Source organism: Symphalangus syndactylus, chromosome 11 (assembly GCF_028878055.3).
Source record: "Symphalangus syndactylus isolate Jambi chromosome 11, NHGRI_mSymSyn1-v2.1_pri, whole genome shotgun sequence".
NCBI classification, from domain to species: Eukaryota; Metazoa; Chordata; class Mammalia; order Primates; family Hylobatidae; genus Symphalangus; species Symphalangus syndactylus.
This window is the reverse complement of record NC_072433.2, coordinates 108523094-108595182: the sequence shown is the minus strand read 5'-3', so window position 1 is coordinate 108595182 and position 72089 is coordinate 108523094.

Here is a 72089-nt window from a genome sequence, read left to right as displayed (position 1 = left end):
TTACAACTGATCCACAGAAATTCAAAAGACCTCAGAGAATACTATGAACAACTCTGTGCACACAAGTTAGAAAATCTAGAGAAGGCCAGGTGCAGTGGCTCACACGTGTAATTCAAGCTCTTTGGGAGGGCAAGGTGAGCAGATCACCTGAGGTCAGGAGTTCGAGACCAGCCTGGCCAACATGGTGAAACCCTGTCTCCACTAAATATACAAAAATTAGCTGAGCATGGTGGTGGATGCCTGTATTCCCAGCTACTCTGGATGCTGAAGCAGGAGAATCACTTGAATCCAGGAGGCGGAGGTTGCAGTGAGCCAAGATTATGCCACTGCACTGCAGCCTATGCAACAGAGTGAGACTCTGTCTCAAAAAAAAAAGAAAGAAAGAAAAGAAAATCTAAAATGAATAAATTCTTGGAAACACACAATCAAGATAGACTCAGAAAGAGATTGAAACTCTTTAATAGGCCAATTTTAAAGTCTGAAATTGCATTAGTACCAAGAAACCTACCAACCTATAAAAGCCCTGGACCAGATTGATTCACAGTCTAATTCTATCATACATAAAAATAACTAGTCCTGAACCTACTGAGAGTATTTCAGATATTCAAAGAGGTGGGACTCCTTCCTTATAAATTCTAAGAAGCCAGCATTGCCTAATACCAAAATCTGGCAGAGATATGACAAAAAACAAACAAAGAAACAAACTTCAGGCTAATATCCTTGATGAATAAACATGCAAAAATTCTCAACAAAATTCTAGCAAACTGCATCCAGCAGCACACCTAAAAGTTAATTCACCTTGATCAAGCAGGCTTTATTTCTGGGATGCAAGGTTAATTCAACATATGCAAATCAACAAATGTGATTCACTACATAAAATTAAAAACACACAAAACAATGATCATCTCAATAGACTCAGAAAAAGCTTTCAACAAAATTCAACATCTCTTCATGATAAAATTCCTCAACAGACTAGGTATCAAAGGTACATACCTCAAAATAACAAAAGCCATCTATGAAAAACTCACAGTCAACATCATAATGAATGGGCAAAAGCTGGAATCATTCACCTTGAGAACTGGAACAATGCAAGGATGCCCACTCTTAACCACTCCTACTCAACATAATACTGAACATGCTAGCCAGAGCAATCAGGCAAGAAAAAGAAATATATGTATCCACATAGGAAAATAAGTCAAACTCTCTTCAATGAAAATATGATTCTATACTTAGCTCCATCAAAAGTCTACTGGAACTGATGAATGGTTTTATTAATGTTTTGTGTTTGTCTAATTAGATTTCTATCATTTTATGCTACTCTATGATAGAAGAGTAATTCTGCTTTTTTTGGTAATCTGTGTCGAGGACTGATACATTAATTTTTGGTAGTTAATTAGTAGTATTGTCTAAAGTTCTTAGAGATAACTAGTTGACAAAGAAAGAAAAAAGATATAAAAAATAAATTTTTAACAATAACCAGTAAAATATTTGCTAAGATATAAATTAAATAGTAGATTCTGTGACATATTATCGTTACTCTTAGTGAATTAAGAAATAAAAATATTCCTTTTTTGTCTGGTAATTTTTATTTATTTTTTTGCTCTGAAGTTTACTTTGTCTTATATTAATATAGACACTCCTGCTTACTGCTGAATAGTGTTACTATGGTATATATTATGCTTTTTGCCTACCTATGTTACTATGGTTGTAATAAGTTTCTTGTTGGTAGTATAGAGTTGTATCAGGTGTTGCTTTTTAATCCATTTTGACAAGTTCTGTCTTTTAATTGGTGTTTTCAGATTACTTACACCTGAAATAATTATGGTGTGGCTATAGATTATAATTTTATTGTTCATTTTTTGTTCATTCTTTTTTCTTCTTCTTTAATTTATATATTGTGATTTTGAATATATTTCTTTGTATAGTTTTTAATTGTTACTCTAGAGTTTTTAAAATATACAAAAACTGTCCATAGCCTATTTAAAAATCAATCTTTTTATACTTAAGTTGGAATATAAAAATGCTACCATCATAGGCATGTATTTACCTTATCCCCTAATGCTATACATGTCTTAAATATTGCATGCACATATTTTAAAAGCACCATCAGACAATGTTTCAACTTTTGTTTCAAATGTCAAACATGTATTGAAGATTTCAAGAGGAGACCAATAGTCTGTTTTATTTACATAGTTTATTTACTATTTGCCTCATTTCCATTCATTCTTAATTTTCACATTTCCTTCCGGTATCATTTCCTTCTATATTAAGGATATTCTTTATAAATTCTTTTAGATCAGGTCTGTTGGCTATAATTTTTCTTTTTCTTTCATCTGAGAAATTTACTTTTACTCCTTAAGAAAATTTTCAATGAATGCAAAATCCTGAGTTGATAGACATTTTCATTTACCACTTTCAAAACATTCCAGCTCTTTCTGCCTTCCAATTTTTTGTGTGTCTAAGAAGGTCATTCATTATTGTCAGTGTAGCAAAAATGAATGACCATATTATCAATTCAGCTTTCTTTATATTTATTTATTTTATACTAATTTATCTTAAATTGCCAAATAAAATGTATTTATCATGTACAACATACTCTTTTGAAATATGTATTCATTGAAGAATGGCTACATCAAGCTAATTAACATATGCATGACATTAAATCCTTTTTTGGTGAAAACACTCCAAGTCTGCCTTTAGCAATTTTCAGGAATATAATATATTGTTATTGACAGTAGTCGCTATGTTGTGAATTATATCTCTGGACCTTATTCCTCCTATATGACTGAATTTTTGAATACTTTGACCAATATCTTCCCAACTCCATGCCACTCCTATCTTCAGGTACCCATTATTCTACTCTACTTCTTCAGTTAAACTTTTTTAGGTGTAACATATAAGTGCAATCATGTAATTTTTTTTTTTTTTTTTTGAGGCTGAGTTTCCCTCTTTTTGCCCAGGCTGGAGTGCAATGGCATGATCCCGGCTCACTGCAACATCCGCCTCCCGGGTTCGAGCAATTCTCCTGCCTCAGCCCCCTGTGTGATATTTGTTTTTTTGGGCCTGGTTTATTTCACCTAATATAATGTCTTCCAGGTTTATTCATTTTGTTGCAAATGACAATATTTCCTTCCTTTTTAGAGCTGAATTGGAATATATGCCATTTTGAATATATGCCATATTTCCTTTATCCATTCATCCACTGATGTACACTTAAGTAGATTCCATATCTTGGCTATTGTGAGTAGTGCTGCAACGAATAGGGGAGTAAAGATATCTCTTCAACTATTTTATTTCATTTTATTTTATTTTATTTGAGTCAGGGTCTTGCTGTGTCTCCCAGGCTGGAGTGCAGTGGCACAATCACTGCTCACTGAAGCCTTGACCTCTTAGGCTCAGTCAGTCCTCCTGCCTCAGCCTCCTGAGTGGCTGGGAGTATAGGCAAGCACTACCATGCCCAGGTAATTTTTGTATTTTATTTTATTTTTTGTAGAAATGATGTTTTTTCTTGTTGCCCACAGTAGTCTTGAACTCCTAAACTCAAGTGATCTGCCTGCCTTGGCCTCCCAAAGTGCTGGGATTACACTCATTTTATTTTCTTTGGATATATGCCCAGTAGTAGAATTGCTGAATCATATGGCAATTTAATTTTTTTTCTGAGGAAATTTGATACCATTTTCCAGGACAGTTGTACTAGTTTACAATGACACCACCAGTGAGTGTGCCCTGTTCTGTTTCCCCACATCCTCACCAACATTTATCTTTCATCTTTTTTATAATATCCATTTTAATTGGTATGAGATGCTATCTCATAGTGGTTTTAGTTTGTATTTCTCTGATGATTAATGTTGCTCAGCGTTGTTTTTATTTAATTGACCATTTGTATATCTTCTTTTGAGAAATATCTATCTAAATTTTATGTCGATTTTTAAATCAGTTACTTATTTTCTTACTATTGAGTTGAGTTCTTTATATATTTTGGATATTAACTCCTTATCAAATTTATGGTTATGAAATATTTTTTCCCGTGCTGTGGGCTATCTTTTCACTCTGTTGATTCTTTCCTTGACTGAGCAGAAATTTTATAGTTTGATGTAATTCCATTTGTCCATTTTTGCTTTTAGTTTCTGTGCTTTTAAGTTTATATCCAAAAAAATTAATTGCCCAAACCAGTGTCATGAAACATTTCCACCATGGTTTCTTCAAGTAGTTTTATAGTTTCAGGCTTACATTAAAGTCTTCAATATATTTTCAGTTGATTTTTGTATATCATATGAGACATGAGTCTAATTTCATTCTTCTGCATGTGGATGTTAAATAGTCCCAACACAAATTATTGAAGAGACCATCTTTTCCCAAATGTGTGTTTTTTGCTTCTTTGTTGAAGGTAAATTGGTCATAAATGTGTAGATTTATTTCTTGGCTCTCAATTCTGTTTCTTTAGTTTGTGTGTCTGTTTTTATGCCAGTATCATGCTGTTTTATTTACTATACCTTTATAATATATTTTGAGTTTACAATTTGTGGATCCTCCAGTTTTGTTCTTTTTGCTTAAGATGGCTTTTGCTATTTAGGGCCTTTTGTGATTCAACACAGATTTTAGGATTTCTTTATTTCTGTGAAAATATCTTTGGAATTTTGATATAAGGATTATATTAAATCTGTAGATCACTTCGGGTAGTTTGGAGATATTAATAGGATTAATTCTTCCAATCTATGAGAAAAAGTTATCTTTCCATTCATTTGTGCTTACTTCTATTTCCTTCAGTAATGTTTTATAGATTTCAGTGTACAGGTCTTTCACATGTGTGGCTAAAGTTTTTCCCAAGTAATTTTTTGGTAGCTAAGAAATGATATTATTTTATTAATTCTTTTTACAGATAGTGTGTTGTTAGTATATACAGAAACATTGCTGGTTTTGGTATGTTGATTTTTGTATCTTGAAACTTTACTGAATTTGTTTATCAATTCTAACAGGTTTTATTGGAGTTGAGTTTTCCTTATATAATATTATGTTTGTAAGTAGGAACAATCTAATTTCCTTCTTTCTATTTTGGATGTTTTTATTTCTCCCTCTTGCCAGTTGCACTAGCTGGGCTTCCAGTACCATGTTAAATAGAAGCAGTGAAGGTGAGCATCCTTCTCTTCTGGATTTTAGAAGAAAAGTTTTCAACTTCCACCTTAGAGTATGATGTTAGCTGTGGGTTTTTTATATGTGGCCTTTATTATGTTGAGATACGTTCCTTTTTTTTAGAGTTTTTATTATGAAAGGATATAGAATTATGTCAGATGCTTTTTCTGCATCTGCTGAGATGGTCATATAATTTTTGGCCTTCATTCTGTTAATGTGGTGTATTATATTTATAGATTTGCATTATTGCATCATTCTTACATCTCTGGGATAAATCTTACTAGATGAGGGTGGAATGGTCAATGATACTTTTAATATGCTTTTGAATTCAATTTGCTAGGATTTTGTTGAGGATTTTTACATCTATTTTCATCAGCGACGTTGGCTTCTAATTTTGTTTTTTTTTGTAATATCCTTGTCAGTTTTTGGTGTGAGGGTAATTCTGGCCTTGTAAATTAATTTGGAAATGTTCTCTCCTCTTCAGTTTTTTGAAAGAGTTTGAGATGGATTGGTATTAGATCTATAAGTATTTGGTAGAATTCAGCAGTGAAACTATCAGGCCCTGGGCTTTTATTTGATAGGATACTTTTTATTATTAATTAAATCTTCTTACTCAGTATTCTGCTCAGATGTCCTATTTCTTTGTGATTCAGTTTTGGTAGGTTATATATTTCTAGGAATTCATCCATTTCTTCTAGGTTATCTCATTTTATATAATTTCTCACATCAGTCTCTTTCGATCCTTTATACAGCTATACTATCAGTTTTAATGTCCACCATTTCATTTCTAATTTTATTGATTTGAGTCATCTGTCTTTTGTTTAAGTTAGTCTAAGCTAAAGCTTTCTTGATTTTATCATTCCAAGAACTAGCTCTGTTTCACTGATATTTTATTGTTATTTTTTAGTCTCCATGTTACTTAATTCTGCTCTAATTATCATTTTTTCAATCATTTTTCTCCCAATTAGTTTGAATGGTTTCCATTGCTCTATGTCAATTGTCTATTGCCTCTTTCCATGGCCATCTCCATTCTTCTGTTGCAACCATCCAATGAGAAGTTCACTTTAGTTTTTGAATATTTTAGTCCTAAAATTTATATTTGCTTCTTCTCTAACCCATTTCTTTGCTGAGTGATATGGTTTGGCTGTGTTCTCACCCAAATCTTATCTTGAATTTTAGCTCCCATAATCCCCATGTGTTGTGGAAGAGACCCAGTGGGAAGTAATAGAATCCATGGGGGTTTTTCTCATGCTGTTCTCATGATAATTAATGTGGGTTTTTTTCACGCTGTTCTCGTGATAATGAGTAAGTCTCACAAGAGCTGATGGTTTTATAAAGGGCAGTTCTGCTGTACATGTTCGCTTGCCTACTGCCATGTAAGATGTTCCTTTGCTACTCCTTTGCCTTCCACCATGATTGTAAGGCCTCCCCAACCATGTGGAACTGTGAGTCCATTGAACCTCTTTTTCTTTAAAAATTACCCAGTCTCAGGTTTTTCTTCATAGAAGTTTGAAAATGGGCTAATACACTGACCTGTTTAATTGTTTTGCATTTAAAAAAGAATGCTTACAATAATCTGTTAGAGCATTTTAATACTCACTTTAAAGTCTTTATTGGATAACTTATCCATGTGATATTATGGTGTTAGTTCATTTTTGTGTGTGTGTGTTTCTTTGTATGCCAAGTAATTGTATGTTGTAAACTGGTTATTTTCAGCATTACATTTTAATACTCTGGGCCTTGTCTAAGTACTGTGCATAACATTGCATAATGTTAAGCAGGCAATCAATCTGGTTAAGTTATCAGCGAAAGTTTTGAACGCACCTTATGTGGGCTTTGGTTCCACTGTTACCTTATTTTTCAAATTTATGCAGTGCTCTTTGGATCTGTCCCTGAGGTGTACCAGCCAAGTGATCATTCTGGAACTTGAGTAATTTTCTATTTATTGATTTGGTTCTCAAAGTTTTTGTGACATGCTAGTTGAAAACAAATCTATGGATGTAAAATATTAAGAATGATAGTTTGAGAAATGTTGTTCTGTATTGTTTGAAATTTTTATTATGGCATGTATTATTTTAATATTTAATAACTATTTGTGGTATGCTGTTTGCAGAAAATGGCCCTGATTATTCCTCTCCTTGTATTCATATTCCTTTTCCACTTAATTTGTAGATATTCTTATGAAGAGCTATAGTTGATTTCTCTACTCCTTGAATCTATGCTGCTCTAGGGTTTTCTTTGATCTGTAGAATGCAGGAGAAATGATGGTGTGCCAGTGTGAGCCTAGGCCTCAAGAAATCTAGTATGCTGTTGTCTCTTGTCACCTTGCTTCTGACTAAAGATACCTGAGTGAGTCAAGCTGAAAACCAGCCCTAACTGCTGACTTCAATAACTAGATGTAAATAAATTATAGTGTTTTGAGTTAAAAGAAAGTATAATTGTAAAGTAATACCATGGTAAATAAATGTATATAAACACGTGAGTCTAAAATTTAAAACTTTCAAACTTGACATCTTCCCCTACCCACACTAATTAGGTGGCCTATGCTTTAAAGTAAGTTTTTTAGAGACTGTATATGTTAGAATGTATAGATTTCCATCTGTTCACATAAGCAGAAATATGTTATGTCATTTCACGATTTTGATGTCTTTTTATTCTATGCACGATTATCTATTTCAAGAAGTAAAATATATTCCCTTTTCCCCTAGGCAGTAATTGAGAAAAGAAGCTAATAACTAACTAAAATGACCAGATTTACACTGTTTAAAGTGATCAATTTGATTCTATTAGTTTTGTTTCCTACTCAGCTCTCTGGAGTCGCAAAATAAATGGCTTGAACAGATGAGCTTAGGGATGATGAGAGATCATTTTACTGTGTCAAGAAAGGAGGAAAATGAGCATAATTAAAGATATTTGCTAAGAAGTAGCTACAGAGATCCCATACTTCCAATTAAAGTATACACTGAAAATTTATTTACTTGTATATTGCATTAGTTTTCAATTGAATTCAAAGTTTTCTGTCTTGTAATTATATTTCTCTTGAGTATATTTGGCTGTAAAAGAATAGACTTTCTCTTTTGAAACAGATGTTATAATTAATAAAATTTATTTTCATTTTTAATATTTCTAAGCTCATTTGTTATACTGTTTGTATCTGGCATAACACTTGACCTAATTCTAATTTGTAGAACATAATTAGAACTTAGGGATGACACTATTCATAATACTTTGTAAATTATATCAAATGAGAGATAACCTGTGAATAAAGAATTACATGCAAAGAAAACTGAACTGTTTCTTACCCTCTTCTTAAATGTGGACGGAAACAGAACCATTCCTTGCTAATTCTCTGTTGCTGATATTTCACCCATAGCATATACGTGAGGTCTCATAATTTGTCTTGGGAAATTATCTACCTGTACATATTGGCAATTTGGTAAAATAAACCCCTTCAGAATTTGCTTTTCTAAAAAACACTCTTTTCAATTGTATTTGAAGAGCATAAGTAGAGTGCAAAATTTGGGCAAATGCTATCGTTGCTAATGTCCATTACTTTACTAAAATTTGATAAATTCTTTAATATATTTTTCCTAAGTTAGTAATTGAAAGTCCGTTGAAGATTATTTACATTACTAGAATTTATTATTGGATGCATTTACCAAAAATGCATCATTTTACTTCTAGCCTCACAGATGTTTGAAATATCTTACTCAAAATTTTAAAATGTTAACCTTAAAGTAAAAAGGGTGTGTAATAAACAGAACAGGATGCATTGGCTTTGTTATCATAGTTAAGTAATTTAAACTCTTTGGCCAGTAGAATTATTATAAATAAAATGAGGATAATTCTGTTTTTCCTAACTCAGAGCTTTTACAATTGACCAAAACTCTTCTGAGAAAATTAATGATAGTTACAATACTCTATTTCTTATAGCCATCCTTATTTGCAAAAACACTTAAGGTAGCTAATTGCTATATTACAGATTGATCAGAGGATTATTGAAAACAGCAGCTACCATCTATTCAAGATTTTTTAATATGATAAACATTAAAAAAAAACTTTCTGTGGTTTAGAGAGTTGGAAAACATTGTTCTTTATTAGTTAGCTAGTATTTGGGAAAGCTAAAATTCTAATCCATGACTATCTTATGCCAAGTCGATGGTTTATTTTGAGAATTAAAGAGAAAACACATATAATATGCTTAAAATACTACCTACGATATAAGAGCTCAATGTAAATTAGTAATCACTGTATTTTTATTCTGTCTTGATAGGAGCAATATAATACTGTGAAGTTTATTCCTCAATTTATTAGAGCTTTGGCGCTATAGGTAACATGGTATTTTTTAAATTTGGATTTAGTTTGCTTATCCCTACACAAAAAAAGGGTTATTGAATTTGAATGCTTATGTTAATTCTAACTAATTTGTTACCAAATGTTCTCTTTAAGTGTAAAACTTTTTACTAGGGGCTCTTGAGTTATGTAGGTAAACAATCATACCAAGAAAAAAGAGGAAGTTATATCTCTATTAAAGAACCTATGAGATATTTTACTTTTTAAATATTTCATTTTCTACAATCTCCAAGACAATATTGACAGTAATAACAATGGAGATTATGAATTATTTCCTTCTCTTTAAATGGAAATTATTTTAGTCATTTTGTATGTAGGATAATGTATTATTTTTGATAGTTTCTTAAAAATTAAGTTTCAATAGTTTGGTTGTATTATATCCTAAGTATCACTGCAGTATTTATTTGAACTTTTGATTATATTTATTGTGTGTATTTTTAATATCTACAGATCTTAATATATTTGTAAAATAGGTCATGACAAGTAATTTTTAAACACTGAATTTGTATTTCATGGAAAACTAGTTTATTTAGAATTTTTATCATTGTATTTAAAAGTAACATTTTGTTTTAATTTTCTATTATCTTCTGGATATAAATGTTAGGTTGACTTCCTAAAACAAATTTAGGAGTTGTATTTCTCTGGTATGAAATAATTTAGATATAACTGACATTATTACTGAAATAAGCAGTAAGTAAAATTCAGCAGTGAACCCATTTATTCTAGTGCTTTTCTATCCTAGATATTTTATCCCTTTCCCAATATTCCTTCTGGTAATTGAGTTTTTTATTTCTTTGTGGGTTAATTTTATATAATTCATATATTTTTAGAAAATTATAAATTTCCTAACAGTTGCTTCCATAGTTACAGCTATAATAATGTTCTTATAATGGCTTTTTAAAATTTCATAATTATTTATATTTACTCATTGCTAATCTTGTTTATTTTGTAGACTTTCTCATTTTAAAAAATTTGGTTTGTAAAGGACTTATTATTTTACTGTTCTCTTCAAAGAACCACTTAAAATAACATTAAAATAATTTAATACTTTTACTATTTTTGGTACTATTTTGTTAATTTGAGTTTTTGTCATCTTCAATTTTCTAGGCCTGAGCAAGAGGAGTTGTTGCTATTGTTTTTTTTCTAATGTATTTTGCAGATTTGAGTACTTTATTTCTTTCATTTTTGCCTTTATTTCTAATAATGGAGACATGAGCCACGACCTCATATTTATTTTACTAGTTTTGGAATAATATATTCTTTTTATTGATTTATAGGTGTTTAGCAATATTTCTTTAAATAATTTAAATAACTAATATTTATTGAGCTCTGTATTTGTACTTCTCCTATTTCTCACAAACAGTTCCTTACAATAAAGTACTACACATAAGTGCTTTCTTTGCTTTCTGTTTCTGGAAAAATAAACAAACAGAGAGCTCAACAGATATTAACTATTAAAACTATTTTAAGGGATATTATTAAGCTTCCATTTCCTCAGTAATAACTTGGAAGTGACAGTAACTACATTGTCAGTCTTTCTGGGTTGTGAGAGTTATTTGAGTATAAAATGTAAATATGCTTTGAAAAAGGTGAATTGTTATGCAGATATAGGTACCTATGAAATTTGGGCATATTGACTTCAGATTCACTCCAAACCTGCTCCCCTTATCTCAGGTCATTCCTTTCCATGGGAGAGCAACACTGCAGGGAACAAAGTGGAATATCAAAAAGATATTACACTTCGAAATTAAATTTATGTTTTAATCTTAGAAACTTGTTAGCTGCAAAGGCTTAGAAACAAACATTTTGTTAAACCTTTAAATGTTGTTATTATTATTTTCCTGTTGCATATATTGCAAATTATAATTCTTACCAGGCTTCAGTGTGATTACCAAGAAACGACATAGTCATTGTTGCATGAAGCACTGAGCCTGAGAGTTTTCACAGTGAGGAGCCTTCACTAGTTTGCACTTATGTTCTACAAATCCGTGAATAGCTCAAGCGATGTTTCAAGAGCAAAGAATATTGACTTTATTATACCAAGCTATGTTATTCATGAAGAAATGCATAATTTTTCACCCTGTCCCTTTTGATTGGCTTGAAGAAAGGCTCTAAATGTGTTCTAATTTATTACTAACCTTCAGCACACAGAGCAAAAAAGGATGAAACCTTTGCATGCTTTCACACACAGCGTTTCTGTTTCTTACACAAGTGACATTAAATATATAAAAACATGGCTAGGGGATCATACAAAGAAGATAGCATGAAGATGTTTTCCCAAAATGTGTAGATACGTTATCTCACAATAATAGTAGGTAAAATGTATAAAGTCAGTCTTTTTTTTTTATTTAATATTTCTTTTTCTTATAATTATTATACTTTAAGTTTTAGGGTACATGTGCACAATGTGCAGGTTTGTTACATATGTATCCATGTGCCATGTTGGTATGCTGCACCCATTAACTTGTCATTTAGCATTAGGTATATCTCCTAATGCTGTCCCTCCCCCCTCCCCCCACCCCACAACAGTCCCCGGAGTGTGATGTTCCCCTTCCTGTGTCCATATGTTCTCATTGTTCAATTCCCACCTATGATTGAGAACATGCAGTGTTTGGTTTTTTTGTCCTTGCGATAGTTTACTGAGAATGATGGTTTCCAGTTTCATCCATGTCCCTACAAAGGACATGAACTCATCATTTTTTATGGCTGCATAGTATTCCATGGTGTATATATGCCACATTTTCTTAATCCAGTCTATCGTTGTTGGACATTTGGGTTGGTTCCAGGTCTTTGCTATTGTGAATAGTGCTGCAATAAACATACGTGTGCATGTGTCTTTGTAGCAGCATGATTTATAGTCCTTTGGGTATATACCCAGTAATGGGATGGCTGGGTCAAATGGTATTTCTAGTTCTAGATCCCTGAGGAATCGCCACACTGACTTCCACAATGGTTGAACTCGTTTACAGTCCCACCAACAGTGTAAAAGTGTTCCTATTTCTCCACATCCTCTCCAGCACCTGTTTCCTGACTTTTTAATGATCGCCATTGTAACTGGTATGAGATGGTACCTCATTGTGGTTTTGATTTGCATGTCTCTCATGGCCAGTGATGATGAGCAATTTTTCATGTGTCTGTTGGCTGCATAAATGTCTTATTTTGAGAAGTATCTGTTCATGTCCTTTGCCCACTTTTTGATGGGGTTGTTTGTTTTTTTCTTGTAAATTTGAGTTCATTGTAGATTCTGGATATTAGCCCTTTGTCAGATAAGTAGGTTGCGAAGATTTTCTCCCATTTTGTAGGTTGCCTGTTCACTCTGATGGTAGTTTCTTTTGCTGTGCAGAAGCTCTTTAGTTTAATGAGATCCCATTTGTCAATTTTGGCTTTTGTTGCCATTGCTTTTGGTGTTTTAGACATGAAATCCTTGCCCATGCCTATGTCCTGAATGGTATTGCCTAGGTTTTCTTCTAGGGTTTTTATGGTTTTAGGTCTAACATGTAAGTCTTTAATCCATCTTGAATTAATTTTTGTATAAGGTGTAAGGAAGGGATCCAGTTTCAGCTTTCTACATATGGCTAGCCAGTTTTCCCAGCACCATTTATTAAATAGGGAATCCTTTCCCCATTGCTTGTTTTTGTCAGGTTTGTCAAAGATCAGATAGTTGTAGATATGCGGCATTATTTCTGAGGGCTCTGTTCTGTTCCATTGATCTATGTCTCTGTTGTGGTACCAGTACCATGCTGTTTTGGTTACTGTAGCCTTGTAGTAAGTTTGATGCCTCCAGCTTTGTTCTTTTGGCTTGGGATTGACTTGGTGATGCAGGCTCTTTTTTGGTTCCATATGAACTTTCAAGTAGTTTTTTCCAATTCTGTGAAGAAAGTCATTGGTAGCTTGATGGGGATGGCATTGAATTTTCACGATATTGATTCTTCCAACCCATGAGCGTGGAATGTTCCTCCATTTGTTTGTATCCTCTTTTATTTCATTGAGCAGTGGTTTGTAGTTCTCCTTGAAGAAGTCCTTCAGATCCCTTGGAAGTTGGATTCCTAGGTATTTTATTCTCTTTGAAGCAATTGTGAATGGGAGTTCACTCATGATTTGGCTCTCTGTTTGTCTGTGATTGGTGTACAAGAATGTTTGTGATTTTTGTACATTGATTTTGTATCCTGAGACTTTGCTGAAGTTGCTTAACAGCTTAAGGAGATTTTGGGCTGAGACAATGAAGTTTTCTAGATATACAATCATGTCATCTGCAAACAGGGACAATTTGACTTCCTCTTTTCCTAATTGAATACCCTTTATTTTCTTCTCCTGCCTGATTGCCCTGGCCAGAACTTCCAGCACTATGTTGAATAGGAGTGGTCAGAGAGGGCATCCCTGTCTTGTGCCAGTTTTCAAAGGGAATGCTTCCAGTTTTTGCCCATTCAGTATGATATTGGCTGTGGGTTTGTCATAGATAGCTCTCATTATTTTGAGATATGTCCCATCAATACCTAATTTATTGAGAGTTTTTAGCATGAAGGGTTGTTGAATTTTGTCAAAGGCCTTTTCTGCATCTATTGAGATAATCATGTGGTTTTTGTCTTTGGTTCTGTTTATATGCTGGATTACATTTATTGATTTGTGTATGTTGAACCAGCCTTGCATCCCAGGGATGATGAATCCAGGAGCTGGTTTTTTGAAAAGATCAGCAAAATTGATAGACCGCTAGCAAGACTAATAAAGAAGAAAAGAGAGAAGAATCAAATAGACGCAATAAAAAATGATAAAAGGGGTATCACCACCGATCCCACAGAAATACAATCTACCATCAGAGAATACTACAAACGCCTCTATGCAAATAAACTAGAAAATCTAGAAGAAATGGATAAATTCCTCGACAAATACACCCTCCCAAGACTAAACCAGAAAGAAGTTGAATCTCTGAATAGACCAATGAAACAGGCTCTGAAATTGTGGCAATAATCAATAGCTTACCAACCAAAAAGAGTCCAGGACCTGATGGATTCACAGCAGAATTCTACCAGAGGTACAGGGAGGAACTGGTACCATTCCTTCTGAAACTATTCCAATCGATAGAAAAAGAGGGAATCGTCCCTTACACACATTGTATGAGGCCAGCATCATCCTGATACCAAAGCCTGGCAGAGACACAACCAAAAAAGAGAATTTCAGACCAATATCCTTGATGAACATTGATGCAAAAATCCTCAATAAAATACTGGCAAACCGAATCCAGCAGCACATCAAAAAGCTTATCCACAATGATCAAGTGGGCTGAAGTCAGTCTTTTAAGTGATTTGTCGAATATTCCACAGCAATAACAACAACAACAAAATCAGGGAAATTAAGGCAGCTATTGTGCAACAGAAAAGAGAAATTAATCTAACTATCGTGGTGGAAAACAGACTTAAGTTTTGCCTAGTGGTTCAGGTTATTCATTACAGGGGAGGAGAGAGGTACAATGTCTGACTATACCTATAGAGAAGAAACATCTGATTGTGTACAATGTGACCTGTCTTAGAATAGGATTAGATGACATTTTGTCTCCCAGCTAATTGTTTGCTTTATTCCTGTTTTCCTGGACAGGTAGGACAACATTGCTTTGTTTCCGTAAACAGCACCCTCTATTATTTTAAATTTCTGTGAAGATTTCTCTGGGATTAACTCTGCCTAATCTCTAAAATACTGGTGATACTTGCCATTCATAGCATGAGAATGTATACTTTCAGTATATCTAGAAGTTACTAGAGTAGAATATTTTGTTTTTCAAAAAATAATTCACAGTGTAATATGAAGGAAGATCTAAGGAAGCAAGAATAATGTGAATATTGGAAAAAAATAAAATGTCAGCAATATTAACTGGAAAGACACTTGAGAGTCAATTGTGAGTCTTCCTCATTTTTGAATTTCCTGTGCAGAACATGATGTCTGGCACGGGGTAGAGATATTAAAAAGGAGTTGACCAAGATATTTGCATTTTATATTTCTTTTACAGACCTGAACTTATTTTTTTCCACTAAAAATGTTTTCAGTATTTAGTCATTTAGTAATGAATGATTATAATTAATATGTTAAGAGCTGGAAAATCTTCAAGAGACATTAATTTCTTCTACACCCATTGTGGAAAACAAATCTTCAAAAACATTTTGTTATGTTCTTGTTTTTTTTGTGTGTGTTTACCAACTGCAGTTACCACATCAGAGCATTATACGTTACTTCATATTTTGGGAAATAGAATATACTTGTTTTAGTCAAAATGGACACTATCTTTCTTGCTCTTTCTCTCTTTCCAATTCCTAATGCCAACACTCTCAAGGCCTAATTTTCATTCATATTTGGTAATATGTTTCATTAATTTGTTTAGATTTATAGATGCTTTATAATTCTAAAATTTATTATCAAGTGGCCTTTTGCAAGATGTGTTTATATTTTAGTTAAATTCAGCTGTGAAATTAATCAGGACTGATTTCTATTAATACCTAGATTTAGACTGAATTTTCTGTCTGTATTTAACATTTGCATTGGCAAAAATTAAGAGAATTGACAGATAATTGTGAAACATATAGTTTATGCTCACTATTAATCTGGTTACTGTGTTACTCTAAGATATAATTATTACCTAAAGAGAAAGCTTAAACATATATAGAGATGAGGCCAATGTAAATGGCCTAAATGAGTAGTTTACTATGACTCGTTACACATTATACAGTTAATGATTTCATGTCACAGTGGTTCCAGCCAATATTTAACCTAAAAAATTATGGTTGCAAATTTTACGAATTCTGATAGAATTTAAAAATCTGTAACCCTCATACATATATTTCTCTTAATTTTCTTCTATATGGTTTTCAAACTATATGATTATCTGGCCTTCCAGTTTGACATTATGGCACTTGTATAATAGTTCTACTGTGTTCAATTCAACCATTTTTGAGCACCTAATATGTGCTGAACTTTGTTTTAAGTTCAGGGGATGGAGGGTTTACCTGTATCTGATGAGGGAGGAAGTCACCGTAACTCATTCTTGAACTGTTAGGTAAAAGAATGCCAAAGGCAAAGGCAAACGAATGCCAAAGGCACATAGCAGCTGGTCCTGTAGATGGGCTGGGGTAGAAGTAGGGTAGAGAAGACTTCTTATGGATGGATATATTTCAGAAGACTTGATTTGAGCAGGGTAGTTCACACAGCAAAGTTAAAGAGACACGTTAGGATTTATGGCTAGGAAAAAAAAGCAGGGAATTTCTCTGGCTCTGAATCTGGGGAGTAACATTAAAGTAATCTATAATGCAAGAAATGACGAGGTGAGCTTAAGGTTGGGAAAATATTCCTGATGTTCCTAGGACAGTACCTACTTAAGCCTGTGTCACAGAATATTATTAACGACACCTCTTTTCTTCCTCAAACTATCCTGCAAATTAAAATCACAGTGAGGTATCACTTCATACCTTTTAGAATGGCTGTTTTCAACAAAAATAAATGATAACAAGTATTGGCGAAGATATGGAGAAAAGTGAACTCTGGAACACTGTGTGTAGAAATGTAAAATATTACCGCCATTTTTGAAAATAGTATGGAGGTTCCTCAAAAAATTAAAATTGAATTACCATGTGATTCAATAATGTAATTTCTAAAGATGTATCCAAAGTAATTGACATCAATTTGTTAAAGAGATGTCTACACTCCCATGTTCATTTTAATATTATTCATGATAGCTAAGATATGAAATCAACCTAAGTGTCCATCAACAGATGAATGTGTCAAGAAAATGAAGCATATATACACAATAGAATAGTATTCAGCCTTTAAAAGGAAGGAAATTCTATTATTTATAACAACATCAATAAAATCGGACAACATTATGCTAAGTGAAATAAGCCAGGCACAGAAATACAAATACTGTATGATCTCACTTAGATGTGGAATCTAAAAAAGTTGATCTCATAGAAATGGAGAGTAGGAAGGTAATTACTTGAGGCTGAAGAGGAGGAGAAACCACAGGAAAGGGGAAGATGTTGATCAAAGGGTAGAAAGTCTCAGACTGAAGGAATAAGTTTTAGCAACGAATTGTACTTTATGTGACCACAGTTAATAATGTATATTTCCAAATTGTTAAAAGAGTAGATTTTTAACATACTCACCAGACAAAAAGGTAAGTTGGTGAGGTGATGGCTATATTAATGAGCTTGACTGAATCTTTCTACAATGTATACTTAGATGAAAATATCACGTTATACCTTGTAAATATACATGATTATTTTTCAATTAAAAATAGATTTAAACATTTCTAAAACAACTGTCCTAGGTGGACATTGTTGATCTACTTTTAGGGAAGAGAAAACTGTGCTTTATATATTTTACACATTTAAAATCACCTGAGACACTGGCTACAAATGTTCCTAAGAATTTAGTCAGCCCCTCATTGCCCTCTCTGAACTCTGATTTTTTATTTATCCTTAAATGCTGGTTATTGTTCCTTAACACTAATTTATATTATTTTCTTACAGTCTGATTATAGAACATCCCATAAAATTCTGGGAGTTCACCGTGGCCTACCCCATTTCTTGTTTTACCATTTCTATCTTGATATAGCCATTTTGAGAACTAGAGCAGAACAGAAGTTTTATGCCATGATATGAAGACAAAGTCAGAAAAATTGCCCAAATGCAGGTCAACTTATAGGAAGGTATAGACCAAACTAATGAGAAGATACAGTATATTTTTATTTTCTAATCATTTCTCATGATATGTCTCCTAATGCTTGCATTACAGGTTTTATTAGAAGAAGGGCCATTGAATTTGGTGCTAATACTTATTCCTGAGAAATTAATAAACAAAGGATAGTTAAAAATACAAAATGAACAAACTTAATATTGATTTTGATACTCTTTCCAAGATATTCTTATAGATACTATAATAGTTAGAATTATGAAAGAATCTATAATGAGCCAGTTTCCATTCTTTATTTAGTCAATTTCACATAATTTCCAAGTTGGGAAAGCATTATGCATAGGAGAAACAACCAGAAGAATTATGAGATAGTGTATTATGATACATGAGACCACTATATAGTCCATGATCTTTAGGACTATGTCTCACCCAGTAGGCATACATTCCTGAGTTGATCTAAGTGGGAGTATTGATTATTTGGACCCATGTACTTTCTAATAAAGCCTTTCAGAGGAAGAAAAATATATGCTAACTAATACAACTTTTCTTAGTATAGAAGCAAGATAAATATGTTTGCAAATAGTATGACCTAGGCTGCTTCTCTGAATAAATAGGCCCAGCATGAAATAGGCTAATGTTCAATGCTACTAGATACAAAAGAAAATAAAAGCAAAAGATAAGATTTTTTTTTTTTTTTTTGAGACAGTATCTTGCTCTGTTGCCCAGGGTGAAATGCAGTGGCACGATAATGACTCACTGTAGCCTCAATGACCTCCTGGACTCAAGGATCCTCCCATCTCAACGTCCCGAGTAGCTGGGACTACAGGCATGCACCACCATGCCTGGCTAATTTTTGTATTTTTTTTGTGTGTATATATATATATATATATATATATATTTCTTTTTTTTTTTTTTTGGTTGAGACAAGGTTTTGCCACATTGAAAGGCTGATACTGAACTCTCAGGCTTAAATTATCCACCTGTCTTGACCTCCCAACCTATTAAGATTACAGGCATGAGCCACTACACCCAGCCAAGATAAGATTCTTCATTTAACATTAATTTCTGATATATTTCTGAGGTCTGTTTATGGAATGTGCTTTGTTCTCATCAGAGAAATAGAAAGTCACTGAAAAGAATATTTCCTGTTCTATGGATCTTTGGCAGAGTGGAGCTAGGGCAAAATGAAGCAAAGAATAGAGGATCATGTGAGGTGAAATGAAAGTAGTTTAGAATCAGCATTTTTTTTTGGAGTTAAAAATGTGCTTGAAGTGTAGAGAGGCGTGGTTGATAATAAAAACCAGAAAAATTGTGGTAGGAATGTTTCATGTGCAGCTAAAAATATGAGAACCAAAAATCTCATATTTAGTTTTATTCTGCTTAGATTTATATTTTTCATATTTAGAGTTATATTTTTTTAATTCTTGGAAACAAATTTCAGACAAACCTCTTGATAATGGGTATAGGAAACAATGTGTTTTAAAGCACATTCCACTGGGTTGGCAGGATCATAGTCACAATCTTTGCCTCCAGAGCCCAGTAATACATGAAGTGTTTCTCAGAAACGGATTCTTTTTATGTAGAAAAAAAATATAAGATTACAGGCAAAATCATTAAGTTTTCAGTGTTTGCCTTTAACATATCCTATCACTCCTATAATTACTGTGACAAATATAATTTTTTCTTATGCTTAGATCTATCCTATATCCTCAGATACAGTAGATAAGCAGTCTCTTATCTTCTTGGATGGAAATCAGAGCACTCTGAGATTGTTGCTGTTGCATCTTTAATTGTACCTGGTGAAGTACTCGGGAATATGGCAGACCTGCTGAAAGACTCAAGTGTGTGTGTTTGTGTATGTGTGTGTTGGGAAGTTGTGTGTGGTCATATAACAAGGCATGTGTTCTCCCTGTGTTTAAAAGGCACCAAGAACCTTCAGCCTAAGTTCAGAAACCTGTCAGCAATTGTAGCCAGCTTCTACTCCACAAAATTCAGTGAGAAATATGTGAGCCCAGCTCTGCCAACACTCATTTATCCATAGTTGATATAAATGAGAATGTAAAGAACAGTGGGCCATGTGAAAAATGTTACCATGGAAAAAGAAAGCAAATAGTTTTCCTCATAAGAGAGAAGAGGAGGTATTGCCTCTCTAAATCTAACGGAGTTGAGCTCTAAAAGAATAACTTTTAAAGACCTGGGCCCCTTTGAAAGGTGAGAGTATTGGTCTTTCATAAACTAGTTAAGTGCCTGTGCTACTGGAAAACAGGCAAAGAGGAACCAATTTCCCCAAGTTAAAGAGGATATATCCAAGACATATAGACATACATGGTGGCCTCAAGATTGAGACAGCAAGCTTGAGGATCTGGCTATAAAATGTAATGCAAGAATGTGTATCAGCAGAATATTGTGTAATGTCTCTCAATGAAGAATGACCCTAAACGGTGGCTGCACTTGTATATCATCTATTCATTAGAGACGTGTGTCGTGACATCTCCATGAATCCCATAGTTCATGAGCAATTGAAACAGCCCAACCAAACAGAGATTGGTATTAAGGGATGAGAGCAGAATGTGACCACTATTAGTCACATAAGGAGATATCTATATTTTCCCTCTTTATCTTCAAAAAATGCCAATGGAATGTGCTTTAAAATACATTGTTTCCTATACCCATTATCAAGAGGTTTGTCTGAAATTTGTTTCCAAGAATTAATGCCATAGCTCATGAGCAATTGAAACAGCCCAACCAAACAGAGATTGGTATTAAGGGATGAGAGCAGAATGTGACCACTATTAGTCACATAAGGAGATATCTGTATTTTCCTTCTTTATCTTCAAAAAATGCCTTTCTACCATGTCAAAAAAAAAAGAAAACAATCCTCTGTGGTAAGAGGTAGATATAAGGAAAGTTTTATAGACACTTCAGATTGAAATTTTAAAATAAACTGGACTCGGTTGTAGGAAGTGCATTGAAAGTATTTTAGTATTTCAAAACTAATTAAAAAGTCATGAGGAGAGGGAGAGCATTAGGAAAAATAGTTAATGCATGCTGGGCTTAACACCTAGGTGATGGGTTGATGGGTGCAGCAACCCACGATGGCACACGTTTACCTATGTTAACAAGCCTGCACATCCTGCACGTGTACCCTGGAATTCAAAACAAAAATTAAAGGAAAAATCATAAAATAATAAAATAAAAAGTCATGAAACTGTGATGAGAGCTAAATGAATGAATTGTTTGTCAAGAGGGAGTCTATGTGTGGAGTATATGAGACATTTTTATTAGAAATAACAGAAACTTTATTGTCGAATGATTTGAAAGTCATCACTAACCTAATTAATTTGAAGGTATGAGTAAGTGGTGAGGTACAAATTTAGCTAAAAAAATGGCTTTATGGTACTATATGAGCTGAGGATGGAACACTTTATCTTGAATATCAATAGAACTAAAATTGTAAAAGATAAATATCTTTTATAGAATAACATTTAGATATTCATATCATTAATTTATGTGATAAGATGGTGAAACACCCTCAGCAGATTAGTGGAGATAAGTTGTCACTAATGAAATTTTTATAGCCTCTGTTGCCATGGGGTTCAGTCAGGCCTTTATACTTGCTCAATACTGTTTTATAAAATTTTGCCTTTACTCTGCTTTTGAATTTTATAGGTTTCAAAAAATGGATACTCTTGCAGGGAAAGCAGAGCTAGTACTTTCTGCTACACCTTTGTCTCCTCTGCTGAGGTGTGACTCTAGTATCTAGAGTTCATTGCCAGCTGTCCCATTTTTCTCTACCTAGTATATTCTAGCACAGCTGGACTTGTAAGCACTAGCCAACTTTGTGAATCTAGTCCAGAAATGGGTCATACCAACAGGATATATCTCTCTAGTTAGTGTTTTATAATCTTTAAAACTAGTACAACAATAACCAGCACATTAGGAAATAGTAATAGAGAAAACACACATCTTTTCAACCTCCACTGCCACTTATTTTTAATGTTAGTATGTATTGATAAAAAATGTATTATTAAAATATTTGTTTAAACTCATTCCTATGTATATGCTAGGAATATTGTCACATCAAGAATCTTATCTTGGCTGGGTGTAATGGCTCATGCCTGTAATCCTAACACGTTGGGAGGGCAAGACAGGTGAATCATTAGAGCCTGAGAGTTTAGTATTAGCCTTTCAACGTGGCAAAATCTTGTCTCAACCAAAACAAAATAAAACAAAACAAAACAAAAAAACAAAAACAAAACAAAAAAAACGAAAATACAACAATACACCTAGAGGTCTATCAACAGAATGATTTGCTGAATGACTTATCAGTGACAATTCACGTAATTCTTCTTTAATTTATTGAATTAAATAAAATTGACTATTTTCTTGATGTAATTAGTACCATACTGATAGGAAATAAATTAGGATTTATCAAATAATTATTTAGGATACTTAATACTCATCCATTTATGAGCACCTTATTTAGCTCAAAATCCTCAGAAATTATTGGAAAAATTGAAATATTACTAATTTAAAAAGATTCTGAACAGTGCCTTTTGGGTATATGAAACTCCTGTCTTAATGCATGTATTGCATATCTTTTGGTCCAAACCTTGAAGCTGCATATTAAGCTCATTCACTTTTTAATGGGAAACATGCATATGTACCAAAAGACCTAGTTAACAAAAACTATCCTTATTAAAACAATACTGCAAACCAAACTAGAAAATAGTAAAATTGGAGCACATGCTGGGCTAACTATAAAACAAATCTTGATAAATATATATCAGATGAAACCGCATCATGGATGTTCTCTGACAAAAGCAGAATTAAATTAGTAACTAATTATAATAAGATATCTAGGAAAATGTCAAATATTAAAAAGTTAAATGCTTCATATAAGACAGCAAAAAAATTAGAAAAAATTAAATTGATAATAAAAATACACCATACCAACACATGAACTGTAGCTAGAACATTGTTTAGAGGAGACATTTACAGCACTAAATGATTATATTAGTTAGGAATAAAGATTTACAATCAAACATTCTTTCAAGAAGCTAGGAATATTACAGTAAAGGCAACATATATAAAAACTGAAATAATAAGGAGTAGAAACTACAAAAAGCAGAAAATAGACAAAATTAACAAAGCTAAAAGCTAGTTCTTAAAAAAAGATAAAGTTGCTAAACACTTAGCTAAACTGTTCATACACACAAAAAAGAGCATAAAACACACTCAGGGAAAAACAAATAACCTGAACAACTCTGTAGCTATTAAAGAAATTGAACTTCTATTTTAGCAAAGTTCTTGGCTTGTGTGCCTCTCAAATTGCTATGTTGAAGTGCTAACCCCTAGTACCTTAAGATGTATTTGTACATAAGATCTTTAAAAAAATAACTGATTCAAAATGAAGCTATTAGGGTGGGCCCTAATCATCTGACTGATAAAAATAAGAAATTTGGATACACAGATAGATACCAGGGATATGCATACAAACAGAGAGAAAAAAAAAGTGGAGTACAGCCAGAGGGAAGTTCCTGCAAGCCAAGGAAAGAGGCATCCAGAGAAATCAAATCTGCAGATACATTTATATTGGACTTCCAGCCTTCAGAACTGAGACAAACAGAAATTACTGTTGTTGCAGCCACCCAGTCTGTGGTATTTTCTTATGGCAGCCTTAGTAAACTAATACAAAATACTTCCTACAAAGGCAACTAAATGACCTGGTGGCTTAATTAGTAAATTACATAAAATAAAGAAGAAATATTGCCAATTCTGCACAAACTTTTCAGAGAAATTGGTAGAGGAGGAAACATTTCCAGCTAATATTATGAAATGTGCATTACTCTCTGGTAAAATCAGGTAAAAGCATTACGATAAAAATGATATGCATGGATGCAACTGGGAAATTAAATTTAGCAATGTGTAAAAAGGATACACATTATGACTAAGTGTGTTTATCCCTAGAATGCAAAGTTTAACACTTGAAAATCAGTCAATACACATCACAGAATGAAGGAGAAAATCATGTGATCCTTTTAATAGAATTAGAAAAGTCATTTCTAAAAAGTCAATCCTCATTTATTTAAAAAATAAATAAACTAGGAATTGAAGAGAACCATTATAAACTGATAAAGATTATCTAGGTAAAAACCTGACTAGATTGTTCTCAAAAGAAGATATACAAAGGCCAACAGCTATATGAAAGGTGCTCAACATCACTAATCATCAGGGAAATGAAAATGTAAATAATGTGATATCACTACACACCTGTAAGAATGAATTATATATATTATATGTGGTGAGGACTCAGAGAAAAGGGAACCCTGGTACACTGTTGGTAGAAATGTAAAATATTACAGTTATATTGAAAAATGTATGGAGGTTCCTCAAAAAACTTAAAAGTAGAGCTACCGTATAACCCACCAATTCCTCTTTTGAATATGTATTTAAAGGAAATAAAAATAGTATGTCAAAAAGATATCTTCACTCTGATGTTCATTGCAGCATTGTTCACAATAGTCAAGATATGGAATTAACCAAAGGGTTCATCAACAGATGAATGGATAAAGTAATTGTGGTACATATGCACAATGGTATTATTCAGCTTAAAAAAGAAAAAGAAATTTTGTCATTTGCAAAAATACTAATAAATCTGGAGGACATTGTATCTAGTGAAATAACCCAGTCACAGAAAGCCAAATTATTCATGATCTCCTTTATATGTGGAATTTAAAATAGTCTAGCTCATAGAAACAGAAAGTGGAATGGTGGTTAACGGGCTGCGTGGGAGGGCAAAGATGTTGGTTAAACGGTTAAACATTTCAGTCAGACATAGGGAATAGTTCTGGAGATGTAACGTCAGCACAGTGACTATAATTAATAGTAATGGCCTGGGCAGGGTGGCTCACACCTGTAATCCCAGCACTTTGGGAGGCCAAGGTGGGTGGATCACTTGAGGTCACAAGTGCCAGACCAGCCTGGCCAGCATGGTGAAACCCCATCTCTACTAAAAATACAAAAACCAGCCGGGAGTGGTGGTGTGTGCCTGTAGTCCCAGCTACTCGGGAGGCTGAAGCAGGAGAATCGTTTGAACCCCAGTGACAGAGTTACACCACTGCACTCCAGACTGAGTGACAGAGCGAGACCCTGTCTTGAAAACAACAAAATAATAATGTGTAGCGTATTTTAAAATTGCTCAGAAAGTAGACCTTAAATGTTCTCATCACAAAAATATTAAGTATATTATGTGATCAATATGTTAATTAGTTTGTAATCATTCTATAATCTATACATATATCAAAACATCTGTTTTATATTATATAGTTTGTCACTAGTCAATCAAAAAATTATAACCCACAATTTATTTTATTTTGCTGTTGAACTGTTGAATGCATTACTCCTAAGACAGTGAACAAGGACAGAAATCTTCTTTTATCACTTTCATTCAATATTGTATGAAGGTTCTACCTTTTGCAATATGGCAAATAAACAATTATACGGTTTAGGAATGACTAAATAAAACTGACACTACTTGCAGTTGACATGATTGTTGATTGTTTACCTAGAAAATCTAAAGGAATCAACAGCAACAAAAAAAAATTACCAGATAAAAATTAAGTTTAGAGGTTTTTAGGATACAATGCTAATATAAAGATGAATTGTGTTTTTCTAAATTCTAAAATTCAATATTTAAAAAATTTCTTTAATGTGTAAAAATTATAAAATAGGAATATTTTAAACAAAAAATATGCAAACCTCTAAGATAATGACTGTAGCATATTTTTAAATATTGAAAACCTACATAATTGGAGAGTTATTGTGATCACGGATTAGAAAACTTAATATTCCAGATCTTCAAAAATTGATACATATTCATTGCAATTAAAATAAATATACTCAGCTTTTTTCTGAAATTTTCATAAGTTGATTTTAAAACATATATGGGAATAAAAACAAACTACTATAGTTAAAGTAATATTAAAAAGAAGAACCAAATGAGAAGACCTACACTACCTGGTTTCAAGACTTATTTAAAGTGACATTAATCAAGGACATGAGGTTTTGGTAGCAGGATAGATATGTAGATTAAACATAGTGGGATAAAGTCCAGAAACAAATATATATGTGGAATCTATATATCTATATCTATGTCTATATATCTATATCTGTCTATATATAGTAGAATATAGATATCTATATATCAGTAGATCCGTATCTATTGATATATGGATTTATATATCACATTATATATAGATAGAGCTATAGATTGATATCTATCAATATAGTTTAGATATCTAAGGATCTATATATCAATATGTTCTATCTAGTTATCTATACTACATCAATGTAGATATTTTTATATATCCCACTATATCATACTATATATATATGTGTGTGTGTTTGTGTGTCTGTGTGTGTGTGTGTGTGTCCAGTTAATTTTTAACAGAGTTACCAAGGCAATTCAACTGGGAAAGTAATTTTTTTTATTTCAATAGATTTTAGGGAACAGGTGGTATTTGGTTGCATGGATATGTTCTTTAGTGGTGGTTTCTGAGGTTTTGGTGCACCCACCACTCGAACATTGTACACTGTACCTAATGTGTAGTCTTTTATCCCTCACCACCCCTCCCACCTTTTCCCCCAAGGCCCCAAAGTCCACTGTATCACTCTTATGCCTTTGCAAACTCATAGCTTAACTCCTGGTTATAAGTGAGAACATACTATGTTTGGTTTTCCATACCTGAGTTGCTTCATTTAGAATAATGGTCTCCAGCTTCATCTGGGTTGTTGTCAGTGCCATTATTTTGTTACTTTTTATGGCTAAGTAGTATTCCATGTTATATATATACACCACATTTTCTTTCTCCACTTGTTGATTGATGGGCATTTAGGCTGGTTCCATATTTTTGCAATTGCAGATTGTGCTGCTCTAAACATTTGTGTGCGAGTGTCTTTTTCATATAATGTCTTCTTTTCTTCTGGGTAGATACCCAGTAGTGAAATTGCTGGATTAAATAGTAGATCTACTTTTTGTTCTTTAAGGAATCTCCATACGGTTTTCCATAGTGGTTTTTAATAATTTTTGCTCAAACAAGTGAGTAACTGCATGGGAAGAAATCACTCCTTACCTTACTCTGCACATAAAGTTAACTTGAAATTTATCACAGACCAAAAAATAAAAGCCAAAATAATAAAAGTCCTAAATGAAAAACGTAGAAAAGTTATTTTCTCATTGGTGTTAGCAACATTTATTTTTGGTTAGAACATTACAAATCATAAGAAGTAAAATAATAAAACATCTTATCAAAATAAAAGATGTACAAAATGTTTGAATAGAGACTTCACTGTAGAAGACATACAAATAAATGCTTAATGCATATAGAAGATGACATTCACAATCATTGCTCATCTGAGATATTCAAATCAAAATTACAATGAGATACTAGTACACACCATTAGAATGGCTAAAATGAAAAACATTGTTAACACCAAGTATTGGCCAGAATGTGAACCAACTGGAAGTGTCATTCACTTATTATGGGACTACAAATCTATAAACATTTTGGAAAGTCACTTGGCAGTTTCATAAAAAGCTGCATACACAGCACACAACCCCATCTTTCTATGCCTATGTATTTACCCAAGATAATTGATATCATATGTCTGCCCAAAGACGTGTGCATAAATATTTATAGAAATTGTATTTACAAAAGTTCGAAACTAGAAAAACTCTTTCCATCTTCAGTGAATAGATAAACAGTATTAATATTTTGTCTAATGGAGCTCTAATGGCAATGAAAGGAATAAACTACTGATATATGCAGCAATATGGATTAATCTTAAAATCATTATGTTGTGGAAAAAACCCAGAGATATGAGAGTACATTAAGCATAATTTCAAATATGTTAATGCAAAATAAACTACAATGATGAAAGGAAATCAAAGTTTGCTTGCAGTCAGAGTTGAAGAGAAATAGAGTGCAAAAGGGCTCGAATATCTTGTGAGGTGATGAAAATATTCTGTATTTTGATTGTGCATAAGTGGTATTTCTAACTGTCAAAACTCATTAAATTGTACAATTTAAAGATATATATGAATTATTCCTCAATAAAATTGATAATGAACAAAATGGGAGCTTGTTTTATTCAATAAGATATAATTAAATATATATATTTATATATTTATATTTATATAAAAATATATTTATAAATATATATTTATGTTTAATTAAATGATGGAGAGTATGGCAGAAACTGGTTAGTTGCTCATCAATCTGTTCCCTTTCTCTCAGCCAAAAGAAAACTATGATTCCAAAGCAAATGTCATATAGCACAGTGTAATCCGTATACTGAGGTATAGAGATTAATTTATTAATTAATGCAATTCAATGAATTAAATGTAATTAATTCAATTAATTTGAATTCAATGAATTAAATGTGATTAATTCAATTAATTTGAATTCAATGAATTAATTTATAATTAATTTTTCTGTACTTCAGTATACAGATTACATTATATAATGTAATCTGTATACTGAAGTACAAAAACAATTAGGAAACTTATGGTACCATAGAATGTGTTCATTCATGACTAAATTTTCTGACTATTATTTCACTCTTTAGTGTGAAAACATACTATGTACAAAAGCAAAAGAGGCATCAGTCATTTTTTTTATAATTCCTAGAAAAGTAGTTTGAAAAGAGCAGTGCATGCTATTAACAGTAAATTAACCAGAAATTAAATAAGTCAGAGGGCTCCACTTTCTAAAGGAAATTATGCCATGAGTCTTCAACCACACTTTGAGTATTGTGGTTTTGCTATTCACTCAAATAAGGAAAGGTAGTGGGTGTTTCCTCCTTAACCCAAACCAAGTGAAATAAACTCTTAATAAAGTCTCCTGTAAATCCTGATGAGTCTGGCCCTTTAAACTCTGTGGGCAGCTGGCCAAATTTCAGATCTGCACACCGCTCTAGTGTGGTGAGCACAGAGTGACACTTGGTAAAGGAGTTCTCAGGAATGCCTAAAATACAAGTATCTTGGAGTGTAGCAGAATATGTGAACAGAGAGACTAGATCCTACTACCTGCTCAATAAACTTGAACATTTGCCATGACTACAAAAATAAGATAATAGGATTGCATTTTCTGCTACCATGAAGATATTTTATAGAAGAAATAGGGAAATGCAGGAAATAAGCTAGCTTTTCCTCCCTGGGTCCAATCTTCCTAAATATCCTCAGGGGAGTTTCCTCCAGTAAGTCCTTATTGCTTAAATAGTCCCTTGTGAAAAATTCTGAATAAACTGTTGTAGTATGTACATTTCCCAGGGGTAGTCAGATGCTTGTCCATGTGCTAGTAATAAAGTTCAGAATGTGTCTCAGGTTGCTAGATTTCTCTTCAGGTCTTGGGAAAGAATTCAACTATATCAATATTGAAGCCACTTTGACATTCTTTCCAGAACTTCAATTTGTGTGCAAGTAAATCATGTGATATTTAAAGATGTAATGAAAAGTGAATGCTTTCATATTAAGATTGCTATTCCTATCAGGAAAGCTTTCTAAAATATTCCAGATGTGAATTAAACTCTCCAAAGGAAATTGGTGTTGTTTCTTGGTCTGTCATAGAATAAAATGTCAAAGGAAAGATAATAAGGAAACCAATTGCTTAAGATGATATATTTGGCATGATGGAACTTTGAGGTTTTTATCTACAGAAACAGATTAGCTCAAATTGGAGCAAAAAATTCTGATTTAATTTGTCCTGACTTCCCTGTCTAGAGACAGACTGATGTGGAGACTCCAGTATTCAATGGCCTGTAAAAAGGATAGTGTAAAGCTTCCCTTTTCTACTTTGTCTCCAAGGTATGATCAATAATTTTCCTTTAGGTACTTTCTGGCTTTCAAAACAAAAATTCTTCAGTCTGGTTTGGTGCCATGGGTATGCCTATTTTTTTTTTTTTTTTTTACATAAAAAGGAGAAAAAAACTTTGCTCAGATAATATGCTACTACCACTTATTGCCCCGATGCTTAGTATATCTGAAAAAAAGTTTTTTCCTCTGAATATCCTATCATCCCATCTGACAAGCAATGCAAGCATCTTCATTATTTAAGATTTCAGCAGTGTCAATATTATATACAAATTGGACAGAACATTTCAGATTCTTTTACTAAATTTATATTGCCTTTTAAAGGAAAATAATTATTAAAAATGATAATAGAGTTTGACCTCTTATGAATTGAGTTTTGTTTGTCAACTATTTATGGTAAATAATTTTATGCATGCTGTGTGTGCATTAATGCAGAAAAACATGATTTTAACTATCAATAATTGCTTCTGGAAACCTACTTGTGTGTAATGATAGCAGCAAGTATACACAGATCTATTGACACATATGAAAACTTTCAACAGGAAAGGTAATTTTTATGTTTCTATACCCTATAGGACATCTTTATTACACTCAATTTCCCCCAAATTACAATTTCTCAGTGTAACAGAGCAAAGTTAAATTCAGCATAACTTTTTCATGAGTAGGAGTATGTTGAGCAGAAATTATTTTCATTGAAATTCTTAAAAATATTTTGAAAGAAACATTTGTTACTCTAGGTGACATTTGAAAGTTGCTGTTTTTTACAGTTTCAGTATATAGGGGTTTTGGAAATGTTAAGAGTTTATATGGGAAAAACCTTATTGTCTATACTTATATAGAGAATTTGGCATTATTTTCCATACAAAGATAATTGTTTTCACCCCATCTGAATCTTCACCAAGGAAAAAAATGACGTTGCAAACATTTCCTGCGGTATTTTTAATAATAATGCAAGTTGATTGACAATAAAAGCAAGAGAGAAAATGCTTTGCATTTGTAAAACTTTGAAATGAATTTTTGTTGCATGCTACATCTTTCCAGAAACACTAAGTAAAATGTATATTGCAATTTTCTTTTACTGCAATGCAATTTAAAGGTTTTCTACTCCATTATATGGTACTTTGGCCTTGGCTAAATAAAGAGGAGTCTTAACTTTAAAATACACCTTTGTATTTATTCTCAATTAGTATGTAATTTATACATATAAATGTTTTTATTAGAATAAGAAGAAAACAGACATTGCATGTGTCAGCAGATTATTTTCATGAACAAAGTAGGTGAGAATGGTGAAAGTCTGTGAGAAGAAAGTACTGGGAACATTCCTTAGAGCCAGACTGAGTCATTAAACATATTCTGAGTTATGATAACTGTAACATGCCATTTTCTGTACTAAATTATTAGTACTAAGCTACCTTACTGAACCCATTAAGAATTTTAATAGTAAAAACGAAGGAAAAATAAATAACTTGGAAATATAGGAACGATGGAGAAAGTGGACTGAATCATGCAACGTTTAGTGGGATCAGTGCTATGATTCCTGACAGGGAGTGATAAGAGCACAGAAAAAGCCCTTATAATCATCTCTTCTTTCATCCAGATGTGTATTGGTTGCATAGTCTCATGATGGGTATCGATTGGGGTTACTATTGATTTTTTTTATGGCTAAAGAAGATGGGTTGGTTTCAGTAGAAACTAATTCCCGTCTTTGAGTAACTGTTAGTAGCCATAGCTGCCATAACAAAATACTACAGACTGTGTGGCTTACACAACAGAAATTATTTCTCATGGTTTTGGAGGAGAGTCTGAGATCAGGGCGTTAGCTGGTTGGTTCCTTCTGAGATCTCGCTCCTTGGCTTGTAGAAGGCCATCTTCTCCCTGTGTCTTCACGTGATTGTCCCTTTGTATGTGCACAAACCTGTGCCCTAATTTCCTCCTCCTATAAAAACACCACTCATATTTGATTAAGGCCCACCCTAAGACCCTCATTTTAACATACTTGCCTCTTTAAAGACCTTATCTCCAAATACAGTCACATTCTGACGTACTCGGAGTTAAGATTTCAACATATGAGGAGCCCATAACAATGATGCATAGCGTTTTTCAGAGGTGGCTTCCACACTCCAGTTGTGTGTTTCTGACCAGAAACACAAATCTTGTGCTCCATTGACTGTGATTCATACACCATCAGTTGTGACGTATTTTCTCCCTGATTTAGAAGAATCATTCCTCCTGCATTTTTGGCTGACACTGAATAAGGGAGTGTGTGAATTTTCTTTCCCCTGGTGATGATGACACTTTACAAATGCAAATGTGGTTTCCAGAGAAGCTGTTCTTTGCCAGGGAAAGAAAGGCATCTGCAGTGAAAGAAAATAAAAACAATATGCACGCAGACGTGAGTAAGGGTGAGAGGCCTAGAGTCCTGACAGCCTTCCAATCCCTGGATGAACTCCACCCTGCTTTTGTGTGTGTGTTTTGATTCTGAGAACTAATGAATTTTGGGTGTTTTGGCTTATTTGTTTTGAGTAAGTTAATATATAGTGTCCAATATCCATTGATAAGCAATTAAACTATATAATCCTGTGGGTATTAACCTTTTTCTCTTTTTCAAAGTACTGGAAGGATGTATTATGTTTAGTAATAATCTCTCACACTGGCAGTGCAAAATAGGACGGGGCTCAAGATGGCACCTGACACCTTTATGACCTAGGACATGTGGCTTCCAAATGCTCTGGAATCTTTTAATTTTACCTCCAAAGAGAAACTGACCTATCTTGGGTTCACTTGGAAACCAATTTATTCAAAGTTGTGTATTTTGGGGCAGAAAATATTATGTATTCACCATAGTCACAATATACAAAATATTTACTTAATCTAGAAACAAAATGATTGAAGGAATAGAGTAACTTACATAATAAAAAAAACCATTCAGCAAAATATGAAATTTCCCTCTCAAATATTATATTCAATTAATGTATATATAACAGCAACCTAGAGGGTTTTTTAAAAAATATTGTGACCTATTTACCTAGCAGAGCAAGGAACAAGGAGAGTTAATTTGTTAAATCTGTTTTAATACTAGACCTGCAACAAATGTCACATTGTCTCTTTAATTGATATATTAATAGTATTATATATATCAAATATGTATATAGAGCTATAGAAATATGCATTTATGTGTGTATATACATTTACATATAATAGATATCAAAGGTTCTCTAGAGAGGCACTATGAACATTTTGATCTAGATAATTCTTTGTTGTCCTAAGCATTGTTGGACATTAGCAGCATCGCCAAATGTCCAAATGTCCATTTCCAGCCATTGCCAAATATCCCTGGAGACAAATTTCCCAAGTTGAGAAATATATGTGTGTGTGTGTGTGTGTGGGTGTGTTTGCATATATATTATTCATCAGAGCTATGATTCAATAAATATCCATTACTTTTTATCAAATATTTTATACTCATATACTTTCCACTTTCTTTTTTTTAAATTATACTTTAAGTTCTGGGTTACATGTGCAGAACGTGCAGTTTTGTCACATAGGTATACACGTGCCACGGTGGTTTGCTGCACCCATCAATCTGTCACCTACATTAGGTATTTCTACTAATGATATCCCTCCCCTAGTCCCCTGGTATGTGATGTTCCCCTCCCTGTGTCCATGTGTTTTCATTGTTCAACTCCCACTTACGAGTGAGAACATGCGGTGTATGGTTTTTTGATCTTGTGATAGTTTGCTGAGAATGATGATCTGCACAGCAAAAGAAACTATCCATGAGAGTGAACAGGCAACCTCCAGAATGGGAGAAAGGTTCTTGCAATCTGTCCATCTGACAAAGGGCTAATATCCAGAATTTCCACTTTCTATACCCGTTTCTTACAGAGATAGGTTAAAGTCCGACACTTATTTTTTCCTCTATTTTGGTCTGTTTTTACTTTATAATTTTGAGATATTATTAGAAATATATGTTTGTGATTGCTCTGTCTTGATGAATTTTTTGTTTGGGTATATGTTACTCTTTTTATCTTTTATGATATTCCTCTTTTCTTTTACATATATTTACATGTGTTCTTATAGTGAAATATGCATTTTTAAGATTTTATAATTTTTATATCAGTTATTTAGTTACTTTGTGATATACCTAGCCACTTATGACAAATGTGTATTTGTACACATCTAGAGATAGATAGATGCCAGACAGACAGATAGATAGTATGCTGTATATTATTTTATCTATTCATTTATTTTGGCTTCCTCAAAACTACATATGTTCCCTTTACCTCATGCAAAAAAATTAAACCAACCAATGTCCTGTGACCCAGCAGCAAAAACAAAGAAAATTCTTATTTGGGGATAAAAGTTAAGGAAAAGAGAGAACAAGTTGTAAGTACTTTGTACTTTAATTTGTTTTCTCAATGTAACATTTTCCATCAATTAATTTGAAAATCCAACTTTTATATTTCAGTAATGTTGCCTTTGAATACAGTTGGAAAGAGAATGTACTACTAATAATAGAACAAATTTAAAAGCTTGTAAAAATCTCTTCCTCCTAAACAAAAATAGAACCAGATGATTTTACATGGCAGCAGCATTGCAGTATGGGTTACAGATCGGTACTAAGGGACCTTGAATAGCTTAGATAAGTCTCTGTTTTATTTGTTAGGAACATAAAACTTTATATAAGTGAGTTGGTGTTCAGTTACCTATTGTTATATAGCAAGCCACCCCAAGATGTAATGGGTTTAAATAACTATTTTATTTTATCTATGTTTTCGTGAGTCAGGAAGTTGGAAAGGATTTGTATGGGAGCTTCTTTTCTGATCCACATGGTACCTGCTGGATAACTTGGGGATGGAGGATCCACTTTCAAGTTGGCTTCTCCCCTTGTTTTCCAAAATTAGACAAAATTAGGTAGAAAAGTAAAAAGTTTATGTCAACTTTATGAACATTGATGAAAAGTCATAAATAATAAATAGTTATATGTGTAATACACATTTTGAAATCATAAATTGTGAATTAATATATTTATTTCAAGAAAGTAATAATTATCTAATGAATCTTTACATCTCTATTAATGTAATTTTCAATAACAGTAGAGAGGAGAAATTTAATATCATCATGATAGATGCCCAAGAAGGATTAGATACAATTTCTAAATAAAAGTAGACAATATAAGAATAAAGGAGTACTTCTTTACTTACTAAAGGGTATCTACCTGAAAGCCATGTTAAATAATACAGAAGAAAACAATAATAAAGCCAAAGTTTTCATATATAAACTTTAGACTTATTAACAAAGATGCGCAGCAGCACTACTGTGATTCACAGCTACTGGAGCCTTTAACAAGTTTCTCTAACTTCCCCCATCTATTATCTGGATTAGTCATGTAAGCTACCAGGGTTTAACTATTCAACCCTTGCTCTTTCAAACCTTCCTGTGCTTATCTGGGATTATCTTTCCTGTTTTTTTCTTACCGGTGACCTTCAAATCCTCTTTCACCCTCTCAGCACAAGTTTAACACTTCTGTAAAATTTTCCTTGACTCCCCTAGAGTTAGTAAACTCATTTTCTCTGATCCTTTTCTACATTGCTTTTGAAATTGAATTGTATTTTTAATGTTAACTTTTTCCCACCAGAATAAGTGTCATTTGAGTGCAAGAACAAAACATTATTCATTGTATTTTTTGAAGCGAACACAGTGATTTCTGAAATGTAGAACATAAATATAGGCTTTTAAAACAATAAGTAATAAATGTTTACATGCATTTAGAGCCTTGCTTTTGTTCTCCTCACAATCTTGATACTGTTCCTCTCTCAAATTATATGGCATATTCTCTTTCTCTTTCTCTCTCTCTCTCTCTCTCTCTCTCTCTGTGTGTGTAGTGATTCTGATATTTTAGAGCTATTCTGAGGTTAGACATTTTCTACCATGTGGTAATGGCAAAATTGTCCTTCTTCTGGAAGTCAGTCGTCATTTTGGTTAGATCACTTGCTATTCCCTACATTATTTAAAATATATTAACGTAGCAAGGTAGTTTTGAATAAACCCAACTGGAAAGGTAATAAAAGTCATCTCTAAGGGTACCACATGAAGACAATACCATGTATTCAGAGAGATGTTTGGTATAAAATGGTTTGCAAAATTGGTTTGATAGAACATCCTAGATAGTCGATAGTACTATATAATGCATACATAGATTAAACTATTTATATAATAAACTACATATTATATATAGTGAAATACAGGCCAGGCGTAGTGGCTCACGCCTGTAATCCCAGTGCTTTGGGAGGCCGAGGTGGGCGATCACGAGGTCAGGAGATGGAGACCATCCTGGCTAACACGGCAAAACCCCGTCTCTACTAAAAATACAAAAAAATTACCCGGGCTTGCTGGCAGGCTCCTGTAGTCCCAGCTACTCAGGAGGCTGAGGCAGCAGAATGGCGTGAACCCAGGAGGCGGAGCGTGCAGTGAGCCGAGATCGTGCCACTGCACTCCAGCCTGGGTGACAGAGCAAGACTCTGTCTCAAAAAAAAAAAAAAAAAAAGTATACATAGATTAAACTTTTATATAATAAACTACATATTATATATAGTGAAATAGATAATATGTTTATGCTCTATTATATATAATGTGATATATATTTCGTACATATGTTGTAATATACATATATGTGCATATACTTATATATACACTCACTTATGCTACTTGAAACAAAATTAATCTATTTGGAGTCCTGGTATAATATTACATTAGGTTCTTTCCATGTTGTCTCCAATTCTTGCTATGTAGCAATTAACAATATCATTTGGATAGGTAAGATACCTCAAGGTGGATATCCAGAATGTTAAAAGTGAAGAAATAAATAAATAAAATTGAAAATCTGGTCAGGGATTCATAAGTGAGAAGATAAAGTCAGATTGGGTATGTGAAAACAACTAATGAAGATGAGTTTGCCAGATGTTCAGGTTTTGCCCGTGTGAGCTTATTTCATTGAAGCACTGTTTTCTGTGATAGAGACACTGCCTCACATTGTGACAACTTGGCAGTAAAGCAGCTGCCCCCTTTTCATTTTACAGCACTTCTGTACCTGTAGCTTAATACAAGCAAGCTTAAAATGGCACACTAGACATATGAACATGGTGCAAGGTTGTATATTCTTACAAAGCATTATTTCTTTGGACATTAATGCATTATCAGTCTTCAGGCATCACTGCAAAGAACAATATTCTAACACAGCTTTTCATAGCTTTTCACCAAGGTGGGTATTTGCTTAAATGATTTTTTCATTAAATATGTACAACTCTTATATTGTGAACTATATACTTTTTCTTCTTATTTTAGGACAAAAATTATTTGTGTCATTTATGTGACGTGTAGGTAAGGAAAGTTGCTTTTAGAAAAATACTTAGAGTAGAAAAACATATAGGATTATATTAGTCCATTGCAACTTGGAATTTGCCCTGATCAGATTTGAAAATCTGACAGATTCCACCTCTTCTAATCACTGTGAGTGTTATGAAAAGAGCAGAAAAAGAAGATTATTAGAAGGTTCAGAATAAAAAGTCATTTTAATAGTTTGTTTTTATAGAAAGTACGGGCATAAAGTTAGATAACAGTAAAGTGCAGTGTAGTTTTTTTTTTTTTTTTTATACTTTAGGGTTTTAGGGTACATGTGCACAATGTGCAGGTTTGTTACATATGTATCCATGTGCCATGTTGATTTCCTGCACCCATTAACTCATCATTTAGCATTAGGTGTATCTCCTAATGCTGTCCCTCCCCCCTCCCCCCACCCCACAACAGTCCCCGCAGTGTGATGTTCCCCTTCCTGTGTCCATGCGTTCTCATTGTTCAATTCCCACCTATGAGTGAGAACATGTGGTGTTTGGTTTTTTGTCCTTGCGATAGTTTACTGAGAATGATGTTTTCCAGTTTCATCCATGTCCCTACAAAGGACACGAACTCATCATTTTTTATGGCTGCATAGTATTCCATGGTGTATATGTGCCACATTTTCTTAATCCAGTCTATCGTTGTTGGACATTTGGTTTGGTTCCAACTCTTTGCTATTGTGAATAGTGCCGCAATAAACATACGTGTGCATGTGTCTTTATAGCAGCATGATTTATAGTCCTTTGGGTATACACCCAGTAATGGGATGGCTGGGTCAAATGGTATTTCTAGTTCGAGATCCCTGAGGAATCGCCACACTGACTTCCACAATGGTTGAACTAGTTTACAGTCCCACCAACAGTGTAAAAGTGTTCCTATTTCTCCACATCCTCTCCAGCACCTGTTGTTTCCTGATTTTTTAATGATAGCCATTCTAACTGGTGTGAGATGGTATCTCACTGTGGTTTTGATTTGCATTTCTCTGATGGCCAGTGATGATGAGCATTTCTTAATGTGTTTTTTGGCTGCATAAATGTCTTCTTTTGAGAAGTGTCTGTTCATGTCCTCTGCCCACTTGTTGATGGGGTTGTTTGTTTTTTTCTTGTAAATTTGTTTGAGTTCATTGTAGATTCTGGATATTAAAAATAGAATTTCCATTTGATCCAGCAATCCCACTTTTGGATATATAGTAGTCCCCACTTATCAACAGGGGATGCATTCCAAGGACCCTAGTGAATGCCTGAAATTGCAGATGTGCCAAACTATAGCTAAGGAAGGCCAAGGTCCCCTTTTCACTTAAAGGAAGAACTTTATTACTTCTCTTTGCTTCCAAATTGCCAGCATTACTACTCGTGTGCTTTGGGGCCATTAGTAAGTCAGATAAGGATTACTTGAACACAACTGCAATACCAAGATAGTTGACCTGACACCCTAGACAGCTACTTAGTGACTTACGAGTGGGTAGTATAGACAGTATGGATATGGTGGACAAAGGAGGGATTCACATCTTGGGTGGGAGAGAGCAGGATGGTACAAGATTTCATCACACTACTCAGAACGGTGATGTACAATTTAAAACTTACGACTTAGTTCTGAAATTTTCCATTTAATATTTTCAGACTGCAGTTAGCACAGAAAACTAAAACTGCAGAAAATGAAACCATAAATAAGGAGAGCCTACTGTATATCCAAATAAATTGAAATCTGGATCTTGAAAAGATATCTGCACTTCCATGGTAATTGCAGCATTATTCACAATAGCCAAGATATGAAAACAGCCTAAATGTCCATTGACAGATGAACAGATAAAGAAAATGTGGTACATACATACGTGCAATAGAATATTATTCAGCCTTAAAAGAAGGCACTCTTGCCATTTGTGACAACATAGATGGACCTAGAGGACGTTATACTGAGTGAAATTAGCCAGCTATAGAAAGGTAAATACTGTATGATCTTATTTATATGTAGAATCTAAAATCTTTACACACAGAAGCAGAAAGTGAAAGATTAATTTTCCAGGAATTATAAGGGAGGAAGAAACATGGCAGAGTTTCATTTATATACAATAATAAGATTTGAACATCTGCCATACACCTGGACCTATTATTAACGATTGTATACTTACAAATTTGCTAATAGGGTTGGTCTTATATTAAGAGTTCTTACCACAAAAGGAAAACCAAACTGAACTAAAGGCATGGGAGGAAAATTTTGGCAGTAATGGATAAGTTTATGGCATTAATAGTGATGATAGTTTCATGCTTTTATGGATGTATAATGATCTCTAAACACATCAGCTTATATATATCAAATATCTACAGCTTTTTTTTATCAATTATACGTCAATAAAGTGTTTTTATTTTTAAAACAGAAGATAGGAGGCTGAGTTTTGTTATTCTCTGAAGTAATGTTAATATGCCTCAAGATCAAGATCAGCCTCTATTTTAGCATAAAGAGAACTCAGACTGCTTGGAAAACAAAGCTAGAGAACAAAAATGCTTCCTGGAAGGGTGGAGCCAAGATGGCTGAATAGGAACAGCTCCGGTCTACAGCTCCCAGCGTGAGCGACACAGAAGATGGGTGATTTCTGCATTTCCAACTGAGGCACTGGGTTCATCTCACTGAGGACTGTCAGACAGTGGGTGCAGGAAAGTGGGTGCAGCACACCAACCGTGAGACAACGAGACAGAAAGTTAACAAGCATATCCAGGAATTGAACTCAGCTCTGCACAAAGTGGACCTAATAGACATCTACAGAACTCTCCACCCCAAATCAACAGAATATACATTTTTTTCAGCACCACACCACACCTATTCCAAAATTGACCACATAGTTGGAAGTAAAGCTCTCCTCAGCAAATGTAAAAGAATAGAAATTATAACAAACTGTCTCTCAGACCACAGTGCAATCAAACTAGAACTTAGGATTAAGAAACTCACTCAAAACCGCTCAACTACATGGAAACTGAACAACCTGCTCCTGAATGACTACTGGGTACATAACGAAATGAAGGCAGAAATAAAGATGTTCTTTGAAACCAACGGGAACAAAGACACAACATACCTGAATCTCTGGGACACATTCCAAGCAGTGTGTAGAGGGATATTTATAGCACTAAATGCCCACAAGAGAAAGCAGGAAAGATACAAAATTGACACCCTAACATCACAATTAAAAGAACTAGAAAAGCAAGAGCAAACATATTCAAAAGCTAGCAGAAGGCAAGAAATAACTAAAATCAGAGCAGAACTGAAGGAAATAGACACAAAAAACCCTTCAAAAAATTAATGAATCCAGGAGCTGGTTTTTTGAAAAGATCAACAAAGTTGATAGACCACTAGCAAGATTAATAAAGAAGAAAAGGGAGAAGAATCAAATAGATTCAATAAAAAATGATAAAGCGGATATCACCACCGATCCCACAGAAATACAAACTACCATCAGAGAATACTATAAACATCTCTATGCAAATAAAGAGCTTCTGCAGAGCAAAAGAAACTACCATCAGAGTGAACAGGCAACCTACAAAATGGGAGAAAATTTTCACAACCTACTCATCTGACAAAGGGCTAATATCCAGAATCTACAATGAACTCAAATTTACAAGAAAAAAACAAACAACCCCATCAAAAAGTGGGCAAAGGACATGAACAGACACTTCTCACAAGAAGACATTTATGCAGCCAAAAAACACATGAAAAAATGCTCATCATCACTGGCCATCAGAGAAATGCAAATCAAAACCACAATGAAATACCATCTCACACCGGTTAGAATGGCCATCATTAAAAAGTCAGGAAACAGCAGGTGCTGGAGAGGATGTGGAGAAATAGGAACACTTTTACACTGTTGGTGGGACTGTAAACTAGTTCAACCATTGTGGAAGTCAGTGTGGCAATTCCTCAGGGATCTAGAACTAGAAATACCATTTGATCCAGCCATCCCATTACTGGGTATATACCCAAAGGACTATAAATCATGCTGCTACAAAGACACATGTACACGTATGTTTATTGCAGCACTATTCACAATAGCAAAGACTTGGAACCAACCCAAATGTCCGACAACGATAGACTGGATTAAGCAAATGTGGCACATACACACCATGGAATACTATGCAGCCATAAAAAATGATTATTTTCTGTCCTTTGTAGGGACATGGATGAAGCTGGAAACCATCATTCTCAGTAAACTATCGCAAGGACAAAAAACCAAACACTGCATGTTCTCACTCATAGGTGGGAATTGAACAATGAGAACTCATGGACACAGGAAGGGGAACATCACACTCCAGGGACTGTTGTGGGGTGGGGGGAGGGGTGAGGGACAGCATTAGGAGATATACCTAATGCTAAATGACGAGTTAATGGGTGCAGCAAACCAACATGGCACATGGATACATATGTAACAAACCTGCACATTGTGCACATGTACCCTAAAACCTAAAGTATAATAATAATAATAATAAAATGCTTCCTGGAAAAGAAAAAATTAAATAGAATAAAATAGAATACAAATTAAGAGATGGTAGGCCCAAATGAATAATTTCTTGACAATTTATTTTAATGCCTAACCAGAAAATTAGAAAAAAAAACGAGAAAAATTCATGCAGAAGAGCACTCTCATACCCACAAATAAGAAGTAATATTGGTTAAAATGGAAAAGTTGACCTGTCAAGCTGAATATATATTACCTTTTTTCATAAATTTTGCATAAAAATGAAGAAATTCAGACTCACTTAACTTTGAAGGAATGTGGTATTTTCATCTTACAAAAAGCCATCAAGAATTGTCCCATGGAGCATAATTTGCCTGCATAAAAAGTCGGGAAATTCCAGTTTCCACCCAGTTTATAGAGAGCTGGAAAGAGCAATGTTCTCACCTAGGCAATAAGAAAGATGCAGGTAATCTGGAAGGTCATATTTTTCTCAAATCGTTCAGAGAGATTAGGCTCCAGATCACACAACTAATCTGAAACTGGAGAAATGACAGATGTCTTCAGAAAGAACCAGGATGCACACACGGGCTTGCCCATGGCAGAGCAAAGGGGAAATTGTGGCTGTAATGCCAGTGGATAAAAAGCAATTCAGATAAAATTTTTAACTAAATACTAAAGGCCAAATATGGGCTTACTCAAGACAAAGTAGAGCAGATGAAGGGGAATTTGCACTCAATTACAAGGCTATGGACTTTCCTGGGTGTTGAGGAAGGTGCTTCCTGTGATTGAGGGCAGGGCTGGGTGCTGGAGAAAATTTTCCTTTGTGGGCTGACCTACAGGAGGATGTCAGCTGCCAGTGAAGGAAATGCTGAAACCATGCTTAGACCCTTTTCCCTACAAGCAAAATCTTTAAGGTAGCCCTTGTCTTTCTCAGGGCATGGGTGAAAACCTACTAGTGACAGGGGAAAGGAAAAAGAAGTCTATCCTTGAGACAGTTCCTCTAGAGTGTCTTGTGATTTTAGTGGGAGTTGTCTTGCCAGAAATGTTTTCTTAGTGTGTCTGCTCCATCCCTGATGTGTTAGAGTTTCGCTGTCCTCCTTCACCTCAGAATTCTCCCTTCACACTCACTTCTTTCATCAGTGGTCTTTCTTGTTACTTAGTGCTAACTGGCCTGGTGGGAGGAGGGGGCCACGGGGATGGGGAGCACAGACAGTTTCTTAGTCGCCCAGATCTCAGGGTTAGGGCTTTCTCCTCTATCTGCCCTTCCTCTAGCAGAGGTCCCTCTAAACGTTAGCAGATTAAGATGAAGGAAGTGAAGGAGTTATCTCCCTGGAAAAAAAGGTGTTCTAGACAGCAGGAGCAGTCAGTTGGAAGACCTGAGGTAGAGATTTGACTGGCACATCCAAGGTAAAGCCAGGATGTCAAGGAGGCTAGAATGGAGGAAGTGATGTGGCATGAGAGATGAATCGGAGATAACTGTGCAGCTGCAACGTGTAAGACTTCAGTTTTCACACTATGAGATCTTGGACACTGACTTTGAAAGAAAAGGTAAGTGTTGGAGAAATTTTAAAAGAGAAGTGACTTGACCGGACTTCTGTTTTAAAAGGATAATTCTGGCTGCTGGAAAAAGGTAAAATCAGGATGATTGTTTAGGAGGCTAGTAGTGTAACCCAGGTTGGAGGCTACTAAGAACAGGGTAGTGGCAGAGGGTGCAGTGGATATATTTTGAACATAGAGGCAGCAGGATATTCTAATGGATCAGAAGTGCAGTGTGAATATAATCTGTATTTCTAGAATTACTCAGAAAATGCATAAACGCCAACACAAACGAATCAATAAAACTGTACACGTTTATTTTTAAATGCAAGGAAGAATAAAATAGCACAAAATAAGATCCAGGAGTCATGTTTAAAAATTGCATGGAAGCTGGTGAGAACCATGAGGCAAAATGTATCTGTTTTATGTAAACATATTAGTCCCTTTTATTAACATACTCTCCAACTTTATTCAAGAAAATCCAATTATGTTAGTAGTACACACACTAAAAGATGTGAAAAATATGAAAATGAAGAAAAATGTATCAGAAAACTAGCAAGTTTAAACAGATGTAGCCTTAGGTATACTAAACAAAAAATAATCCAGGGCAAAATTAAGAAATATAGTAATATAACATAAAAGTTTAATTATGATACTAATTTAAATAGTAGTAATTAAAATCCAGAGAAGATATTGTAATAATAAAACTTTCAGCCTATAATGATTTCATGCATATGTAAATTTAAAAATAAAGTTGAAAGTTGCAGAAATATTATCAATACTAAAGTTGTCAAATAATTATACAAAAATTGTAGAAAATATGGATAATATAGTATCAAATAATTATAGATTAAATATTTTAATCTACAGAGCACGGACATCTTTTAAATATATATGCAATATTTAAATATATATACAATATCTTAAAAATGGTTAAAGCATGCTACAGAGAAAATCTCAAGTTCTTAAAACACACAGTATAAACCTCATTTACTGATCACAATACAAAAAAACTGGAAATTATAATAATTGATAACAGAAAATCCACCAAATCTGAAAATAGAAAGTGTCTATTGAATAAATTATTGAATTATATAAATCAAAACTATGATAATAGAATATTTTAAAAATATTAAAGTTTCATATATACCAAATGATAAGCTATGGTACAAATGTACATGGCTTTAAGTCTATATTTGTGAAACTAAGTGGTTTCATTTTTTTTGTTATAAAATTAGGGACATATATATTAAACCTAACAGTAAACATAATGGATAATTTGGAAAAATTTGGAATCTTAGTACTAAATTCTTCAAAAATAAGCCCTCAGTAAAATGGTAAAGTCTTTAGTAAATATGTTCTAGGAAAAATTAATAACATTGTTAGAATTAAAAGCAAGATTTTAATGAGCAGGTGTAGTGGTTGAATTATTAACTTAATAAGTTGACAATCTACAAGTGGGTAATTTGAAGGACAATATAAACTATCAAAATGATAGTAATATTAACAAATGTTTGAGCCGATTCATTATACTGGAGTAATACCTTGAATTTTTTAACATACTTTTTTTTTTTTTTGGCAGAGCTCAAATAAAAAATTTGTACCTACAAACTTTAGGACAATTGGAAGTTCTCATTTCATATATACTGTTCCAACATTGATAATAACATTAAAAGTTACAAAATTCATTTTAAAAGTTTGCAAGCTCAAATAACCAAATGAATTGTAACTGTAATCCAGGCTTACAACAAACAAAAAATAAAACATGCGAATCTTTGAAACATTAAAAAAATCTCAGGAGCCTAATTAAGATTAAAGAAGAAATGTTTTGTTTTAAGCAGGAGTCTGGAACAAACATCAGCTAAATCTCTCTCTTCTGCCTTCTCTTTGCTCACACAGGAGCCCCTGAGGCCCCTCCAGTATTCTCAAAGGCTGGCCAGGTCCTAGTTTGAAAAGTACTATTAAAGATAAATAAAAAAGATCAATTTGGTTTATTTTATAAACAACATTACTTTGAAAGGTCTGTTAAGAATTCTATGAAATAATCTCAGCAGATGTTCAAAATGCTATTTAAAGCAATGCTCCATAAAACATATTTTAGTCAACTTGAAATCAAATTATATTCCTTAAAAGTAAAAGATATCTAGTTTAGATAAAATCAAGTATGATACATACTGGCTAAATAATATAACCTCAAATATAATCTCAGTTTCATTTTCATTTGATTTTGATGAAATAATTCTGAACTTTTTCTGAAGGGATAAAACAATGAAGAATAATGTTTTGTTATAAAAGTTTGTGGGGACTTGCCAATTAGATCTTAAAACATTTAATGAAAGAAAATCCAATGAAAAGAGAGTGACCCTAATGCTACAATTAACCTACAAATTATTAAAACTTCTGGACAGAACATATATATGTATATTTAATATGTAAAAGATAAGAAATCAAAATAATAAAAAATTCAATTCAAAAAATTTCAAAGGCAAAACACTTCTACAACATTCCAAAAAAGTCTGGAAGCCTTCGATGAAAAAACTGAAAGCACTAAAACCTAATGTTCATATACATGTTATTAAGTTTTAAAATATATTTGGTGCTTAAAGTCGGCAAGGCGCGGTGGCTCACGCTTGTAATCCCAGCACTTTGGGAGGCCGAGGCGGGTGGATCACGAGGTCAGGAGATGGAGACCATGGTGAAACCCCGTCTCTACTAAAAATACAAAAAATTAGCCGGGCGTGGTGGCGGGCGCCTGTAGTCCCAGCTACTCGGAGAGGCTGAGGCAGGAGAATGGCGTGAACCTGGGAGGCGGAGCTTGCAGTGAGCCGAGATCGCGCCACTGCACTCTAGCCTGGGCGACAGAGCGAGACTCCGTCTCAAAAAAAAAAAATAAATAAATAATAAATAAATAAATAAATAATAAATAAATAAATAAAAATAAAATATATTTGGTGCTTAAAGTTGAGCAGCAATGTTCTGAATACGAAAGCATGAAACCATAAAAAAAGGATGAAATATTTGTTACACACTACACATTAAAGTCAAACAGCTTTTATAAAAAGAAAAAAAAAAGAATTAAAAACAAATGAAACAAAACCCCCCAAAATACAAGATGATCAAAGATTAATATCCTAAATATATAAAGAATCTATAGTAATCAAAAATGATCTAAAAATAAATACAATGTAAAAGAGAAAATATCCAGACAGCATACCAAATATATGTTCAAAATCACTAGCAAAGAAATGCGTCTCAATGTTGTCCTGTCATGCATGTCCATAAAATTGCTAATATATTAATGTAATTATATACGCATACATATATGCACATATATGCATATATGTATTTTTCTAATGCGAGTGTGGTTGTTCTGTGTAAACTTTGGTATACTATTAGAAGGCATATAAGTTTGTGAAATTCTTCTAGATTGCAATTTGAGACCATGAGTCAATATCCATAACATGTTCCTACCATCCGGCCATTGAACACAGTATTTCCACTGCTTGTAATCTCTTACAAACCTAACATGGCATACTAAACAATTTATACCTGCAGATGTTCACTGGGGCATTATTTGCAAAAAAAATTAAAATTAAAACAACGTGTATGTTTAATGACAATAAGGTGGTAAAATACATGACATCTCTATATGTTTAAGTATTTTATAACAATATAAGAACTTGTTTAAAAACAGTGACATAGAGAAGGAAACAATGTATTTAATAACTAGAATAGAAATTTTACAAAGGAAACCATGTATTGAATGACTAGAGTATACATTTTACATGTAGTATATTCATTTACTATTGCTGGTTATAAATTACCAAAACTTAGCAGCTTAAAAAAATTCACATTTCTTTGTTTTTTAATTTCACTTTCATTTTAGGTTCAGGGATACATGCGCAGGTTTAATATATAGGTAAATTTGTGTCATGGAGGTTTGGTATAGAAATTATTTCATTGCGCAGGTACTAAGTCTAGTACCCATTAGTTAATTTTCCTTATCCTCTCTCTCCTCCCACTCTCTACTCTCTGAGGCCCCAGTATGTGTTGTTCCCCTCTATGTGTCCATATGTTCTCATCATTTAGCTCCCACTTATAAGTGAGAAGATGTGGTATTTAGTTTTGTGTTCCAGCATTAGTTTGCTAAGGATAATGGCTTCCAGCTCCATCCATGTTCCTGCAAAGGACATGAACTCATTATTTTTCATGGCTGCATAGTATTCTATGGTGTATATGTGCCACATTTTTATTATACAGTATATCATTGATGGGCATTTAGGTTGATTCCATGTCTTTGCTATTGCGAATAGTGCTGCAATAAATGTACATATGCATATGTATTTATGTTAGAAAGATGTACACTCTTTTGAGTATATATTCCTTTGGGTATATAGCTATATCAATAATGGGATTGCTGGGTTGAACGGTATTTTTTTTTTAGGTCATTTAGGAATTACCACACTGTTTTCCACAATGGTTGAATTAATTTGCATTCCCGCTAACAGTGTATAAGCATTGCTTTTTCTTTGCAACCTTGCCAGCATCTGTTATTTTTTTGACATTTTATTAAGAGCCAAGGAATTTACATTTCTTATCTCAGTTTGGGTCCAGCTAAACTGGGTTCTGTCCTCTGAATCTCACAAGGCTGCAATCACAGTGTTGGCTCAACTATGTTCTTTAGAGCTCAGGGTCGTCTTTCAAGCTCAGATGGTTGTTTCAGAAATTAGTTTCATTTAGTTGTAGGACTGAGGTCCCCATTTCATGCTAATGGTCAGCCAGAGCCCAGTCAGCAACTAGCAGCTCCTGTAGCTTATCATATGGCCCACTCACAGGCCTTGTTACAATATGACAGCTTACTTCAAAGCCAGCCAGAGAATCTCTCATGCAGTCTGCCAAGACGGAGTCTCATATAACAACACAGTCATGGCAGTGACTTTCCTTCACCTTTGCCGTGTAATGTAACTGGTTAAGGGAGTTACTATCCCGTCACCTTGGCCGTATTTTATTGGCGAGAAGCAAGTGATAAGGGAGAGAACTGTACAACAACGTGACTCCTTGGGGGTTATGTTAAAATTATGCCTCCCACCTATAGTGTGATACTGACTTTTGTAAATATGACTGTTTGCCTCTGTATATGTATATAATCATTCATACAGAAATAGTTCTGAGCATGAGTATCAATTGAATTCATCAAATATTTTATGTATTTAAAATGATTTCTTACTCTGATTCATAGCCAACATTTTCATGACCAATATTAATGCACCTGTTCAACTAATCATCATGGTAAATACACTAGTATCATATAGTCTGTTCTTCAAAAAGCGTATGTTATTTTATAATGATAATTATTTTTACCTTCTGTGTAGAGAACTAAATTTCAATGCCATCAAATATACAAAGAGCATATTATCTTACAATGCCAATTATCTTCATGTCCTGTATATGGAACAAAATTTAAATGTTATCAATATAGATCAAATGCAAAATACATATATAATATATAAAATACCATGTTAGGGAGTAAATAGCACAAATAGATATTATTTATTACAGCTGGAAGAATTTCTGGGTCATATGCTCAAATAAGAAGTGTTCTATATTTTATGCCAAAACAACAGAATAATTACCTATGTAGCTAATATAAGTTCAAATATGTCCTGCAAAACATTCATGTATATACACATGTATACACACAGATGCAGAAATAGCTTTGTCTTACTTTTAAATAAAATGAATCTTAAATGTTTCAAAATTGTGAAAATATAAATTAGAGCTTTTGATGTATTTTAGTTGTCATTTTACAATTAATTTTAAATATGTGATTTGGTTAAGTATAATATTATAATGGAAATGAAATTATGCATCAAAATACAATTCAGTGCTTGTAAATTTTGTTGTCCATTGTTATTGCCTACAGAGATTCTTGAAATTTCAGTTCTAGCTCTGTTCCCTTTTATCACCCTCTTAAGCACACAATAGATTGAAAGTGCTTCATTTCAAAAGGACTCTTTTAAACATCTTAACCTGGAGGTACTTATTTACCACTGACTTGCAGATCCCAGGTAAGCAGTTGGATATGTGAGTCTGGAATTAGCATACAGGCAGATATAAATTTATGCTCCTGAATGAGGGCATGTTTCAGGGGAATGGTGAAGACTAGTTAGATTGGATTACAGATTTTATAAGAGGAAGAATTGGAGAAATCTACTGGAAAGAGAGATGTAGGACTGAGTTGGCCATATAAAGTGAGAAATTAATAATATGAAAGTGTAAAGGGATAACTGAAAGGGAAAAAATATTTGAAAAGGTAAGAAACTGGAATTCATGTCCAAGAGGGAAAAATATTTTTGGCAGAGAACTAAATGTAATTTTGGAATAATGGGGGAATTCTTCACTGATAGCTTTATTAGCTCAATAAATCACAAGGTAAGTCATTCGATTTCTATTTTTTAGTAAAAAATTGATAATGCTAATAATCCCTGTTAATGTCTCTGGGAATCTTATGGGGGTTGAAAACTAAGTATTGTATTCATATATTAGCGAAAAATTTGGTAAATTTTAGATACCAGTAGGTAACATTACTGGGAAACATCCTGGAATTAAAGTCAAAACGGTCATGGTTCAATTCTAAATTCTATTATTTATTAGCAAATTATATGAATTCTCTGAATGCCTGTTTTAAACTCTAAAATGACAAATGGGATGTATGGCTTAGATTATAAAACACTTTGAAAAAAAATCCTAGTACATAATAGTAGCACACAATAAATGATAACTCTTAATTTTAATACCTCTATTAGAATATTTTTGGGTAAATATGGTTTCTTTTAAATATGTGTAGAACAGTGGAGCATGTCTACCCAGGCCAGACTCTACTTATGGCGGATCTCAGCAATGCAAGAGGGCAAATTGAACTATGTAAAATTTGAAAGCCTGTGCTAATGTCACATCTACTAATATTTCATTGACCAATCCAAATCAGAAAGCCCTATCCATTATCAGCGTTGTGAGAAAAATGCTCCATCCACAGTGGGGAGGTACTGCAAAGTTACCGGGCGTGTGTTTAATAACTTACAGAAAGAGAAAGAAGGATTAGGAAAAGTGATCCAATTTAAATGCATCTATCTAAACTATCTGTAGGTCCTGTGTCATAATATACATATTAGCCAAAGTTTAAGAAAATTGTTTTTTCAAGTTGAAAAATGGAAAACAGGGATTGGAATTTGGACTTGTAAATATGAAACTCAAGTTTGATCTAACTAACCCTTTGACTTGTATGTCCTCAGTTTTCTCACCTTTAAATTGGGAATAATGGTATTGCCTGTACTGCTGTTAGTTATTTTTGTTTGTTTTTTACCTTCATCTTATGCTCTGAACAATTTAAAATACTTTAAATACTTTACCTTTTTACTTTTTACACACTTTAAAATGATTGCCTTGGAGAGGAAATAAAACTAAAAGGCTTTTGTTCCTAATCCCTAGACCTAAAACATTTATTTGATTCCTGCTTCTGGAACAAGTGTTATTTAGGTAGTATATTTTGCTTAAAATGTGCTTTGCTGGAAATGTCACTGGTCACACACTTACATTCAGGAATAAAAGATGGCCACAGATGTAATCTGATAAGGCCAACTTTTCTCAGCCGCAATATCACCTTCATTTCCCATGGCAATTTGTTGAAAATCTCACATTTTTCAATTTTTATGTTAGTACTTTAAAAAGCATCAGTAAATAGACATATTAATTGATGGAACAACATAATGATATATTAAACAGCATAATGACATTTTAGCACTTATGAATTCATTAAATTAACTCTTCATAAGAATTTAAGGGAGAAGTAGAACAGGTCTAATTTGAGAGAGATTGAATGAGGGAAACAGAGGGCCTGGGCAAATAGGCTTTTAGGAAAGATGCTCAGGAATCTTAAGTTTCCAAAGATAATGAGGTCAGTGCAAAGTGTTTAAATGAAAACAGGAGGGACAGGAGAATAATTTATCTGCCCACAAATACTTAACTTCTTCTAGAAGCTATATTGTATTAAACATTCTAAATCAATATATGGCACATATGGCCTTGCATTGTCTGACTCTGGCCTACTTTTCCAGCTGAATCTTTCAGTCCTCTGTCTTTTTCTTACTTTGTCTAGACTGATGGTTTTTGGTTCTGTTCCTCTGATGTTCCAAACCCTTTGTAGTCTATTGCTTCATACATGTTGGTATCCCTACCACTGTTCATATGGGCCACTCCCTAGTCTTTCTTTGAGCCTCATAATGTCTTCTGAAGAAAGACTATTCCTGGCCCACAATCTAAATTTGTGTCCCTCACACTTCTCTCAGACTGCATTTTTAAAAATTTTCTTTTAAAAAGTATTTTAAAAATTTAAAAATATATATTGTATTTGTTTTACTATATCTAAGATTCGTCTATCCTATTAAACTGTAAGCTGTGTTTCCTGAGTTCACCTTCATATAGTCAGTGGTGTCCTAATTAAATAAGTAGTTAATCAGTATTTGTTGAATGGGTGAATGAGAATATATTTAGTGGGACCTCTTAAGTAAAAAATATTTCATAGGAATTAGAGATAAATAAACCCAATACTACCACTTCAACCCTGTGATAAAGTTGAGGAGATTCTGAGTGATAGATGTGGGGAAAGGGTGGCCTGACTCAGACAAGACCTGATTGTCATCTCATATCTATCTCTGTTTATGAAATTGATGAATTAAACCTAACTTTAAATGGCAGTAAGTTATTTGCATTTATATTCTTCCAAGGTAATTATTTGATTGATATTTTAAGTTCATTATAAAAACTAGTGACATGTAATTGTGGGTCTAAATCAATATCTGCTTCCAAACACACAGATATAACATCTTAACCAATGCTTGATCATTCTGCCTTATCATGAATTGCCTGAGGCATATACATCTGTCAAATGTGAAGAAAAATACAGTTGGTCCACCGTATCTATGCACTCTACATCCACAGATTCAACTAACAGCTAATAAAAAGTATTCAGAAAATAAAATAACAATACAATAACATAAGATTAAGCAAAAAATAAAATATAACAACTACTTTGTTTATTTTTGTTCTTGGAGAGAGGCTGTTACTCTGTTGCTAGGGCTGTAGTGCAATGATAACTCACTGCAGCCTCAAACTCCTGGTCTTGAGGGATCCTCCCTCCTCAGTCTCCCAAGTAGCTGGGACCACAGGTATGAACCACCATGCCTACTTATTTTCTTTTAAAATTTTTGTTGAGACAGCGGTCTTAGTATGTTGTCCAGGTCGGTCTCAAACTCCAGGCCTCCAGCATTCCTCCTGCCTCAGCCTCCTAAAACACTAGGATTACAGGAATGAGCCACAGCGCCTGGACTATAACAAGTATTTACATAGCTTTTACATTGTATTAGGGATTCATAAGCAATCTAGGGATGATTTAAAGTATACAACAGGATATGCATAGGTTATATGCAAATCCTATGCCATTTTATATAAGGGACTTGAGGATCTGCAGATTTTTGTATCTGTTGGGATCCTGGAAGCAATCCTCCACAGATACTGAGGGACAACTGTACCTCTTGATAGATGACTTAATCTTCACTTTCTCCAGAGGACAAGTTCTTTTAAATTTGTTCTTTGGCTGAAAAACACAAACCAAGCTAGAATAAGGGATCAACAACGCAGAATATCTTTGAAGAAAGCAAAGCTCAAAAATTTTGAGATGATTCTGCTAACCTTACATAGAATTTTGTTCCTAAAATTCTATTATTTCTGATTTATAGAAATTCAGTGGCATCTATTATCTATTTTATTATCTATTATCCATTTGATTGTAGCTATTTTCTATTTAAACGATTCTCTATGAAGCTTTACAATTAGTTTTAGGATAATCCCTTAAACATAGTGAGGGTAGAACTTTTGTTTGTTTGTTTGTTTCGTTTTGTTTTTGAGACGGAGTCTTGCTCTGTTGCCCAGGCTAAAGTGCACTGGTGTGATCTCGTCTCACTGCAATCTAGTGAGGGTAGAATTTTTTAAGTGTATAATGTTTTTGTTTTTTAATAAAAGTGGTTTGTCTTTGTCATGTAAAGTGCCTGCTTACAGTTAGTGCCCACATTTTCCCCAGATCTCTGTGTTGCACAGATTTGATGATATAGGTAAGACAGGAGTCTATAGTAAGTGCTCCAGTATGACATGGTATTATTATATATATTTATGGGAGAATTAGGAAGGCATTCTGGATATTCTAATGGATATATCTTTGCTGGAGAAATTTCTCATTTAAAAGGAGAAACGACCAGAAGTTAGGGAAAGGGCATTTGCATAGTATCTTTTTTCAGCTAGAGAGCATTGTTGTTCTGCTGATCTAACTTAGTCATGCCAAAGGTAAAAAAGCCATAAGAAAAAAAGTAGTGCTATCCAGGACAGGAAAGTGTCTTCCCCCAATCTTTGTACAGAAAATTTACAAAACATAGTAAATTATATAAAGATGCTAGAATAATGACAGGAGACTAAGGTAATTTTACTGAAATATCTCTCTCATCACCTTACTGAATTAGTGAAAATATTAAAAGTAGTCAATGAACTTACTAGTTACAAGACGAAAAAGTTAAGTATACAACCTTAAAAAGTAAACATCCAAGGAGGGTTGTGAAATAACAGATAATTCTGTCATGCATTGGCAAAGAAATATAGAGGTGAGGAAAATAAATGAAATGAGAAGAATATGAAAGACTTACTAAACCCATCCACTGATAGAAAGGCTGATGGCATATTGAGCCAGTCTATGACACAAACACCATGCTCTTAGAAGGCTGCATAATGCCTGGCTCTCATGTGCAGCCTGAATGGAGATGACATAAGGATCTTAAATGGAAAGTTTCAAGAAGAATCTCCCCACATTATATCAGAGCAAATGGAAGAACTGAACAGAGTTGCCAATATTAAGGCTGTAAATAATAAAGAGAAATGTAAGACAAATTTGCAAACATATTAAATGCAAAATGTGTGTGTATGTATACATGTGCATGTGCATGTGTGCACAACCTAAAGGAAATATAATGAAAAAACAAAATCATCTCCCAACCCAGAAAATCTCTCCATAAAGGTATTAGAGACAGAAATCAGTCATGTTATTGAATAAGCATTAAACCGAAGTGTTATGTGCATCACTGGCCATCTGCCCAGAGATGCAAAGACAGAAAGAAAAAATCTGAATCTTTTATCTAGGCAGAAACAACTAATTACATACAAGTTTTTAAGCTAAGCAGTAACTAGTCCTTAAGTAGGAGGACTTGAAGGTTGAATTTGCTACACATAGTTCATCCTAACCTTACATGGCAATTGGAGTGACCATCTGTATTAGCTTTTTGGCTTTATTAGAGAAGAAATAAGCTTGTCATATGTTTGTAACAGAAGGTAATTTTGGAACTTTAAACATGTTGCCCACCAAAGTCAGATTCCTACTCTCCAGCAGAAACTGGGTAAAAGGTGCTATTTCTTGATGTTTACATTTCAAAGAGATGGCTGCCAGGCTCTGGAGAAAGACATTCCTGGGTCATAAAGTCGACAAAAGGCCTATTTTCTAAAGTAAATCCTCCCAGTGAAAGGGGAGAAGTTTCTTTCCTTATTTTGAACAAGCAGAATTAAGCCTTTTGTTTTTATTTTTTATTTGTCTTTATAGGACTTATGTGTATGTACAAAAGATAAAGAATTTTGTCTGGAAGAAAACAATCTGATACTTCCTAGAATATCTAAAAAATAGTATTAACATGAGTCAGGATATAAATATGGGTAGGTCATTCATGGGAAATGTGTTTCTGATATTTCAATGATAGATTACTTGATTCAGACTGAATTTAATACATCAATAAAGATAGGTATAAGCTTATTGTTTATAGTTGTGGGAATAACTGCCTATATATACCTAAATGCATTTACCAGTGGAGAATGGCAAAGAAACATAAAGATATCTGTATCTAGAATTTGTATAGTGCCCTGAATTGCACAAATCATTTTCTTATTTGTGACCTTTTTCCATTGCTGAGATTAGTCTTATAGAATTTAGACAGTATCATTCCATTTCATTCCACTTAATGAGACATTTTGGTAGAAATGGAGTTATCAAACATATTACTGAAGAAGAGAAGCTCATTGCTGGTGAAAAACTGTTGCTTATTTAAGTTTTTATTAGTGTTAGTAATTCACTTTTAATGTGTTATAAGACTGTGTCTCAGGAAATGAAGTGCTGTTAGAGAACCTCTTTTCAAAGGAGTCCAGGTCATTTATAAGATGGCAACTTGATGGCATTATAGCCGCTGGAGAGTTCTCGATATATTTTTTTCAAGTTTTAGAGCACTTTTCATCCTAAATTTGCATTTAATTTGGTACAAAAGTCACCTGAAGTTGCTCTGGTCCTTGCCGTTTGTGGGTTTTATAATCTTGAGCAAGGCCCTCAAAATTCCTCTCTCAGTTCCTCTTGCTTACGTGACACTTTTTCACATCCTATGAAAGGTAGCTAATGTACCTGAGATTATACAAGAGGAGGAAGGGAGGAAAGGACATCAGACAGGAGAAAGACTAAGAAAGAGAAACAGAAAGGCAGGGAGCGAGATTGAGAGAAAGCTTTAGAGAGACTAACGAAGAGAAAAGTAAAATATGTTGAGGCTCTTGAAAAAGCTTTTTATTTCCTCTTGATTGCTGCCTAAATACTTGGTGGGGGCCTGCAATGGACAGATTTTTATCCCTCTGAAACTAATACGTTGGAATCCTAACTCCCAATGTCACTGTAATTATAGATAGGTCCTGTAAGAAAGCAATTAATGTTAAATGAGGTCGCAAAGGTGGTCCCCTGATGTAATAGTGTTAGTGACCTTATAGAAACAGGTGGCAAGAGAGATCGTGCTCTTTCTCTTTCCTTGCCATGTAAGACCACAGCAAAAAGGCCACTATCTGCAAGCCAGGAAGAGAGCCTTCACCAGAAGCTGAATTAACTGGCACATTCATTTTGGACTTTCCAGCTTCCAGAGCTGTGAAAAAAAGAAAAAAATCTGTGTTGAAGACATCCAGTCTCTGGTATTTGTTACAGGAGCTTGAGCAGACTAACACAGGGCCCCAAAAGGGACACTCAGTAGAACAAACGATGTAGGCTCTGTTATCCTTGGAAAATGTAAGGAAAACTATAGACATGCTGCCATACATTATTAGAACTTTTCCATGTCTCTATTTATATTTGAATTACACAATTAAATTCATTATTTTAAAAATAAACTATCATATGGAGAAATTAAAAAGCTAGAAAACAATTAATTATAAAGGACAAAATAAATACAGGGAAACATACCTATATAATAGCTCACTTTCTAAAAATTTGCTGCATTTATTATACTTTTATTTAGAGCACTGCAAAAAGATTTTAATTAATCATCACAATAAGTTAACTTTAGTTAATTTATATACATAAGTGTTAAACATTTGTTAACATTTCCTTTCTACCTACTATAAATAAGGTCCTTTTATTTAGTAAAATAGATGTAGGAATATCAGATTGATAAAGATAAAATAGCTTTATTTTTATTTATTTATGTCATATTTACCATAGCCACATTGTCTCAAATATTTTTAGTGGCTCTTGTATTGATTTATTTTCTATTTTCTATAACACTCAGTAAATTTATAACTTCTGTATTTAAGGTTTGTTCTTCCTTTTCTCTCTGGTTTTCTTCCATAGACTTATGCCATTTTTGTTCATTCCTACCGTGTATAATGAAACAGTTATTCTGAAGTGTCATTTTCTCCTTTTAAGGACTACATTTTTCTAAATTGAAAGGTATAGCAGCAACTTATAAAGCAATTTTTTATGGCCCCCAGAGAGTTATTTTTTTAACATTTGTCATGACCTCTGGGACCCTAAAATTATTTATTGATTAGGGATAAGTGCAATAGAAAATATAGTTAAATAATTATTTTGTATTTTTGTTGAATATAATCTTTTAAATGAAGTATTGGTCAGTGAATTAGTAAATTTGATTTAGTAGTATCAATCTATCAGTGCCTTATAATCAGGGAATTGCAGAGAAATTAAAATGTATGGTTCACCAAATTGTCATCATTTTGTCACTTCCTGAGGAATTTGTGGTGTGTACTCAGCTGCAGGAGCCATTCTATCCAACCTTGGCATTTTGAGGCTATTAGCTGGTGATGCTATTGCTGTTCACTGTGACTTTTGAAGCTGAGACACTTTGTTGAAATTATTGTATTAGTGAAGATGCTTTATATCACTGTGTCTGAAAACTAATTTGTGCTAATTTAAGTGAAATCAGGAACATAATGACTCACATAACTGGGAAGGCCAGAGGTTAACCTGGCTTAATGAGTGAAAGAGTTAAGGAACCAAACAATATAGTGATTGGTCTATTTCAAAAAATCCATCCTGCTTCTGCATTCTTCTGTGTAGAGAGATCTTACATATGGCTAGAGAAAATGGTTATCAATTAGTTTATACATACATGATTCTTATAGCTCATGGCCAACAAAGTGGGCTTCTTTGATTTTTTTTTTTTTTTTCTGGATCTCAGGACTGTTCTCAACCATACCGGTAGTAGAGGTAGGGGGCTGGGCAAGCTACCATGATAGACATTCCATCTAAAACAGATGGATCTATGAAAAGGTGATTTCCAGAGGAAAAAAAAAAAGTGCATTTTATTATGTTACAGGCAAAGAATCACTGGGAATGCAAAGCAATAGGTGCCTATTTTAGCCACTCTGAAATATAATATTAAGTATAAATCTTTAGATTTTTTTGATGCCTTCATTTAATAGCACATTTTCTTGAAACAACAAAAGAGTTAGGGGAGTGGTTTTGTTTTATTTTGGCTTAAAATTGGAATGACTGAAGAGTTGCCATTGTGTTAATGAAGCTGAAAAGAAAGCAATTAAAAATCCAAATGTCTGAAAAATGGCATCCATTAAACCTGCATTATACTGCTATTAACTAAGAGACCTTATTATGTCATACAATAGATGTTTGAGATTATCTATTCAGAAAAGATAAAACTGCCTCATTTACATGTATTTATTTTTGTCATATTAACCATAACTATCTTTCCTTAGTTTTTATAAAGGATATTAATCACAAGATGTACTAAATTTTGTTGTAGAGTACTAAAAAGTTTCTATAAAGAAAAGTACCTGTAAACATTCAGAAATTAGTAGCTCTTTATTGATAGCAGTATATACAGTTATATCTATAATTTATTCCTTTTTCATGCTTAAATTGAATGTGGTCACTGTTCTAACTTCCCTTAGCTTAGCTGAATTAGAATTGAAGGGAAAATGTGAATATTTTAAAATTCTGTATTAGCTATCAATACCTATCTTTAGACTAAAATGAGATCATTTAATTTTTGGTAGCAAATAGTGTACCTTATGAAAAGGTTATGTGCAGTGCAATGAGACTATTATCTATGAAGCCACAGAGTGAACTTCAAAAATAATTGGAAGCAGAAAGGCTGTGTTTAATTTTTCAGCACATTGAAAGATATAAACTATTTGGTTATAAAGATGGAGATTGTAAGGACATACCAATTTACAACACTGGGATATGTTACTATTGCGTTTATCTCTATTTTAAAGGAAGGACACACTTACAGATTAACTATCCAGTTTAGATTTCTTTCTTTTTCCTCTTTCCTTATCATCTTATCTCCCTGAACTCTGTTCTTAACTGGGTCAGCATATCTTTCTTTAGACTTTTACTCACCATTCTCCATAATTATTTCTATACTGGCAGAAAGAAATGTACAATGCTGGCATTAAATTTAAGAAAAAATTCTTTGAAAGGAAGATGCCTTGCCACTATTAGAGAAGTTATTTTATCTTGATAATTCTACACTACTGATTATTAGAACTGTATTACAACTGCTATGGTCTGCCTGAAGGCAGTCAAATGTAGAAATTAAGTGCATTAGATTTGGAGTGACGCTGACTTGGGTATTTACTAGTGGTCTAATACTGAGTAAATTCCGTTACATTTCTAATACTTTTTCATATATAAATGAGTATATGTTAGTACAACTAGAACATCACAGAGATGTAAACACCTAACAATTAGTAGCTCCACACTGATAGCAATAGTATTTCTTTTCTGCAGTTTAGGAATGCCCAACTTTTAGAGGTACCAGCAGGAAGTGTATGGATCTTCAGCACCACTGCCTAATGTTGCCAGAATTAAGATGCTTTGTTAAGTCAAACCAGGATCCAGAGTACCATGGAACAGTTTAGAAGTATGTTCTATCACATTTTTTGGTATATTACCAAACATGCAGAAAATATTTAATAAGTATTTCTTATATATTCCATTTATTTAATTTTCTGTAGTGATTTATTGCACAGAACTAAGCTTCTTCATTGATCATTACGCCTTGTTCTTCCAAGGAACTCAGTGCAATTTCCTTCTAAGACTTCTGTCTTATACCTTATACCGGATCCCAGTGAAGAAGTATTGGCATTCAACCTGTCCACTGTCAGTTCCCTTTCCAAAGGGCTTTGTTTGCTTCTCAAATTTGTAAGCACTGCTTAGATACCGATTTTAAAGACACATACGGCTCAAGCATATAATGGAGCCATATAAAATATTCTACATTATTGCATTAAAGTAGGTGCTTTTTCCGTGACTAGCTTTCTTTTCTACCCCACTCACACAGACAGGTTCAAACATGGGCCATATCTATCTACATACTTTGTTGAGTCTTTTGATATCTGGCAAGCCTTAATGAAATTTACTCTCTGTGACCATATTAGATTGTACAAGATGGGTCTTATGGTTTGCTCTGGAATAATGACATTTGTCTAAGAAGAAATTATCCCTGTACCTCTTCCAAAATGTATACTATGAAACAAGGATAAACATAACCTACTTCTACAGAGAACTAGATGACAGAGAAAACTATAAAGCTTAACATGGTTTAGGGACCATCTGAATCAGGGTCAATTTACATGGAAGTGCTGTGAGTCTGATCATATATGCACAGAAGAATGCAAAGTGCAGCAAAGCTTTATGTCAGTCCTTGAGGCTGTGACAGAAAAAATACCATAGAATGGATAGCTTATAAATAACATTAATTAATTAATTAATTATTTTGAGACAGAGTCTCACTCTGTCACCAGGCTGGAGCACAGTGGTGTGATCTCAGCTCACTGCAACCTCTACCTCCCAGGTTCAAGAGATTCTCTTCCCTCAGCCTCCCCAGTAGCTAGGACTACGGGTGCGCACCACCACACCCAGCTAATTTTTGTATTTTTAGTAAAGATGGGGTTTCACCATGTTAGCCAGCATGGTCTCGATCTCTTGACCTTGTGATCCACCAGCCTCAGCCTCCCAAAGTTCTGGGATTATAGGCGTCAGCCACCACACCCAGCCACGTAAATTTATTTCTAACAGTTCTGGAGACAGAGAAGTTCAAAATCAAGATGGCAGCAGATTCGGTGTGTGGTGAGAACTGCTTCTGGCTTCATCAACAGCAATCTAGTATCAGCTCCTGGGGTAGATTAGGATTTCAACATATAAATTGTGGGGTGACATAAACATTTAGTGCACAACACCTTAGTTATGGAAGAACCCAGACAGATACAGCAAATGTTCATTCCCAGAAGAAGGCCTCATTTAGAAAGGGAACTACTGAGCCGGTGTTTGAGAAAGCAGAGCTTAGAAATGTTGCAATATGGATGAAACGAAAGGAAGATGCATGGCAGTTCTTTAAGGAAACATGGAAAGCCATGTAAGACACCCCCTCCTCTACAGCACTCTTCCTAACAGATTGTTTAGAAAAAATCTCAATATTTCAATATCAACAATGCAAATGAAATATATATTTTATATATTTCATTAATATTTATAATATATAAATATATAATGCTAAATGTTATATATTTTATAATATACTATATTATAAAATATATAGTATATAATATATAGTATATAATATAGTATATTATATATTTATACTATGAAATAATCTATAATATATATTATAAATATAGTTTATATTTCATATATATAGATACAGACACAGACCCAAAAATGGAGGAGGATTCATAGGAAAACAAAATCTTGGAGCAGTCAGTTAGCTTTTCTATCAATCAGTTTTTTATCCTAGGTTGTATTACTGGATTTTAAACAGTACAGCACAATAGACAATAAAAAGGTATGTGCTGCTAAGAAAAACACATCTAGAATTACCATTCAACCATAAATAACTTAAAAGTGTACAAAAATATATAAAATAATATTTTTGAAGTATTGGACATGAGACAGCACAAAACTTTTATCCTGTAGAATTGGGAAAAGGTGAGGTCAGCCCTACAATTGTTTTTGCTTACAGCAGTTCTGAGCTGTAAACAGGAAAGGGAACCAAAACAAAGACCAACAGATTTGAGTTGGATGAGCCTAAGGTGGCTAGAAATTGTGGGTCAGGTTTGAGTGAGAAAAGTTATTCGGAAAAAGAGTTCCAGAAATCCGTATGAAAGTTCGCTTCAGTCTCATCTGAATACCAATACGCAAAATCATATGGTAAAACTCCAGAAGTCTAGGCAAAGAATAACTTCTAGATAAAGAAAAAATTGGGTGAACTTTAAGTCAAATAATTAACAGAGTTCTCACAAGGATTGCAATTTTTTAGTCTCCACCTGTCAGAGTGACCTTGTTGAACACAGCACATTCAGGAATGACCCCAGAAGGATCACAACTTAGTAATGAGGGCAAACTAAAACGCTGAGTAAGGCTGTTCTGGACTCCTCCTTCAGGAAAAACCTGAAAATGAATCTTGAAAGTATCAAGCTAATTTGTAAGTAACTTCTGCTAGACCAAATCCCACATTTAAAGTAAGAAAATCCAGGCACTAAACAATGTAATATTACTGAGTCTGGCAGCCAATAAAAATTTACTAGAGCTATCAAGACATAAGGAAATTTGACCCATAAAAGTCAAGTCAATCAAAAAGAGAAGTAGCAATGACAGAGATGTTAGAATTTGCAGACATGAACTAATATAGTAATTTTATATATGTTTAAAATGCTCAAATATCAAAAGACAAACGAATATAATGAGGTAAGATTTAGGAAATATAAAGAAAATAATCGAATTCAAACTCTAGATAGGAAATATACAACATTCAAAATGAATATGTTAGTAGATGACAATAACAGCAGGTTAGTGTGGTAGAAGAGAATGTCAGTGAATTTAAGGATATAAGTATAGAAACTATACAAACTAAAACACAGGAAAAACAGACTTTAAAAACATAAAAAAAAAGATTAGACCCTTGGGGACTTGTACAATAATAACTAGCTCTCTAGCATGTATGTCATTGGAGACTCAAAATGGAGAGTGAGAACAGGGGAAAGAATATCTGAAGAAATACTGGCTGGATGTTTTCCATATGTGATGAAAAATATAAACCCAGAGATTAAAAACAATCAAAAAATTCCAAATAAGATAACACAAACACACCAAGCCTAATATTAATAAAATAATATGAATGACAAGAAAAAATATTTACAACATCCATAGAGGGGAAAAACAAACCACATTAGACAGAGAAACATAGATAAGAATTAATGGACCTTTCACCTCAAATTATAAAAGCAAGAAGAAAATGAAATTACGTGTTTAAAGTGGAAAGAGCAACTAGCAAGCCATATTTTATTCCAGCAAAAATATCTTTCAATGTCAATAAAAAAATACTTTCGGCAGATCAAAGTAAAGAGAATTGATTGTCAACAGACCTGAAATTTAAAAGAAGTTTAAAGAATGTTCTTTAAGTAGAAACAAAATGATCCCTTAAAGGACTTAGATCTACATGAACACTGAATCCAATCATTGTTCTTATATAAGGAGACAGACACACAGAGATACAGAGGTGACATGCATGAGAGAAGGCCATGGAATGATGGAGACACTTTGGGGTGAGTTTGTCTTTAATCTCTGAGTTTATACTTTTCATCAAATATGGAAAACATTCAGCCAGTATTCCTTCAAATATTCTTTTTTTTATTTGAATGTTTACTTAAAAAAATCAGCAAATGTGTATTTCAATTAGCAAGACAAGAATTCGAGTGCAATGGATTTATGCAAGCGCAGGATCAGATCCTTCATTTAAAATTTGATATTTTTGATCATCATGGAATTATTTTGCATTAAATTTGATTAAAAATTATTTTGCATTAAAATTGATTAAAATTGATCATCATGGAATTATTTTGCATTAAAATTAAAATAATCTTTTTAGTATTATTGAGTTAAAATACTTATCCTGAATATTGAGCTTTTTACACCCTAAGTTCTTTCCTTCTTCAGTGCTAACTCATATTACTCTATCATAGTCCTATTTATTACCAAGATTCCTTAACAAATCAGACATATTCACTTCATATTATTTTAGAGTTTACAACTAAAATTGAAGAGGATTTATGAATCCATGAAAATACATTTTAAAGATAGTTTTTCATTCTTGTCAGCATCAAATTTTTTGTAACAACATATTGTGGCTTTTCTTCTGATGACCTCCTAGTAAAATGAAATCAGAGTAAACAAAAAGAAAATGAATTATCCTTCATGAGTACTCTAAACATGTAATTGGAAATTATTTCTATCTGATGCATTTTGCTTAAAGAGAAACCTCATTTAGTTGTATAAAAGTTGCATTTTTATCTAGGATGAACTTTTCAAAATCAACAAAACTCTAAATATCAAGTCAATTTTATATTATAATGCCACAGATATTTATAAGAGAAATATTGCTTTAAAATTATTACCTGTAATTAAACCTAACATTTTCTAGTGTGTTCTTCATTTTAAAAGGCTACTTCCCTATTCTGTTGTATATTTGACAAGGCTTCCTATAAGTGTGGCAACAGAAATAAAGTGATGAGAGTTTAATATGTAATAAATTATGTGATGGGTTTATCTGTACTGCTGGGGTGATGGCGAGAGAAAAGAAAAGTAAAAAAATTTACTATAAATAAGTATTTTTCTCTTGGATTTGAAGGTTTATATTTGTGGTTAGAAATATATAATTACAAAAAGATCGTGCATAATATGCCTGTTAGTTTTTACAAGTCTGAATATTATGTAATTTAATTTCAATGTTATTTCATGCCATATATTGCTCGGGTTTACTGAGTAATTCCTATGTACGTTGGCATATTTGTAGCATTTTTAATCCTTGAATATATGTTTTCAAATATTTTACATTTATAGTGGGAAGGATTCCATGGGTAAAGCCAATGAGAGGAAAACAATTATATCAAATAAAGAATGTTTGAATTCTGTTTCTTTGAGGTAATGTTTGGTATATTTGATTGAGTCATAGGAAATCATTTAATACTTAAGTGAACTATACAAGTGAAAGTATGTCTTTTTAGCATCTGGCTTTAACAGCTCGTATCGAAATTGTGTGTTCACGTGCTTTTCTTCTTTTTTTTTAGTTTTCCTTTTTTTATTATACTTTAAGTTCTAGGGTACATGTGCACAACTTGCAGGTTTGTTATGTATGTATACATGTGCCATGTTGGTGTGCTGCACCCATTAACCCATCATTTACATTAGGTATATCTCCTAATGCTATCCCTTCTCCATACCCCTGCCTCACAACAGGCCCTGGTGTGTGATGTTCCCCTTCCTGTGTCCAAGTGTTCTCATTGTTCAGTTCCCACCTATGAGTGAGAACATGCAGTGTTTGGTTTTTTCTCCTTGCGATAGTTTGCTGAGAATGATGATTTCCAGCTTCATCCATGTCCGTACAAAGAGTATTTTTTATGGCTGCATAGTATTCCATCCCCATCAAGCTACCAATGACTTTCTTCACAGAATTGGAAAAATCTACTTTAAAGTTCATATGGAACCAAAAATGAGCCCACATTGCCAAGTCAATCCTAAGCTGAAAGAACAAAGCTGGAGGCATCACACTGCCTGACTTCAAACTATACTACAAGGCTACACTAACCAAGACAGCATGGTACTAGTACCAAAACAGAGATATAGACCAATGGCACAGAACAGAGCCCTCAGAAATAATACCACACATCTACAACCATCTGATCTTTGACAAACCTGACAAAAACAAGAAATGGGGAAAGGATTCCCTATTTAATAAATGGTGCTGGGAAAACTGGCTAGCCATATGTAGAAAGCTGAAACTGGATCCCTTCCTTACACCTTATACAAAAATTAATTCAAGATGGATTAAAGACTTAAATACTAGACCTAAAACCATAAAAACCCTAGAAGAAAAGCTAGGCAATACCATTCAGGACATAGGCATGGGCAAGAACTTCATGTCTAAAACACCAAAAGCAATGGCAACAAAAGCCAAAATTGACAAACGGGATCTAATTAAACAAAAGAGCTTCTGCACAGCAAAAGAAACTACCATCAGAGTGAACAGGCAACCTACAGAATGGGGGAAAATTTTTGCAACTTACTCATCTGACAAAGGACTAATATCCAGAATCTACAAAGAACTCAAGCAAATTTACAAGAAAAACACAACCCCATCAACAAGTGGGCAAAGAATATGAATAGACACTTCTCAAAAGAAGACATTTATGCAGCCAACAGACACATGAAAAAAATGCTCATCATCACTGGCCATGAGAGAAATGCAAATCAAAACCACAATGAGATACCATCTCACACCAGTTAGAATGGCGATCATTAAAAATTCTGGAAACAACAGATGCTAGAGGGAATGTGGAGAAATAGGAACACTTTTACCCTGTTGGTGGGACTGTGAACTAGTTCAACCATTGTGGAAGACAGTGTGGCGATTCCTCAAGGATCTAGAATTAGAAATACCATTTGACCCAGCCATCCCATTACTGGGTGTATACCCAAAGGATTATAAATCATGCTGCTATAAAGACACATGCACACATATGTTTATTGCGGCACTATTCACAATAGCAAAAACTTGGAACCAACCCAAATGTCCAACAATGATAGACTGGATTAAGAAAATGTGGCACACATAAACCATGGAATACTATCCTTCAAATATTCTTTCCCCTGTTTTCACTCTTCATTTTGAGTCTCCAGTGACATACATGCTAGAGAGCTAGTTATTATTGTACAATTCCCTGAGGGTCTAATCGGAGAGATGTGAGAGCTTCCACATATTTGCTATTTCTGGAATTATTCAATATTTCTGTTTTTCAACATATATATTCTTTTATTTATAAAACCATTTAAACAATGATTGTTTAAAATGAGTTTAAGTGACTTCACTGCACAGTTTTTGTATATTTTTGTGTAATTTTTGACATATGTAAAAATAAAATGTATATAATAGAATGAGGAGAAAATGAAAATATAGAGTATGATTTTTTACATAATATTTAAGTTTGATTTAGAGACATACTGTGGTAAGACAAGACATATACTTAAAAACCTGTGTTTAAATAAACAGATGTTAAAATATGAGGGTAGGAAATACTGTGCAAACATTAGTCAGAAAGCTTGTGTGGCTGTATTGATATCAACCAGCGTTTGTCTTTAAATCAGGTTATATGACCAAAAATAAAGAAGGCCATTTAACATGAAAAAAAGCACCTATGAAGTAGTCTTTTATAACGGGTTGAATTATGTCTCTGGAAAAGATGTGTTCAAGTGATAACCCCTCCTATCTGTGAATGTGATTTTTTTTTTTTTTTTGAAATAGGATGTTTTTGCAGAGGCACATGAGGTCATACTGGATTAGGATTAGGATGGGCTATTGAGAGTAACTGATGAATATATCAAAGAAGCATGCAATCCTTAAAGTTTTTGCACATAATTATAAATATTTAACATATTTAAGTAAAACCTGAATCAAAGAAATAAATTCACAACGTTGGAGATTTTCACAATGCTCTCTGAGTAATTGATAGAACAATTAGACAAAATTTCATTAGGACATGCATGATTTGAAAAATACTATTAAGTCAAATTAATCTAATAGGTATATATAGAATATTATGCCAAAGATGGAAAATAGACAACCTTTCCAAGCACATATAGAGCACCAACAAAAATCCATGATTCCAATGTAAATGACACTGGTAAATAAATAGAAAGGGTCAAGCATTCATTTACTTCATCACAAATATCTTCTACCGGGCAATGAATAATATAAAACGTTATTTATTATAAGAAATATTTGAAACACACACATATATACATATACAAAGTGATAAAATTGGTATATCACAATTTTGCCACTTATATTGAATTAAGATTCCAGATATCGATCATCAGTTACTGCTACTATTACAGAGAGGCAATGAGATACAATGTACTTAGTGATGATGAACAAGAGCACCTACGAAGTAGTCTTTTATAACAGGTTGAATTATGTCTCTGGAAAAGATGTGTTCATGTCCTAACCCCTCCTATCTGTGAATGTGACTTTTTTTTTTTTTTTTTTAAATAGGGTGTTTTTACAGAGGAACATGAGGTCATATTGGATTAGGATTAGGATGGGCTATTGAGGGTAACTGATTCTCAATGTCAATATGACCTCATGGGCTCTGAATCCAATCAGTGTTCTTATATAAGGAGACAGACACACAGAGATCAGAGGTGACGTGCATGAGAGAAGGCCATGGAATGATGGAGACAGAGCTTGGAATGATAAGCCATGAACACTGACACTTGCCAGCAACCACCAAAAGTTAAAAAGAGCAAGAAGGCTGGGCACGGTTGCTCATGCCTGTAATCCCAGCACTTTGGGTGACCCAGGCGGGTGGATCACGAGGTCAGGCATTCGAGACCAGCCTGGCCAACATAGTGAAACTCCACCTCTACTAAAAATACAAAAAATTAGCCGAGCATGGTGGCAAGTGCCTGTAATCCCAGCTACTCGGGAGGCTGAGGCAGGAGAATTGCTTAAACCTGGGAGGTGGAGGTTGCAGTGAGCCAAGATAGTGCCACTGCACTCCAGCCCGGGAGATAGCGCACGACCCTGTCTCTCAAAAAAAAAAAAAAAAAAAAAAAAAAAAAAAAAAAAAGAGCAAGAAAAGGTTTTTCTCTAGAGCTCTTACAGGGAATCAACACTGCCGACAACTGGATTTGGATCTCTGGCCTCCTGAACTGTGAGAGAGTAAATTTCTGCTTTTTTTTCTTGTTATCCAGTTTATTGTAATTGGTTATGGAAGCCCTAAGAAATAAATACATCTTGAAAAAAGAAATGAAACTGGATTCACTGAGGCCTATAGATCCAATTAAAAAGTCATATATTGACATTCAGAGTACAGAGGAACATGCCAAGTGCAGGAATATAGTCAGCAAACTTCAGTTTCTTCAATAATAAATAGGGAGAAAAACAAATTGTGAGAAACAGAGAAAATTAAATTCTAATTTTAATGATACACCTTAGTTTATGAAACTATCAAGAAAAGAAGTGATTCCATAAAATAAGAAATAGCAATAATTGTTACAGAGGTCAGAGTGATTTTTTAAAGATAGGTCTGACAATATTCGTTTACATGGTGGAAGCACAAAGGTAGCCACTTGATAATAATGTATTGATCTGTATGCTTGCTTAATGTGGATTTCTGAGCACACGTTAGACTTAAAATATAAAAAATTAAACCTGTACTGAAGATATTTGTCAATGAAATTAGAAAAAAGAAAGCAAATAGATGCATAAATATTATAGAGGAAGAGGTAAAAAATATATAGCTGTAAAACTGAAAGAATCCATTGAAAATATGCTACAGTCATAAAAAAATTAGTAAGGGAGCAAGATATAAAATTGACTTAAAGAAATCTTTTAACTGTCTATTTTCTACTCTATCTTTATATATACAAACTATCAATTAGAAGACATAATGGGAAAGAAGACCTGATTTCCTATATAAAAAAATACGAAATACAACAATAAGAAACATGTTAAACTTACATGAAGAAAGTGGTAAGTAGGTCCTGAGAAAAACAGTAGGCTCTAGCAATGCTAGCATAACTGGGTAACACCTCTGAAAAAACTACTAGATATTGAAACAAAGATGAAACCTCAATAATAAAATCACTGTATATGGCACAGGTACAGGGACAGATGAATGGAATGGAATATAAAATCCACGTAGAGAACTCAGTATGTAAGAAAAAATTTTATGCAATAGAAGTGGCATTTCAAATCAATGGGAACACAGTGGACTTTTAAATAAATGATGTCGAGGCAACTGAATAAATATTTGTAAAATGTTACCTCACATTGTATCTACGATAGGATCATTTCCAGATGGGTCACAGATTAAATATAAACTTAAACCGTACAATTTTTAGAAAAACATTTGTTTACTTTTTTATAAACTCGAGTGGAAAAAAATTTATGATTCAAATTCTAGAATAAATACAGGAAACTATTTTGGTTATAAAATTAACTGGTTTTTATAGAAAAGAAGAAATATCATAAGCAAAGTTAAAAACAAAAATATAGGAAAATAATTTCTACTTACATAATAAGCAAAGGCTAATCTCAAAAACTCATTACAGCCTCTTTGAAATCAGTGTTTTAAAAGCCCAAACTCCAGATATAAATATGGTAAATGACATGAAAAAAATCACAAAGAAATACTAATAACATTTAAAGCTGTGAAAATAATGTTCAAATTTACCCTGGATAATAGAAGTTCAAATTAAAACAATACTGAATATGTTTTCTCATCTCTCAAGTTGATAAAGATCAGAAAATTTGACAACAAACTTACAATGAAAGAAATCCTTTTATTTATCCCAAAAGGAGAGGATTTGGCAAAATCTTATTTGTGAGCAAGCATGTTTTTTCACAGCTCTAAAATCAAGTTGTATGTTGCGTATAATGCCACCTTTTTCTTGGGTAATGGGTTGGTCATGTAATTATCACTGCCTATACATGTCAACCTATTAATAGGTTTGCTTTTCTTCACCTAAATGAAGTTGCTTGCACAGTTGGTATTGTACATGTTGGTGTTGCATACCATCCGATGCTACTGAAACCAAAACATTTGCCAAATTTATCAGTACAGCTGACGACATTTAAAGCAATGATTGGCTGCAGTGACTGACTTATTCACACATACATGAGAACTATCTTTAAAACTGCACATATCAATTTGTCAAAAGCTTCCTGATGTAGAAATTTTAAGAATAATGAATAATGCACTTGAACAGGTGCCAATAACTTGGAAGAAAAACCCAGAGAAACTCGAAACATTTAAAGAAATATTGCAGCCGGGAGCGGTGGCTCATGCCTGTAATCCCAGTACTTTGGGGATGCTGAGGCGGGTGGATCATGTGAAATCAGGAGTTTGAGACCAGCCGGGCCCACATGGTGAAACCCCATCTCTACTAAAAATACAAAAATTAGCCAGGCATGGTGATATACGCCTGTAATCCCAGCTACTCAGGAGGCTGAGGCAGGAGAATTGCTTGAACCTGGGAGGCATAGGGTGCAGTAAGCTGAGATAGCACCACTGCACTTCAGCCTGGCGATGGAGTAAGAGTCAGTTTCAAAAGAAAGAAAGGAAGGAAGGAAGGAGGTTGTTTTCCCCACGTGACAGGACAGCATAGAACAGAACAGGAACAACATAGCCTTTGATGACTCAGTTTTAAAAGATTCAGAATAACAAGACTAGGAATACAGAAGGATTTAAAAGTAGCTTAACTAAATTATTTCATGTATAATTTCTCTTTTATATAAGCACACTTGTGAATGATATAGGCTTTGAAAATGCATGTGGAGATCTTCTTTTCAATAAACAGAAGATAATGTAAGTCAACATGGTGCCTAAGGACAAAAAGAAATGTGAAAATATCTTATGTTTCTTTCCCCAGTCTTGCTGTTAATGATAATATTTTATGGTCATTTTGAAACTATTTTATGTATGTGGTATGAAAAGCAAATAATTGTATTGATGTTTTTAGAAATTTTCTAGGTGAAATAAAATAGATAAACATGTTAAAATAATAAAGACCAGGTAATGGAATTAAATTGTATTATAGTTTTCAGTCTGACTGCCAAAGCATCTAGAAGCAATAATACCCATTGACAATGAACACTATAAGCTCTAAGAACCATTAAATCCCACTTTTTATTAAGAATAGCCAGAGCTTCTTGGGGATTTGGCACACTCTAGTTCTGGATAGGGAGTATATGAAAAAGCGCCAGAATACCTCACTGTGAGAAAAGCAAAAAGCCAGCAAACATAAATGTGAGGGTGAGAAAACACAAAAGCCAGCTTGAACCCCTCTTTATTGGCCAATTGTAGAATTACTTGAGCATCAAAGAAAGGACTCCTGTGGTTCCTTGAAACACAATAAATATATACAAATTCAGGAGTTTATAATAATATTAAAAAAGAGAAAATAAAAATAAGACAACAATGACAAGAAATACCTATTTGCCATCATTAGAAATGAGTCTTCCTCTCTGAAAGTTGATAAAGGGAAAGAATTACACACTAATACTGCCTTTCCTGTAGGAATTATTTTCAAGGTTACAAACCATGCAGTTGATTAGAAAAAACTCTTCTTTACTGAAGAATAGCAGTGAAAAAATGTAGATAGAGAAGAAATTTTTCAAATTTTCTATTTTTTAACATCTAAAATACTGATTTGGGAAAGATCTTTAATGCATGTTAAAACCATTAGGTAAAATGTTGATGTCAAAC